Source organism: Rutidosis leptorrhynchoides, chromosome 9 (genome assembly GCF_046630445.1).
Source record: "Rutidosis leptorrhynchoides isolate AG116_Rl617_1_P2 chromosome 9, CSIRO_AGI_Rlap_v1, whole genome shotgun sequence".
Lineage (NCBI taxonomy): Eukaryota > Viridiplantae > Streptophyta > Magnoliopsida > Asterales > Asteraceae > Rutidosis > Rutidosis leptorrhynchoides.
Window position 1 is genome coordinate 29,582,716 of NC_092341.1, and position 72,089 is coordinate 29,654,804.

Consider the following 72,089-nt stretch of genomic DNA (forward strand, 5'->3'; position numbering starts at 1 on the left):
GGTGAATTGATGGGATTTGTACTAGTGGTAGACATCTATCACACAATATCAAACACATTAAGAGGTTAATATATCACATAATATTTACATGTTAATAATATATAGTTTCCAACAAAAGTGTTAAGCAATCGTTTTTAAAGAAAACACGGTCGAAGTCCAGACTCACTAATGTATCCTAACAAACTCGATAAGACACACTAATGTAAATTTCTGGTTCTCTAAGACCAACACTCGGATACCAACTGAAATGTCCCGTTCATATTGATTATAAACGTTCCATATTAATTGATTTCGTTGCGAGGTTTTGACCTCTATATGAGACGTTTTTCAAAGACTGCATTCATTTTTAAAACAACCATAACCTTTATTTTATCAATAAAGGTTTTAAAAACATTATGTAGATTATCAAATAATGATAATCTAAAATATACTGTTTACACACGACCATTACATAATGGTTTACAATAGAAATATATTACATCGACATATGTTTCTTGAATGCAGTTTTTACACAATATCATACAAACATGGACTCCAAATCTTGTTCTTATTTTAGTATGCAACAGCGGAAGCTCTTAATATTCACCTGAGAATAAACATGCTTTAAACGTCAACAAAAAATGTTGGTGAGTTATAGGTTTAACCTATATATATCAAATCGTAACAACAGACCACAAGATTTCATATTTCAATACACATCCCATACATAGAGATAAAAATCATTCATATGGTGAACACCTGGTAACCGACATTAACAAGATGCATATATAAGAATATCCCTATCATTCTGGGACACCCTTCGGATATGATATAAATTTCGAAGTACTAAAGCATCCGGTACTTTGGATGGGGTTTGTTAGGCCCAATATATATATCTTTAGGATTCACGTCAATTAGGGTGTCTGTTCCCTAATTATTAGATTACCAGATTTAATAAAAAGGGGCATATTCGATTTTGATAATTCAACCATAGAATGTAGTTTCACGTACTTGTGTCTATTTTGTAAATCATTTATAAAACCTGCATGTATTCTCATCCCAAAAATATTAGATTTTAAAAGTGGGACTATAACTCACTTTCACAGATATTTCCTTCCTCAGAAATAAGACTTGTCCACAGATCGATTCACGAACCTATACAAATATGTACATATATATCAAAGTATGATCAAAATATAATTACAACCATTTTTATTATGTTTTAAATATTTGAGTGTATTAAGTCAGCTGTCCTCGTTAGTAACCTACAACTAGTTGTCCACAGTTAGATGTACAGAAATAAATCGATATATATTATATTAAATCAATCCATGACCCAGTGTATACACGTCTCAGGCTAAATCACAACTCAAAGTATATATATTTTTGGAATCAACCTCAACCCTGTATAGCTAACTCCAACATTACTGCATATAGAGTGTCTATGGTTGTTCCAAATAATATATATACATGGGTCTATATGATATGTCAAAACATTTGCATACGTGTCTATGGTATCCCAATATTACATAATATATTAGAATACATGTATAATACAATATAAGTTAGCTAGTATATGATTTGTATAGATTGTTAAACATTTCCCGTAGCTAAAAAGATCAAAAATATCCAATCTTGTTTTACCCATAACTTCTTCATTTTAAATCCGTTTTGAGTGAATCAAATTGCTATGGTTTCATATTGAACTCTAATTTAAGAATCCAAACATAAAAAGTATAGGTTTATAGTCGGAAATTAAAGTTACATGTCAATTACTAAAGAGGTAGTCATTTCCGTCGAAAGAACGACATCTTGATGACCATTTTGAAAAACATACTTTCACTTTGAGTTTAACCAAGATTTTTAGATATAGTTTCATGTTCATATGAAAAATCATTTTCCCAGAAGAACAACTTTTAAATCAAAGTTTATCATAGTTTTTAATTATCCAAACCAAAACAGCCCCCGGTTTCACTACGACGGCGTATATCCGATTTTATGGTGTTCATTGTGTTTCCAGGTTTTAAATCATTAAGTTAGCATATCATATAAATATAGAACATGTGTTTAGTTAATTTTAAAAGTCAAGTTAGAAGGATTAACTTTTGTTTGCGAACAAGTTTAGAATTAACTAAACTATGTTCTAGTGATTACAAGTTTAAACCTTCGAATAAGATAGCTTTATATGTATGAATCGAATGATGTTATGAACATCATTACTACCTCAATTTTTCTGGATAAAACTACTAGAAATGAGAAAAATATATCTAGCTTCAAAGGATCCTTGTATGGCTTGAAAGTTCTTGAAGCAGAATCATGACACGAAAACAGTTCAAGTAAGATTTTCACTAGAAATAAGATTGCTATAGTTGTAGAAATTGAATCAAAATTTGAATATGAATATTACCTTGAATTAGAAAGATAACCTACTATAAATAACAAAGTTTCCTTGATCTTGGATGATTACTTGGAATGGATTAGAAAGCTTGGAAGTAAACTTGCAAACTTGGTAGTATTCTTGATTTTTATGAAACTATACTTATGGAATTTATGAAGAACACTTAGAACTTGAAGATGGAACTTGAGAGAGATCAATTAGATGAATAAAATTGAAGAATAAAAGTGTTTGTAGGTGTTTTTGGTCATTGGTATATGGATTAGATATAAAGGATATGTAATTTTGTTTTCATGTAAATAAGTCATGAATGATTACTAATATTTTTGTAATTTTATGAGATATTTCATGCTAGTTGCCAAATTATGGTTCCCACATGTGTTAGGTGACTCACATGGGCTGCTAAGAGCTGATCATTGGAGTGTATATACCAATAGTACATACATCTAAAAGCTGTGTATTGTACGAGTACGAATACGGGTGCATACGAGTAGAATTGTTGATGAAACTGAACGAGGATGTAATTGTAAGTATTTTTGTTAAGTAGAAGTACTTTGATATGTGTCTTGAAGTCTTTCAAAAGTGTAAGAATACATATCAAAACACAACATGTATATACATTCTAATGGAGTCGTTAACTCTTCGTTAGTCGTTACATGTAAGTGTTGTTTTGAAACCTTTAAGTTAACGATCTCAATTAATGTTGTTAACCCAATGTTTATTATATCAAATGAGATGTTAAATTATTATATTATCATGATATTATGATGTATGAATATCTCTTAATATGATATATACATTAAAATATCGTTACAACGATAATCGTTACATATAAGTCTCGTTTCGTAATTCTTGAGTTAGTAGTCTTGTTTTTACATATGTAGTTCATTGTTAACACACTTAATGATATATTTAAATATCATTTTATCATGTTAAATATAGTGTATCAATATCTTAATATGATACATATGTATTTAGTAGACGTTATCATAACGATAATCGTTATATATATCATTTCGAGTTTCTTAACTTAGTAATCTCATTTCTTATCTATATCACACATTGTTAATATATTTAGTGAGATACTTACTCATCATAATCTTATGTCAACCATATATATGTCTATATATATCACAACATGTAGTTTTTACAATTTTGTAACGTTCGTGAATCGCCGGTCAACTTGGGTGATCAATTGTCTATATGAAACTTATTTCATTTAATCAAGTCTTAATAAGTTTGATTGCTTAACACGTTGGAAACATTTAGTCATGTAAATATCAATCTCAATTAATATATATAAACATGGAAAAGTTCGGGTCACTACATTTTAGAAGACCTACCAGAGGATATGATTGATGAAATCTTGTCTAGAGTCGGTCAGAATTCATCAGCACAATTAGTTATGGTGAAATTAACTTGTCAAACATTTGAAAGACTTTCCAGAAATGCCTTAGTTTATAAAAGGCTTTCCTTTGATAGGTGGGGTATATCACATTGGGGAGACCCTAAGTTACGCCGTGTTTTCTTTAAAGCGTTAAATGCGGGGACCCCAAATGCAATTTTTCGCTACGGGTTAAGAACCTATTTTGACTCAACATATCCCAACATAGGATTTCGTGAATTTGAAAGAGCTTCTAACATACAACATAAAGAAGCATGTTATGCTTACGGGTTAGTGATATTCGCTTCTCACCGAAGTGAGAAAAAGAACATCGGATTACATTATTAAATGAAACATTCCCACAAGTGACGGACTCAGTAGTTGGGATAAGAAACAAGGTTTTTAGATTGCTACGAGGCTGTTGGGCATTACGAAACCCTCGTCCTTTTGACGACATTACAACATGCTGCCTAGCCAATGGTCATAACGGTTACTTTCCACAAGATCAAGGATGGGAAGTCGTTTTAGTAAAACCAGAATGCATGACCTGTTTCTGGACTTATGAATTACGTGTCTTTATTGCCTTTGCTGAACAACTTGCGTATTAATTAGAATTACCTTTATAGCTGCCGTGTAGCAAGTTATTATGTGCTATATTTCATCATATATGTATAATAGTGGTATTGTATGTTTGTAAAATATTGTATAAAAGTTTGAACGCGAAATATTATTGTAATAAGTTTTTCATATAGAATCGTAGTAGTTGAATTGTATAATAGCTACTAAGTATGAACTTAACGGGTAGGTACTATCCGAATTAAAACTATAAAATGCTAATATGAAGAAAAAAATTTTATAAATAAGTTCATATTATGCTACGAAATACTATTGACTACTCTTAAATTCTATATGATTAACTCAATTCTTTTGGGCTATTTTTGAAGGAAATGACACCAGCGACTCGTCAGAATTTGAACATGAGCGAGGAAGACTTCCGTGTTTTCTTTGCAGCAAACATAGCCGCAGTACAGGCTGCGATGCAAAATAAAAATAACTCTAGATCTAGTACTGGAACTAATTCCACAAGAAATCGTGTAGGATGCTCCAACAAAGAATTCACTGCCTGCAAACCTTTGGAATTTGATGGAACTGAAGGACCAATTGGATTGAAACGGTGGACCGAGAAGGTCGAATCGGTGTTTGCCATAAGTAAGTGTACTGAAGAGGACAAAGTTAAGTACGCTACGCATACCTTCACAGGTACTGCATTAACGTGGTGGAACACCTATCTTGAACAGGTAAGACAAAATGCTGCTTACGCACTACCGTGGTCGGCATTCAAGCAATTGATGAACGAGCAGTACCGTCCTAGAAACGAAGTCAATAAGTTCAATGTAGAACTTAGAGAGTTACGAACATAAGGATTCGTGTAACATCCGTGTTACATCCGTTCCACATCGGTTGGAGAGGGGAACGAAGCATGCCTTATAAGGGTGTGGAGACCTTTCCTAGCATGACGCGTTTTGGGACCACAAGCGTAGCAGATCTCATGAGAACTCTGCAGTTAAGAGTGCTCAGGCGAGAGCACTACCAGGATGGGTGACCTCCTGGGAAAGTGCTCGTCGTGTGTGGTTGCCAAGAAAAATCCGTGCGCCTACGGGCAAAGCGGACAATATCATGCTACGGGGAACGTTTACCTGGGATGTTACAGATGGTATCAGAGCCAGGCCCCGGACCAAACGTGCACAGCGAGGACGCTGTGTCCCATTAGGGGGGAGGATTGTAACATCCGTGTTACATCCGTTCCACATCGGTTGGAGAGGGGAACGAAGCATGCCTTATAAGGGTGTGGAGACCTTTCCTAGCATGACGCGTTTTGGGACCACAAGCGCAGCAGATCTCATGAGAACTCTGCAGTTAAGAGTGCTCAGGCGAGAGCACTACCAGGATGGGTGACCTCCTGGGAAAGTGCTCGTCGTGTGTGGTTGCCAAGAAAAATCCGTGCGCCTACGGGCAAAGCGGACAATATCATGCTACGGGGAACGTTTACCTGGGATGTTACAATTCGACATTACCACATATGAATGACGATTCACAGAGTCGTGCCTATTGTGTCCGGGAGCGTTCGAAGATGAAGAAGAGAAGATCGACGCATTTGTAAAAGGGTTACCAGTAAGGATTCAAGAAGTTGTGAGTTCTTACGAGCCCGCTTCCATACAGAAGGCAACTCGAATGGCTCATAAACTCATAAATCAGATTGATGGGAGAATTAAAGAACAAGCGGCCCAAGAAGCCAACACGAAACAACTTAAGAGGAAGTGGGAGGAAAACGGTGACAAGAGTCACCAGTACAACAACAATAACAATTACAACCACAACCGCAACAACAATCGCAACAATAACCGCAATCCTAACAATAACTACAACAAACGTCCCAACAACAACAACAACAACTACAACAACCGTTTCAACAATAATAACAATCCCAACAACAACCTCAATAACAACAAACAACAGAAACAACCATGCTTCAGGTGTGCAGAGTACCATTCGAATGTGTTTTGCACAATAGTTTGCACCAAGTGTAAGAGAAGTGGTCATGGCGTGGCAAAATGTGAGATTTACGGACCAAAGAACAATTAAGGTCGGAACAAATAATGCCGACATAGTTTGTTATAAATGTGGAAAACCGAGCCACATTATTAGAAATTGCCCAAACCAAAGGAATACTAATGGGCAAGGCCGCGGAAGAGTTTTCAATATTAATGCGGCAGAAGCGCAGGAAGACCCGGAGCTTGTTACGGGTACATTTCTTATTGACAATACATCTACTTATGTTTTATTTGATTCGGGTGCGGATAGAACCTATATGAGTAGAGATTTTTGTGCTAAATTAAGTTGCCCATTGACGCCTTTAGATAGTAAATTTTTACTCGAATTAGCAAACGGTAAATTAATTTCAGCAGATAATATATGTCGGGAGAGAGAAATTAAACTGGGGGATGAAAAGTTTAAAATTGATTTAATACCAGTCGAGTTAGGGAGTTTTGATGTAATAATTAGCATGGACTGGTTTAAAAAGGTGAGAGCAGAGGTCGTTTGTTACAAAAATGCGATTCGTATTATGCGTGAAAAGGGAAAACCTTTAATGGTGTACAGAGAAAAGAACAATGCGAAATTAAATCTTATTAGTAGTTTGAAGGCGCAAAAACTAATAAGAAAAGGCTGTTACGTCATTCTAGCACACATCAAGGAAGTTAAACCTGAAGAAAAGAACATCAGTGATGTTCCCGTCGCAAAAGAATTTCCCGATGTATTTCCGAAAGAATTACCGGGATTACCCCCACATCGATCCGTTGAATTTCAAATAAATCTTGTACCAGGAGCTGCACCAATAGCTCGTGCTCCATACAGACTCGCACCCAGCAAAATGAAAGAACTGCAAAGTCAGTTGCAAGAACTTTTAGAGCGTGGTTTCATTCGACCAAGTACATCACCATGGGGAGCTCCTGTTTTGTTTGTCAAGAAGAAGGATGGTACATTTAGGTTGTGTATCGACTACCGCGAGTTGAACAAACTTACCATCAAGAACCGCTACCCACTACCGAGAATCGACGACTTATTTGATCAACTACAAGGCTCGTCGGTTTATTCGAAGATTGATTTACGTTCTAGGTATTATCAAATGCGGGTGAAGGAGGATGATATTCCAAAGACTGCTTTTAGGACGCGTTACGGTCATTACGAGTTTATGGTTATGCCGTTTGGGTTGACCAACGCACCAGCTGTGTTCATGGACCTCATGAACCGAGTGTGTGGACCATACCTTGACAAGTTTGTCATTGTTTTCATCGATGACATATTTATTTACTCAAAGAATGACCAAGAGCATGAGGAACATTTGAGAAATGTGCTAGAGTTGTTAAGGAAGGAAAAACTATACGCTAAGTTTTCAAAGTGTGCATTTTGGTTGGAAGAAGTTCAATTTCTCGGTCACATAGTGAACAAAGAAGGTATTCAGGTGGATCCAGCAAAGATTGAAACCGTTGAAAAGTGGGAAACCCCAAAAACTCCGAAGCATATACGCCAATTTTTAGGATTGGCTGGTTACTACAGAAGGTTCATCCAAGACTTTTCCAAAATAGCAAAACCCTTGACTGCATTAACGCATAAAGGGAAGAAATTTGAATGAAAAGATGAACAAGAAAAAGCGTTTTAATTGTTAAAGAAAAAGTTAACTACGGCACCTATATTGTCATTACCTGAAGGGAATGATGATTTTGTGATATATTGTGACGCCTCAAAGCAAGGTCTCGGTTGTGTATTAATGCAACGAACGAAAGTAATTGCTTATGCGTCTAGACAATTGAAGATTCACGAGCAGAATTATACGACGCATGATTTGGAACTAGGCAAAGACTTGGAGGCACTACTTATATGGGGTCAAAAGTATTATATATACCGACCACAAAAGTCTTCAACACATATTTAATCAGAAACAACTGAACATGAGGCAGCGCAGGTGGATTGAATTATTGAATGATTACGACTTTGAGATTCGTTACCACCCGGGGAAAGCAAATGTGGTAGCCAACGCCTTGAGCAGAAAGGACAGAGAACTCATTCGAGTAAAAGCTATGAATATAATGATTCATAATAACCTTACTACTCAAATAAAGGAGGCGCAACAAGGAGTTTTAAAAGAAGAAAATTTAAATGATGAAATACCCAAAGGATCGGAGAAGCATCTTAATATTCGGGAAGACGGAACCCGGTATAGGGTTGAAAGAATTTGGGTACCAAAATTTGGAGATATAAGAGAAATGGTACTTAGAGAAGCTCATAAAACTAGATACTCAATACATCCTGGAATGGGGAAGATGTACAAGGATCTCAAGAAACATTTTTGGTGGTCGGATATGAAAGCCGATGTTGCTAAATATGTAGGAGAATGTTTGACGTGTTCTAAGGTCAAAGCTGAGCATCAGAAACCATCAGGTCTACTTCAATAATCCGAAATCCCGGAATGGAAATGGGAAAATTACCATGGATTTCATCACTAAATTGCCAAGGACTGCAAGTGGTTTTGATACTATTTGGGTAATAGTTGATCGTCTCACCAAATCAGCACACTTCCTGCCAATAAGAGAAGATGACAAGATGGAGAAGTTAGCACGACTGTATTTGAAGGAAGTCGTCTCCAGACATGGAATACCAATCTCTATTATCTCTGATAGGGATGGAAGATTTATTTCAAGATTCTGGCAGACGTTACAGCAAGCATTAGGAACTCGTCTAGACATGAGTACTGCATATCATCCAAAAACTAATGGACAGAGCAAAAGGACGATTCAAATGCTTGAAGACATGCTACGTGCATGTGTTATTGATTTCGGAAACAGTTGGGATCGATATCTACCGTTAGCAGAATTTTCCTACAACAACAGCTACCATTCAAGCATTGAGATGGCACCGTTTGAAGCACTTTATGGTAGAAAGTGCAGGTCTCCGATTTGTTGGAGTGAAGTGGGGGATAGACAGATTACGGGTCCGGAGATAATACAAGAAACTACCGAGAAGATCATCCAAATTCAACAACGGTTGAAAACCGCCCAAAGTCGACAAAAGAGCTACGCTGACATTAAAAGAAAAGATATAGAATTTGAAATTGGAGAGATGGTCATGCTTAAAGTTACTCCTTGGAAAGGCGTTATTCAATTTGGTAAAAGAGGGAAATTAAATCCAAGGTATATTGGACCATTCAAGATTATTGATCGTGTCAGACCAGTAGCTTACCGACTTGAGTTACCTCAACAACTCGCGGCTGTACATAACACTTTCCACGTCTCGAATTTGAAGAAATGTTTTGTTAAAGAAGATCTCACTATTCCGTTAGGCGAAATCCAAATCAACAAAAAACTTCAATTCATCGAAGAACCCGTCGAAATAATGGACCGTGAGGTTAAAAGACTTAAGCAAAACAAGATACCAATTGTAGAGGTTCGATGGAATGCTCATAGAGGACCCGAGTTTACCTGGGAACGAGAAGATCAGATGAAGAATAAATACCCGCACTTATTTCCAGAAGATACGTCAACACCTCCAACTGCTTAAAATTTCGGGACGAAATTTATTTAACGGGTAGGTTCTGTAGTGACCCGAACTTTTCCATGTTTATATATATTAAATAAAATTGTTATTTACATGATTAATTGTTTCCAACATGTTAAGCAATCAAACTTGTTAAGACTTGATTAATTGAAATAGGTTTCATATAGACAATTGACCACCCAAGTTGACCGGTGATTCACGAACGTTAAAACTTGTAAAAACTATATGATGTCATATATATATGGATATATATATAGTTAACATGGTATTATGATAATTAAACATATCATTAAGTATATTAACAATGAACTACATATGTAAAAACAAGACTACTAACTTAAGGATTTCGAAACGAGGCATATATGTAACGATTATCGTTGTAACGACATTTAATTGTATATATATCATATTAAGATATATTAATACATCATAATATCATGATAATGTAATAATTTAACATCTCTTTAGATATAATAAACATTGGGTTAACAACATCTAACAAGATCGTTAACCTAAAGGTTTCAAAACAACACTTACATGTAACGACTAACGATGACTTAACGACTCAGTTAAAATGTATATACATGTAGTGTTTTAATGTGTATTCATACACTTTTGAAAGACTTCAAGACACTTATCAAAGTACTTCTACTTAACAAAAATGCTTACAATTACATCCTCATTCATTTTCATCAACAATTCTACTCGTATGCACGCGTATTCGTACTCGTACAATACCCTGCTTCTAAATGTATTTACTATTGGTATATACACTCCAATGATCAGCTCTTAGCAGCCCTTGTGAGTCACCTAACACATGTGGGAACCATCATTTAGCAACTAGCATGAAATATCTCATAAAATTACAAAAATATTAGTAATCATTCATGAATTATTTACAAGTAAACAAAATTACACATCCTTTATATCTAATCCATAAACCAATGACCAAAAACACCTACAAACACTTTCATTCTTCAATTTTCTTCATCTAATTGATCTCTCTCAAGTTCTATCTTCAAGTTCTAAGTGTTCTTAATAAATTCTATAAGTTCTAGTTTCATAAAATCAAGAATACTTCCAAGTTTGCTAGCTTACTTCCAATCTTGTAAAGTGATCATCCAACCTCAAGAAATCTTTCTTATTTAAAGTAAGATATCTTTCTAATACAAGGTAATACTCATATTCAAACTTTGATTCAATTTCTATAACTATAACAATCTTATTTCAAGTGAAAATCTTACTTGAACTTGTTTTCGTGTCATGATTCTGCTTCAAGAACTTTCAAGCCATTCAAGGATCCTTTGAAGCTATATCTATTTTTTTCATTTCCAGTAGGTTTACATACTAAAATTAAGGTAGTAATGATGTTCATAACATCATTCGATTCATACATATAAAACTATCTTATTCGAAGATTTAAACTTGTAATCACTAGAACATAGTTTAGTTAATTCTAAACTTGTTCGCAAATAAAGTTAATCCTTCTAACTTGACATTTAAAATCAACTAAACACATGTTCTATATCTATATGATATGCTAACTTAATGATTTAAAACCTGGAAACACGAAAAACACCGTAAAACCGGATATACGCCGTCGTAGTAACACCGCGGGCTGTTTTGGGTTAGTTAATTAAAAACTATGATAAACTTTGATTTAAAAGTTGTTCTTCTGAGAAAATAATTTTTCTTATAAACATGAAACTATATCCAAAAATCATGGTTAAACTCAAAGTGGAAGTATGTTTTCCAAAATGGTCATCTAGACGTCGTTCTTTCGACTGAAATGACTACCTTTACAAAAACGTCTCATATAGAGGTCAAAACCTCGCAATGAAATCAATTAATATGGAACGTTTATAATCAATATGAACGGAACATTTCACTTGAAACCACCTCGGATTGATTAACGATGATTCAGATATGGTAGCATTAAATGCAGAGGAAATAGAAAAATTGTAGATAGTCTAAACGGCCAAAAGTTTGATAATAAAGATTGAAGGGTTGGGAACGCTCGATAGAAAATTTGGTACTGAAAGACGGATTGAGCTAACCCTAAAGGAGAAGAAGGAAAAATACAAGGACCAAACCCTATATTCAAAGAATCCAGATAATTCTGTATCCGATGAAATCTTTAGAGAATATCTTGCTCCGTACTCATGTTAAAATCTTGCAGAAAATCTTTCTTCATCAACCATCAAACTTAGAAATTCCAAAATATCATCATAAATATCTTCGATATTTCTGAAGATATTTTCATAAATATTCTCGTCCAAAATTATTTATCTTTTCGTGCCATTTATATTACATTATAAAGGAAACTACTTTAGTTTCTAAATTTCTCTAAAATCCGAGTTTGAATTATGAATGATTTTGAAGTAGTGTTGGAAATTGATGCATGAGTTAGTATAATATAATGACACTTGATCAACGTGATTATATTACAGTAAGTCATGCTAAGTTTCTAATTGGAACGTGATGATTCACAGATCCTAACGTCATCATTTGCTATGTAACACGACTCTTACATTCTATCTAATATATAAACATATCAAGAATATAATTTCTTGATAGTTTTATCTTTCCTCTTGAATTCTAGTAATTTGACAAGTCAGATTGTGCTATTACCGTTTCTTTCCTAGAACATTAACTATGTTCATTCGAAACTTCATAACTATGAATTCTGGACCATTATTCGCTTGACTTAAAGTCAGGAAGAGAAAACGAAAGAATGGAACTCTAAAAATATAAAGAAAACGAAGGGGGTGGATTTATAGTGAAATATCCGACATAGCAATCAAAATGGATTATTGCATTTAAGCAAAGAGGATCTTAATTTTCTTAATTATCGAAGAATCAAATCTTTTAGATTTCGATGATTTTCTTTAAATCCCTTGAATTCCGGAAATCCACCATTACTACGTCAAAAGTTAAGACAAACTTGACTTTCCTCATTTCACTCTTTTGTGATAACTTCACTCGTACACTTCACATAATCGAATCGTTTTATCTATATTATTCAATGATGATAAAACTCTAATTTCTAGCTTGTATGCGTCATGAGAACATATTTATTGTCAGCCATGACGATCCCAATCAAATTTCGGGACGAAATTTCTTTAACGGGTAGGTACTGTGACGACCCGGAAACTTCCGACCAAATTTAAACTTAATCTTTATATGATTTCGACACGATAAGCAAAGTCTGTAATGTTGAGTCTTAAAATTTTAGAACTGATTAGATGGATTCAGCTAACCTCTGACTATGCCCGACGATTCACGAACATAAATGTATAAATAAATATGTAATTATATATATGAAATTTATACATATGTAATATTGTAATATTGTAATATATATATATATATATATATATATATATATATATATATATATATATATATATATATATATATATATATATATATATATATATATAATATATATATATATATAATTAATAAATATAAAAGATTCAGTAAACTATATAATCGGTAGATATTATATAATAGATGGTAATCTATTAAACCTAAATTATAAGTTGAATATAATTATTATATTAATACTATTATAAATATCAGTATTATTATTAGGCAATATTATCAACAATATTAAATAGATTGTTATTATTATAATTAGTATACATATTGTAATATATAAATATTAAATATTAATTGTATGATTACATAATTAATGAAGTATAATATTAAATGTAATTACAAGTTAAAAAATATATATTTGTCATAACAGTATTATTACTTTTACTATTAATATCAATATCAATATTATTAATAGTATTATATAAAAATAGAAACATGTAATTTGTTATATTTTCATTATTATTAGATGTTACTATTAAAGTATATAAAAATTTAATAATTAATATTATATAATATGTATTATGTAGTTATATTATATGTAATACCAATATATTAAATATAGTTATTGTAATAATATTGTATTTACTTCTAATATTAATATCAATACAAGTGTAATTAATAAATATGAAATTTGATATATATATATATATATATATATATATATATATATATATATATATATATATATATATATATATATATATATAAATATTATTACTATCAATATTAATCTAATTAGTATTATTATTATAATTATCATTAATAATATTATTATTATCATGAATTTTATTCTAATTATTGTTAGTATGATTTTTGATAAAAATCTTATTAAAACAATTATTATTATTATTATTATTAATTCTATTATTATTATTAGTATTCTTATTAAGATTAATAATATTAATGGATTCTATTAATAAAATTTATATCATTGATTTATGTTATAAAATTTAATATAACATATATATATATATATATATATATATATATATATATGAAAATATAGATGAACTCCGTATATATAGGTAAAACGTATATAACCTGCTTGAATTCAACAGCTAATGGAAACAAACTATTGGACATCAAAGTCCTAATTTGATACGAATCAGTTTTGTATGTCACTATCTGTTTAGTTTTTTTCTCTTTTCCTTCCTGATGGTACGAACCTGTCTCCATTCTTGTTAGACGTCCGACTCACTTGGCAATACAGACAATCAAGGTTACCGTAATCCAATATTCGACTCTATCTATATACAATTCTATCTTCACAAAGCAATTAGAATTAAATCAGCAAAAATCAATAAAAGTTAGTCGCTACCTCTGATCTTCTTACTTTTTCACCATAATACTATTTCAAACGATTTTTAAAAATGTAATAATGCAATTTTTCTTGTAACCTTTCACTCAAACTATCTGGAAAATCTTGTGTCCCAATTCTTCCTATCGAATTTCAATTTTGAGGTCAAACCATAAATTCAAAAAGTCAACAATTTTGTTCGTTGAGAAATTCATAATCATAGTGATGTTTCTAGGTCAATTGATGATTGTAATGTATTCTAATATCGATTTGAAATATATTTCATGAAGGAATTTAGGTCTCAAAACACCCCAATCTTAAAAATCGATTTTGTGTTCTTTACATTTTTTTTTCTTTTCCTTCGACAACAGCTGCTGCTGTTCTATTAAAAAAAAAAATTCTCTCTACTATGTAATATCACGTTTACTAGTGGTTTAGGATTAAGTTTCAATGCTAAAAATATAAATAAATAAATCAATGTTATGATTAGTCATGTCGATGATTGATGAAGGAGGAGAAGAGGATAACAGATGGATATATGATGTATTTGATAGAATTGATAAATCGTATAGTCTAACAACATGCACAACACATAAGTTCAAGAGTCTATCCTTTTCTAAAACCAATTGGTGATAGAGGGACTTTCCCTTTGACTTATATGCATACATTTATTTTTGTCCATGACCGATGTGGGATAACTTCCCAACACGCCCCCTCACATCGAGGCGTGGAACGGTTGTAGAGATGGCAGCAAGAAGAAGGCATGACTCAATCTCTTTGTAGCGACGGTGGCACACTCATGGGGGCCTGACTCAGACTCGCTTTAGAACTAACCGTCCACCTAAGCTCTGATACCATGATAGAATTGATAAATCGTATAGTCTAACAACATGCACAACACATAAGTCCAAGAGTCTATCCTTTTCTAAAACCAACTGGTGATAGAGGGACCTCCCATTTGACTTATATGCATACATTTGTTTTTGTCCATGACCGATGTGGGATAACTTCCCAACAGTATTAATATAAGATAGAATTAAATCAGATAGACAGGCGACAGATCAATGGTTAAGGGTTATTTGTAGGAAGCAAGAGGTCTCGGGTTCGAGTCCGGGCTGTGACATATTTTTTTAGAGCGTGTCTTCAAAGGTTGTAATTATTATTATTATTATTATTATTATTATTATTATTATTATTATTATTATTATTATTATTATTATTATTATTAATATTATTAATATTATTATTATTATTATTATTATTATTATTATTATTATTATTATCAATATTGAATTATTTAAAAGGTTATTAATATTATTGTTATGAACATAAAATCTAAGTACACTTATAATTTTTTTTTAGTTTTACTATTATGATTAAGTGTTACTAAAATTATTAAAGTGTTAAAATTTTGATTAATATGATATCTAATAAGTTTAGGATGTAAGCATAACACAGTATTGATTAATTTCTTATCCTCTAAGAGGTAGCAATATGGATTAAGAAGCATTAGTATAATGATAGTATTAAGAATAATATGATGATGGTCATAAGCATTAAAATATTAATTATAAAGTTAATTACAAGTATAAGTTATTAAGATATATATATATATATATATATATATATATATATATATATATATATATATATATATATATATATATATATATATATATATATAAGAAAACTAACAATTAAATTATGATTAAACGATATAATTATTATTATTATTACTACTAGTATTATAATTATTATTAGTATTATAATTATCATTATAAGTACCATAGTTATTATTATTATCGTTATAAGTATTATTATTTACGTTATCGTGAGTATTGTTATGTAGTTACTAAAATCATTATCATAATTAGCAATAACAATAAAATTAATATTTTTACATTCACTATCATTAATATTATTACTAATAGAACTAATAGAACTATTAACATTATTATCTGATTAATAAAATTAAGTATTATAAACATTTTTATCACTAATAATATTATTTTTGGTATTATTATAACTAATGTTATTAATATACAAATAATATATTTAATACATATAACATAACAGAAATTAATATTTTTTAAACAAGGTAAACATATGAAACATATACATATTATTAATATAAAAAGGATATAACTAATAAATTGATATATATATATATATATATATATATATATATATATATTCGATTACAATTATGTATATTAATAAACATACAAATGATATAGGTTCGTGAATCCGAGGACAACCCTGCATTGTTCAATATCGTCATATGTATTTTTACTACAAAATACATTAGTGTGAGTTTCATTTGCTCCCTTTTTAATTAAATGCTTTTGCATTATATATTTTTGGAACTAAGAATACATGCGCCATTTTTATAACTGTTTTACGAAATAGACACAAGTAATTGAAACTATATTATATGGTTGAATGGATCGAAGCCGAATATGCCCCTTTTAGCCTGATAATCTAAGAATTAGGGAACATCACTAATTTTGAGAATTAGTGCACCCCTAATTGACGCGAATCCTAAAGGTAGATCTACGGGAACTAACAACCCCCATTCTGAAATTTGGAATGCTTTAGTACTTCGAATTTATCATGTCCGAAGGGAGTCCCAGAATGATGGGGATATTCTATATGCATCTTGTTAAGGTCGGTTACCAGGTGTTCACCATATGAATGATTATTATCTCTATGCAGTTTGCGAAATGCCTGATACGAAAATGATGTTTATGAAAAATGAAATCTTGTGGTCTATTAAAATATTGAAAATGATTGTTTATGATAAACTAATGAACTCACCAACCTTTTGGTTGACACTTGAAAGCATGTTTATTCTCAGGTATGAAAGAAATCTTCCGCTGTGCATTTGCTCATATTAGAGATATTACTTGGAGTCATTCATGACATATTTCAAAAGACGTTGCATTCGAGTCGTTGAGTTCATCAAGATTATTATTAAGTCAATTATAGTTGGATATATTATGAAATGGTATGCATGCCGTCAACTGTCGATGTAATGAAAGTTTGTCTTTTAAAAACGAATGCAATGTTTGTAAAATGTATCATATAGAGGTCAAGTACCTCGCGATGTAACCAAATGTAATGTATTCGTCCAGATGGATTAAGACGGGTCGTTAGACGAATCTTAAACGGAAAACTTATTAATACAAGGACCGAGTCATTGTTTCTCGAAGCTTGTCATCTTAGTCGAGTCCACGTTTAATTCAAATCTAAATTTAAAAGAAAGCATAATGCAACAAGCTTATCAATACACTAAAGATAACTACTCGCTAATCATGGTAACAATATCATAAATCATAATAATAGAAGACATTATGTAAAGATAAAGGATAGAAATACCAGTAGATTAAACGAGTTCCGAATGTACAAAAGTGACAACTTCAAACTCCAGACCGCTCCTAGTACAATCTTCGGCGTTATTCTCCGGGTACTAAATTTTTTCTCTCGGAGTGGAAGACCTTGAAAGTATGACTCTAATTATTGTAGTAAGAGAGAGAGAGAGAGAGAGAGAGAGAGAGAGAGAGATGTGAATTGAAGTGTGTGTTGGAATGGTGTGACAAATGACCTATTTATAGGAATTTTTTGGCTGGAAACTGCTAGCAAGCCGGCGCCCATGCCCGGCGTGGGTGCTCGTTTTTGGGCAAGCCGGTGCTGGTGCCCGTTTCTTGGCTGATCTGGCAAGCTGGCCCAGATGGCAAGCCGTATGGAAAGCCGTATGGCAAGCTGTTTTTGGTGCTGGTTTGCATGATTTGCTTGGATTCTCTTGCTCGTTTTCGGGGTCGTAACTTGTCTTTCATCATTTTTGCTCTAGAATCTTCGTTTTAGCTCCATTTTACTTGATTCTTTTTGCATCGCATTAGTAATTACGTATACCTATATGTATAACTATATATTCATAAAGTTTAATTGTGATATTATTTTATCTAAATAAACTGATAAACCATCGTGGCATAGTGTTTATTTTGCTTCTCGTTATAATCATTCTAACTCTAACTCTAACTTTAATTCTTAATTATTATTTTTTTAACAGCAATTTGGAATCACCTAAGGAACTAAACCATCCACGCGATCATCTTCTACAGTTGTATAACCCACCTCAACTGCTGCCCTAGAGGACACCCGACCAATCCGAAGGCATGACAAGTAAAACCTCCTCCAGGTGCTCCCGCAATGCAATGTGCGAAAAACGACCTTGGGTGAATTTCAAGGTCATGTAATAACTTTGTGTGCAATATTGTAGTCTTCGAGAGTTCGACTCCTTACCTCTAATAAAAGGTATCAGACCACTACCAAGCAAAAAGTTTTAATTCTTAAATCCTAATTCAATTGACTAATTGGCCCGAGTGATATTTGCAACCATAATTAGGCCATCGACATCAGGCGCGGTAGGTGAGACCATATAAAAAGATTTGTGTTATAAAAACCACTCCATCATCTCTTATTTTTTTTAAAGTTCCCAAACTCAAACCCACTTCAAACCAATAATTCACCAACCCATTTTACCACCTTCTCTAAAATCTCTTAAACATTTCATCAAAACACCATTCATACCATATTTTCATTCCTTCAAAAGTAAAGATGAAGATCACAGTAAAAGAATCAACGATGGTGAGGCCGGCAGAAGAAACACCAAAGATTAATCTATGGAATTCAAATGTGGACCTGGTGGTCCCCAATTTTCACACACCAAGTGTGTATTTCTACCGGCCTAACGGCGCAACTAACTTTTTTGATCCAACGGTAATGAAAGAGGCGTTAAGTAAAGCGTTGGTTCCTTTTTATCCAATGGGAGGACGGTTGAAAAGAGACGAAGATGGTCGAATTGAAATTGATTGTCAAGGACAGGGCGTTTTGTTCGTTGAAGCGGAATCTGATGGCGTTGTGGATGATTTTGGTGATTTTGCGCCGACGTTGGAGCTTCGGAAACTTATTCCGGCTGTTGATTATTCACTAGGAATTGAATCATATCCACTGCTTGTCTTACAGGTATTACAAATTTACAAATGTTATGTTTACTCTGTATTAATTACTCCGTAATAGTATTTATTTATTAGTATTTTATTGATTTATTGAATAATGTAAGAAGTTGACTTAAAAGAAATTTAAGACTATTAAATTTTGCATGATCATTTACAGTTTTACAGCTGCATAAATAAAAGTAGTGAGTTGATCGTTACACCACCTTGTTTTTGTCATACACCACCAAAACAATTATTTAGACAGTTTTACCCTACATTTGAGAAGTTAGGGGGGAGTTGTTGGTGAACAAAAGGAAAGGTAAAAATGTTCAAAAAATTTATTTAGTGATGTAGGGTAAAATAGAGGTGGTGTACGGATCACTAAATTTGGGTTATTATTAAGTGACGATTTACAAATTTAACTGTCGAAACTGTCTCAATTTCAATTTAATTGGTTATTTATTTATTTTTTTTTTTTTTTGAGATATTTTAGATTAATTATTTGATTTTATAAATAGAGAAGGGATATGTTTGTAAATTTTCTTTTTATCATTTATTTATTTTTTATTTCTTTATGTATATAAGACAACACTAAAATTATCTTTTGGTTATATATATATATATATATATATATATATATATATATATATATATATATATATATATATATATATATCCATTCGAAGCCCAGCCGGAAGGCAAAACAATGCATTCCCCGCCTGTAAGACCATTTTTAACCCTGCCTGTGATGTCACAGTCAGATTGTCCACTTTTTGGTCAAAAAGTGCAATCTGACTCTGACGTGTCAGTGTTACACCCTCTGACACCAAAATAACCCTGACGCCCCTCCAGTGTCAAATAGGTCCTACCAGTTTTATTTTTTCTTTTTATTTTATATTTTATTATGCATACAAATTATATTACATATAATTAAAAAACATATAAAAATTAACCATTACATAAAATAAATAAAAACTATAATTAAATTTAAATTAATAAATAATAAATAATACTAACACTAATTGGGTTTCAGCCCAAAATAATAAAAATATGTTTAGCCCAAAAAAAAGAGTTTGGGCCTTCTTTAAATAAAAGAAACTAGTACTCCGTATAACCCTATCTATCTTTATATTCTTCTCCTTCATTTAGATCCATAGCAACCAGCCACCATTGTTCTACTTTTCTGGAAAAAAAAAATAAAAAATCAAAGTTAAATCAAGTTAAATGGAAGAATAACAATAAATCTCCAACCAATCAAAAGGCACCACAACTCCCTCACGCTCGTTTCCTTCTCCGTCAGGTTTTCGACTAACGCCGCGAAATCGTCACCTCTGACTCTGCGTTAATGGCGTCAGAGGGCGTCAACGAGTTCCAGCTGGTTTGACGGATTCGGTTTGACGCTGCGTTGTGTGTGGTCTAAATGGTCAAGCTTGGAGAACATAGTACTATGACTTACTAGATGAAAGACCTTGATTGGTGATATATATATATATATATATATATATATATATATATATATATATATATATATATATATATATTCGGTAATAAATAAAAAAATGTATACATAATATATAATATTTATAATAATAATAATGATTATACCATATATATACGGTAATAAATAAAAAAATGTATACATAATATATAATATTTATAATAATAATAATGATTATACCTATATTTTTAATTATAATTATATTTATAATTACAATTATATTATATATTATATTTGTAAGTATATTTATATTGATATTGATTGATAATTAACTTATACTCTATCCGTCCCATTATAAGTGCCCTACATTTGACTTTCAAAGTTTTCTTTATCAACTTTGACCGTAAATATATTTATTTGTGTAAACATTAATTGATAAAAATTTATATAATAAAACCACGGTTAAAACCAAATCCGTTCATATAAAATTAATCAAATATTATAACACAAATAAAGATATTTACGGTCAAAGTTAACATAGAAGGACTTTGAAAGTCAAATGTGGACACTTGTAGTGAGACGAAAGAAGTATTTATAGTAAATAGATCTTATAAGAACTAATTAGTGGAGATAACCCTGAGAACGATGGTCGAATAAATTTGATACAAGGGCGAACAATTTTGAGTATTGTCGTACGATTTTTAAAATGCATATGAAATCACGTTTCGTTTTACATTCTGTTCTACATTCTATTCTATATTCCGAATTCGAACAATTTTATGTATGGTCGAACAATTTTGTGTGAGTTCGAACATGTTTCGTTCTACAATTTGAAGTCGACAATCTCGTTTGTGTTCTACATCCCGAGTTCGAACAAAAAAATACACTTTGTTCGAACTTTTTTTTGTTCAACATTTTCTCGTTCTACAAATCTGAATTCGAACTAAAAATCTAAATTTTAATTTTCAGTGTTCTTACCAATATTGAGTTCTCACATGTATTTATATTTATATTTATATTTATATTTATATTTATATTTATATTTATATTTATATTTATATTTATATTTATATTTATATTTAACCACGCATGCTTACTTGAGTGACGATTGAGTTGACCAATGAAGCACACCACCCTGTTCAATTTCTGGCTATGCCAAATTGTTCAAAAGAGGAGTGTAAATAGAGGATGCGCATAATGCGCAATTCACCCGGTATCAGGTATCGCGCTCGGGAGACTTGATTACCCGAGTTTTTACCTTTTATGAAGAGCGAATGTGCTCGTTCATGGTAGGATTTCTTTGCTTACACATAAATATTTATATTTACAATTATAATTATATATTAAATATTAATATATTAATTATATTATTATATATTTTCTATAGCGTGTTTATGTGGGTACAATTATCTTGAGACGACCGAGTAAGATTGTAAGATGGGTCGTGACGTTTACAATACATCACATATTTTATTGAAAAAAAAGTCAATTTTTTTATTTTCCAATTTAATTTAGAGTTGTGGGCTCCACTTACCAACAACATAAGCTCCTTCAAACCATTGTTTCGTTAAATATTTGGTCAAATGTTTTTATTATCATCACATCCAATTCTTATTAATATGTATTACTCCGTAATTTTTTATTTTTAAATCCCAGTTGATATGTATGAAATAAGAAGTATTCGTTATTGATTTTTCTTATATACAAATGCAGGTCACTTACTTTAAATGTGGAGGAGTGTCACTAGGAGTTGGGATGCAACATCATGCTGCAGATGGTGCATCTGGGCTGCATTTCATCAACACTTGGTCCGATATGGCTCGTGGTCTTGACTTAACGATCCCACCCTTCATTGATCGAACCCTTTTACGAGCTCGTGATCCTCCCCAGCCCGAGTTTAAACACGTCGAGTACCTGCCTGCCCCTCCAATGAAAACCGCACCCACATCCACAGATGACCACACTGTTCCAGAAACCGCAGTCTCCATTTTCAAATTAACTCGAGACCAACTCAATGCACTAAAGGCCAAATCTAAGGAAGATGGCAACACAATCAATTACAGTTCTTATGAAATGCTTTCGGGACATGTTTGGAGGTCTGTATGTAAAGCTCGTGGCCTTCCCGAGGATCAGGACACGAAGCTTTACATAGCAACTGATGGGCGGGCCCGTCTCCGCCCATCACTACCACCCGGCTACTTCGGGAACGTCATATTCACGACGACCCCGATAGCTGTAGCTGGCGAGCTACAGTCAAAGCCTACGTGGTATGCCGCTAGTAAAATCCACGACGCTTTAGCAAAGATGGACAATGATTATCTAAGATCAGCACTCGATTACTTGGAACTCCAGCCCGATCTCAAGGCCTTAGTTCGTGGTGCACATACGTTTAAGTGTCCGAATCTTGGGATAACTAGCTGGGCTAGACTTCCTATTCATGATGCTGACTTTGGATGGGGTCGGCCCATATTCATGGGGCCTGGTGGGATTGCTTATGAAGGGTTGAGTTTTGTGTTACCAAGCCCAATCAATGATGGGAGTTTGTCAATTGCTATTTCGCTGCAAGCAGAACACATGAAGCTTTTTAGCAGATTCTTGTATGATATTTAAGTGGCTTTATTTATATTAATTACTCGAATATTATTATCAGTAAAACCTTCCAAGACACATTGTTTGTTGTAAGTCAATGGAGGGTGAAACAGTTTTTCTTCAGCTCATCTGTTTATTATGACTTTAGCCTTTATATCAATGTAAGTAACAAAGTATGGTCTTATACATAAATATATATCATCACACTTAAAGTTACAGACAAATTACCTTCTTAAGAAACAATCTCGAATTATAGTCTTAAAAATGTGAAACAGAGAAGAAAACAGAGTCCAAATGTGATACTTAAGGACCTTTTAAGCTTCAGTTGTGCATTGGTTCGTGGCACTGGAACACGATGACTACGATCAAAATTCTCACCGCCACCATGCCTTAGAATATAATCACTCTCATGTATTACTTCCTTCTTGTTGCGATGTAAGTTAGCAGTTACTTCCACCCCTGTAGATTATTATTTAGTATAAAATATGATGTATGCAAGTATAGGATTAAAAAAATGAAAAATGGATGACTAATTGCATACAAACCATGAAATTCTGGCTTGAGACTTGGACTATTTGATAGGAGAAGATCATTATTAGCATCAGAAAATGAAAATGCCTGATCACATATGAACACAAAGAAAAGATATATTATGATTTTTGATCTCATATTCATTTGGGATAAGATGCTAAATTAGAATAGTTGTGTACTATCATATACTGATACGTAAATCGCAAAAGTAGTGGATATCAATGTTTGAAGAAGAATAATGTAAAAGTAGTGGATATCAATGTTTGAAGAAGAATAATGTAAAAGCAAACTCTATTAGAGACTTCATTTTGAAGCTTTTACTTTTACTTTTTTCTTTCTTATGTATTTTATTAAATTATTAATTATTAATTATTAATATTGGTTGTTGGACAATGAAAAAGAAAGACTATTTAACTCTTTAGTGATCTTACTTTACAACTAGTAAACAACAAAATCCAATCCTATTTGGTGTATGAGGGAGATGACATGTAAATCAATCTTTGCTTATTTGGTGTATGAGGGAGATGACATGTAAATCAATCTTTGCTTTAATCTAGAATAAAAAGAAGTTATTTTCCACATAAAGTTAAACATTATTGTCTGTTCGACGGATAAAGATATTGCTTTCAACAGGATCTCTCGGCCAATCAGTAGGGAAAATAAAATTAAAACTTAAAAACTAAAAATTAAAAATAAAAATAAAATATAATAAATAAAAAATTAGGCGCCATGAAAATGGTTTAATCAAATTAGCATGAGTTTTAAATCCTCCACGAAATTCAATTTAGTGATCTTACTTTGTTGCTGAAAAAGACGATTTCACGAAATATATGATTACTTGCATTCATTACAGAATACCTTTCTCGGCCTTTTGGCTAAGATCAAGTGTAGTATATGTTATTACTCCCTATTAGTTTAAACCATTCGTTCACACGGTATTAATCTTATGTTTTACGTGAAAAGATTTACTCATCGCAATAGCTTGTTGTTGCGGTCTTTGCGAGTTACCTTGGTGCAGCATTATTGCCTTGGCTTGGCTACTCTAAAATTCTAGTTTAAAAGCCTTTTGTTAGCAGTGGCGATTCTAGGATGAAAATCCAATGGGGTCCCAAAAAACTTATTCGATAACTTACTTGCACAAATATTGAATGTCTCGGGTCAATCGGGTCGGGTTAAATTGGGTCGGGTCGGGATATTGGATAGTACTCACAAAAGGTTGTTCATATTTTTTTACTCGTACTATTGTCATTACAACAACCACCATACAAAATGATATCATTTATACAAAAAGGGAATTGATATTTCCACAAATATTAACCCCTATTCAAAAATATCATATATTTAATACAATCAACTCTAAAAGTAAGTTTTTACTTTTGTCTACGAGATTTCATACGATAAAATTCATCCATAATTGCATCAATGCTAATATAATCTAACACATATTTCTCAATATATGCAAGTAGATGATCATTCACAAATCGAAGTATCTTAACATGTTAATAATAGTTGTCAAATTCAAAACCAAAAGGCAATTTTATTGATACATCAGTACCAAAAATTTACGGTAAAAAAAGACAATTTTACTAATTACATTAGTACCAAAAAAGATTAATTATCTAAGAAAACTAATTACAAACATATATACATGATACACCAATAAAATAAAATATATAGATGATACATTAGTACTAAAAAAATTGCAATTATAAACATATATACTTAAATGAAAGATCAGTACTAAAAAGTTACAATTATAAACATAGACTAAAAAGGTGAGAACTGCGAGAACTATTTAATTTAATAATTTTTATGCGTTTAAATGCAACAAATTACATATAAATGTTAATTAATGCACATATCATTAACAAACATATGTTCATTAGCTCAAATTACATGTTAAATTGTTGACTATAAGAAACTGTTAACATGTTCGAAAACAATATGCACATGTGAAAGGAGAAACTATATATTTAATTATATAAGTAAAATATAATTGTTTTTCAACTATTTTATGTTCATTCATACTTTACATTAAGGTTTATGTGTGATTCAATCTAGTTACATGTGAAAATCTTTATAATTTAAAAGTTCTCGCATTTTTTATGATTCTCGTTTGAACTTTTGGCTATAAACATAAACTAAACATATATACTTAAATGAAAATCAATCATTTGAGAAACTAATTATAAACATGTATACATGATACATCATTAGTAAAAAAACTCAACTAAGTTACTTTTTTAGAAAGGCAATTTTATTGATATTAATTAGTAATATATATATATATATATATATATATATATATATATATATATATATATATATATATATATATATATATATATATATATATACACATCCATACAAAAGGAGTAGTGCAACCTTATGAATGTACATATACTTGCATAATAATGGATGACTCGGATGAAAATGGAAGGACACGAAATTAGGAATGACGGAATGAAATCACATATGATCATCGATGGTCGCTAGATACAAAGGAAATAGAAAATTGGATAACAACAACAACAACAAAACACAATCCCACAAAAGTGAGGTATAAATGAGGTAAGATGTAGGCAATCCTTCTCCTATCATAGAATAAAGACAAGTCATTTTTCTACCTAGAGTGAAACACCCCAAGAGTATTAAAAGTCATCCCTCTCAATGTTCTATGGATAGAGAGATTGCTTCCAAAAGCACTTCCAGCCCATAAGTAGGAAAACTTTAAAATAATAAAATAAATTTAATATTGAGACGTCATGAAAATAGTAGAATTAAATTTCCATTGGTTTTAAAACATGTCTGAAATTAAATTTAGGCTCTAAGTGGCAGTCAAGTCGCCAATAAATCGACACTTAATGTTCGACTCACTTAATAGAGTCAACTGAAAATTGGATTAAGGCTAAGTTTATTTTTGTTTAAATATATAAATTGCCCATACTATAAATTATAAGCGGGTTAATTTCAAATATTTTAATAGTTCAAACTATGAATTTATAAAATCTAAAAATATATGGGGTCACATTATTATAATCTTTCATATGGTGAAATATATCTCAACTTTGTTTGTGGGAGTCTGTTAATCACGTACGATGCCGTCCTCATACATTCTGCCCAAAATCTGCCTGGTACATTCTTACCATGAAGCATACTTCGACAAGTTTCAGCAAGGTGACGATTCTTGCGTTCTGCCACTCCATTCTGCTGTGGAGCATTGGGGCAAGTTAATTGCCTTCTGATCTTGTGCTTCTCAAGATAGATATTGAACTGAGTCGATAAACATTCTCTTCCATTATCTATGCGTAACCACCGAATCTTATAATTGAGCTCACTTTCTACCTTATTCTTGAACTCTTTAAACTTCAGAAAAGTCTCCGACTTTTCTTTCATGAAGTAAACCCACACATACCTTGAGAAGTCATCAATGAATGCCACCATATACTTCATGCCTCCAAGTGATGTTTGTTTCACTGGGCCGAAGACATCTGAGTGTATGAGCTCTAGTGGTGTCTTGGACTGATGCGCTGACTCCTTGAATGGCAATTGGTGAGCTTTGCCAAATTGACATCCATCACATATTGTATCTGTTTGGATATCAATTTGAGGAAGCCCATTTACTATGTGTTTCACCATCATCTCCTTTAACTTATTGTAGCCCACATGCCCAAGACGTTCATGCCAAAGATCATCCGTCACATTCTTTCGAGTCTTATCCACATATGCTGTTTCAGCAGATAGTACATAGACCGACTCTATTCTTCTTCCTTGCATAATTGGATTGCCAACCACCTTCACTCTCTTGAATACGGACACATATTTTGGTCCAAAGAGCACATAATTTCCTTCTGCTGTCAATTGTGGTACTGACAGTAAATTCTTCTTTAGGCCAGGGACAAGATACACCTTCTCGAGTTGGAGCTTATGAGATTCGCCGTCATTTGGAATTATTGTCTTTCCAATGTGAGAAATAGACAACCTTGAATTGTTGGCTGTCAACACGACTCTCTTTTTTTTGTAATCCTCCATTTCTTGCAGCTTCGTCCCGCCGTTGGCCATATGATTTGAGCACCCAGAATCGATGATCCAATCATCTCTGTAGTTTATTTTTGACTTTAAAGTTGTTGTAAGAGCTTGATCATCTATGTCAGCTTCAACAGAGAGTCCAGCTTCTGCTTCCCATGTTTCCTCATTAATGGTTGCTTCGAATGTGACCTCTTTCTTCTCATCTCTTGCGGCGGCCACATTTCCTTCGAAAGTTCGCCTTCCGGAGAATCTACAATCTCGAGTAAAATGACCCTTCTTGCTGAAGCGACCCGTCCTAATCCATCCGGACGAAGTCCATATCGATTATAAACGATTCACAACAGTTGATTACATCGCGAGGTACTTGACCTCTATATGATACATTTTACAACATTGCATTCGTTTTTGAAAAGACAATCTTTCATTACATCGAAAATTGACGGCATGCATACCATTTCATAATATATCTAACTATAATTGACTTAATAATAATCTTGATGAACTCAACGACTCGAATGCAACGTCTTTTGAAATATGCCATGAATGACTCCAAGTAATATCTTTAAAATGAGCAAATGCACAGCGAAAGATTTCTTTCATACCTGAGAATAAACATGCTTTAAAGTGTCAACCAAAAGGTTGGTGAGTTCATTAGTTTAACATAAATAATCATTTCATAATTTTAATAGACCACAAGATTTCATATTTCCATTTCTCATAAACATACGTCCCATGCATAGAGACTAAAAATATCATTCATATGGATTGAATACCTGGTAATCGACATTCACAATATGCATATAAGAATATCCCCATCATTCCGGGATCCTCCTTCGGACATGATATAATTTCGAAGTACTAAAGCATCAGGTACTTTGGATGGGGCTTGTTGGGCCCGATAGATCTATCTTTAGGATTCGCGTCAATTAGGGTGTCTGTTCCCTAATTCTTAGATTACCAGACTTAATAAAAAGGGACATATTCGATTTCGATAATTCAACCATATAATGTAGTTTCGATTACTTGTGTCTATTTCGTAAAACATTTATAAAAATTGCGCATGTATTCTCAGTCCCAAAAATATATATTGCAAAAGCATTTAAAAAGGGAGCAAATGAAACTCACAATACTGTATTTTGTAGTAAAAATACATATGACGGTATTGAACAACTGAACAATGCAGGGTTGGCCTCGGATTCACGAACCTATATCATTTGTATATATATATTAACACATATAATGGTAATCAAACAAATACATATATAATTATTAATGATGTAATTAATAACTTTTATATTTCATTATCAAATATTTTCATTTTATATATAAAAATATTAATATATTTAAGTTATGTATTTTAAATATATTTTTATATGAGTAATTTGATTGTGAAATCAATAATTATAATAACAATAATGATACTATATAATTATAATGATAAAAGTGATAATAATAATGTTAATACAAATAATAATGATAATACTAATAATATTAATATTAATTCTAATAATGATATTGATAATAATGATAATAATAATAATAATAATAATAATAATAATAATAATAGTCATAAAAATCTTCGTTTTTAATTCCTAAACTTTTAATTATAACTTCCCAAAATTCTAATTCATAATCACATTTATAATCGTACATGTATTAATATATTTGAAATCTTTTTACATAATCTTTACTATATCATCTTTTTATTAACTTCATAATATAAATGTGTTTGTAGTATTAACAGGTTCAATAATAACAATAATAATAATAATAATAATAATAATAATAATAATAATAATAATAATAATAACAATAATAATAATAATAATAATAATAGTAATAATAATAATAATAATAATAATAATAATAATAATAATAATAATAATAATAATAATAATAATAATAATAATAATAATAATAATAATAAAGGTAATAGTAATGCTACCTCAAAAAAGTAGCTCTAAAAAAAATACCCAAGTCCGGGTTTGAACACGCGACGTCCTGCTAACCCGTAACACCATCAACCCACTACACTATTTCCGGTTTTTCTGTTTATATCTCCTACCCAAATATCTTTAACTCGTATTATAGAAAAATTGGCCCAACTGAATATTGACCCACTTTTGCAACCATTCTCATGGCCCAACTAGTTTTATGGTAGCCCAAGTTTAATTCTGTCTAACAGAATTAGAAGTGTAGCAGTTCGAAAGAAAAAAAAATATAGTAGCCCGTTTATCTCTAGTCTTGCTATACGTTCGATAGAATAAAAAAAATCTGGCCTTCGGTTGTCATCAATAACAATTATCATGTCATCATGTATCTTATCATTGATATCTATCATTTGCATGATCATAATCATATACTTCCCATTGGATCCCATTCAGAATTGAGTTACATCCACAACTCCTTGTATACCCACCTTTCTTCAAGTTTTCATCATAAGTGCTTAACTAAAAAAAAATAAAAAACGTTCCTTTTGATAAAGTCCCTTTTTGGTCGGCCGAAACTTTCCATTTGAATATAAAAAGATACGCGTTATGTATTTTTAATTATCTTCACCACATGTCTTGTAATTATAAAAGAAGAACCAACACTTTTTCCTTTTTTTTTGTGATTCCCACAGTGGTCGGCCAAAACAAAAAAAAAATTAAAGAAAGAGCTCGTATACTTTTAAGTAGCTGGAGTTTGTAACATTTTGTGATGATTTGGTCCCACTGCAACCACAAAGAAGTATATATATATCACGCATGGGTGTCGGGTTCTCGGAAGAAAGAAAAAAAAAATATAAGGTGGTGGTTTGTGTCGAGACTCAGCAGCACGGACAGCGTAGCTGCAGTAATGAGAGTAGCAGGCTGTAGCGAAAATGGGGGGAAAGGTTTAGAGTTCACGAAGAACAGGAAATATAATACAAGCGTAGTAGCAAAATATATAGACTGCAGGTCTTGAGTTGGGGTTTCTTGAACGTAAACAGAAAACAGAAGTTGGAGCTTTGCAGCGAAAAGAAATAATAAAAAAAAAACGAGAGGATGGTGGAGGTCCGGTGGCGATTGGTGCTGGTGATTGCTGAGTGTTCAAGGTGGTGATAGGGTGGCGGGTTGAGGTGGACGAGGGTGGTGGTTATCGTTAAAAAAATGGTCTAGTGGTGGCGATGTAGGTGGTGAACCAAGGTGGTTCTAACTATGGTTGTGGTGGGTTGTAAAAGAAGATCGTTGGATGAACTCGTAATTGAGATTTGTAACTCAAAGACATTAAAGTATAGCTGATTCATTTTACCAAAACACAACCCAATCACTTGTCAACTTTACATTCAGATTTGTAATCGATGACTGGGTGACTAATACAAACATCTCTCTCTCGAAAAAAAAAAACGTTAGATTGATTGAAACTAGAGTGGTCAAAAGAAGTGTGTAGGAAAGATGGGCCACCTTTAATTAATCTTGAATATCAAGGGTTGGCAATTTGGTAGCTGGTGATTTTGCAAGTGGATGTGTGTGGTTAATCATGTATATGTAAACATATATTTAATTTATCTATTAATAATATAATATATATATATACATATATATATATATATATATATATATATATATATATATATATATATATATATATATATATATATATATATATCTATATCTATATATATATATATATATATATATATATATATATATATATATATAATAATAATAATAATAATAATAATAATAAGAATAAGAAACGTGTGAATGATTCATGCAAGCTGGCAATTTTGTAGTTTCTTACCGACGATTTTCCCGTGCTGATATATCGTACTCCGTTGTTAAATTAGTGACAGATAAAAGTCTTCAGAAAAATTTCAAATTTATAAATTAACTATATTTATTTATTTTGGTCATTATAGTATCAAATTCAATCATAAATTATTAAATAAAAATTACTTTAATTATTCACTCGCATCCCCCAAGTAAAATAAAAAAAAATAATTAAAATTTGACAAACAACTTCCAAATATATATTAGTAAGCCTAAAATTTATAAAACTCATTTTCGAATCACCGTTTATTTTAAAATTATATAAGTTCAAATTAAACTTCTCTAATATCAATCGGAACATCAAACGAGTATTACAATCATTTAATATTTATTTTTAATATACTTTTATGTATATATAGATATGTTTTAAATACAATTTATGATAATATCCTATTTTTATTTTATTAATTTTACTATCAACAACATATAATACTTCAAATTATATTTCGAATTATTATTTACATACATATATACACACATAGCTATTTACAATTAATTGTTCGTGAATCGTCGAGAACTGGTTGAAGTCAAATGAATGTACGAAAATAGTTCAAAAATTTTGAGATTCAATTTAATAGACTTTGCTTATCATGTCGAGATAATATTAAGATTAAAGTTTAAATTTGATCGGAAATTTCCGGGTCGTCACAGTACCTACCTGTTAAAGAAATTTCATCCCGAAATTTGATTGGGATGGTCATGGCTGACAATAAGTGTGTTTTCATGACGTATACGAGTTAGGATTTAGAGTTTTATCGTCATTGAGTAATATGGATAAAACAACTCGATTATTCGAAGAGCACGAATGAAGCTATCACAAAAGAGTGAAATGAATAAATAAAGTTTCGTCTTAACTTTTGACGTTGTCCTGGTTGAATTTCGGAATTTAAGGGATTTAAAGAAAATCTTCGAAATCTAAAAGATTTGATTCTTCGGCGAATAAGGAAATTAAGATCTCTATAATTAATTACGGTGATCTGTCTCGATTGCTTTGTCTGATATTTTCATTATAAATTAAGCTCTTCCGTTCCATTTTTCTCACCATTCCTATACTTTCTTTCTTAGTTCATACATCCAAAAGATTGTGAAAATGCTTAATCCAGTTCTAATCCTTGATATTTTCCTAATTATCATTTCTATCATCCTTCTTTTCAATCTTCCACCAGAAGAATCTATTTACTTCTACTATTATCTTGGGGTGATAATATTCTTAATTATACCGTGTCTTTATATTGCTATTCGTATTAATATTCACGGTTTGTAACCTCCGGGTTGTTATTGGACTCTATATTTTCTCTTATATTTTGGAGCTCTTTGCCTTTTTATTCTCTTATCGACCTCTAGTAAAGCGAGTAATGGTCCAGAATTCATAAGTATGGAATTTCGAATGAACTTAATGTTCTAAACAAGAAAGAACGTAATAGCACGATTTGATTTGTCAAATTAACAGAATCACTGAGAATAGAACTATCAAGAATATATTTTCTTGATATGTTCAGAAGTTAAGCAGAATGAAAGAGTTATGTAACATGGCACATGATGACGTTATGATCTGTGAATCATCACGTCCTATTAGAAACTCAGCATGACTTACTGTAATATAATCACGTTGATCAAGTGTCATTATATTATACTAACTCATGCATCAGTTCCCAACACTACTTTAAAAACATTCATATTTTAAGCTCGAAAATTTACAGAATATAGAAACTAACAGTTTCTATATGATGTAACACTGATAGCACGAAGAGATTATTGATTTCAGATAAGAATAGTTATGAAAATATCTTCAGAAATATGGAGGATATTTATAATGAAAGATACGATGATATCTTGGAATTTCTAATATCAATGATTGATGAAGAAAGATTTTCCGCAAGGTTTTAACATGAGTACGGAGCAAAATATACGTTGAAGGTTTCATTGGATCCAAAATTACCTGGATTATTTGAACATAGGGTATGGTTCTTGTATTTGTCATTGGTCTCCTTCGTGGTTAGCTCAATCCGTTTTTCAGTTCCAATTTTTCTGAATTTTTCCAACATACTATTCTTTATCATTAAACTTCCGACGATTAAGATCGTTTACAGTTGTCTACAGTTTTTGCTGCTTCATTCAGCTTTTTCAACATTCAGAGTATTGATTTGTAGACTGAGTGCTGTTCAGAATTTCAGAATGAAAGACTATAATTCTAAGAGATAAATGTTATACATATAACTGTTGATATATATATATGCTGTGAGTTTTCAAAGTACTGATTGCTGATTTTCGGTAATTGGTATGGCAGTTCTTGTTACAAGATGCGGATGAGTATATGATAGGGTTTCAATGAATAAATATAATGATTTATCGGAGAGATTTAAACCAAGAAACAACGAGGTTGCTGGTATGTCTGCTGGTAATATGGTAGAATATGAAAGGTTCCCCGGTAACAATAAAAGAGCACACATATATGTCAAAGTTATAATAAGGTTGTTTCGAACGAAAAGTCGAAGTTGACTTGCTGGAGCTGTGACAAAATGAGCTACTTTGGAAAGAGATTGCAAAGTTATTTTCGGTAATAACAATGCCAAAGGGGCTAGCACAGATACATGTTAAATGTTTACTTAGGTTTCGAGTGTTTTCAGGTGCATAACTATATGCATCAATCTTTTCTTCCGTAGATGAAGTGCGGTTGGTTCATCCTATTAATTGAGGTGTTTTCAAGAATCATGAAAGGTTTGAACGTAGATTGTAATTGTCAAAATACAAATGAGGTTTAAGATGAAATCAAGTGGCAAACTTGAAGAATTGTTTAGTTTGATATGTTATAATCAATATTTTAATTCATTTTAATTGTCCAATATCGGCAGTCCATAGTTGATAGTTCACAATTAACAGTCCAATAATTCATATATAGCTTAATATATAATATCCGAATTAATTAATAAGTATCGTGACCCGTTTACGTCTCAGACTCGATCACAACTCTAACAATATATATTTTTATAGAATCAACCTCAACCCTGTATAGCTAACTCCCGCATTACTGCATATAGAGTGTCTATGGTTATTCCAAATAATATATATAGATGCGTCGATATGATATGTCAAAACCTTGTATACGTGTCCCGATATTTAAAGTGCGTAAAATAAATAACAGAAATTAAATGACGATAAATAAAATTGAGAGAATTAAAATTGCGATAAATAAATTGCGATAAATAAATTACGATAAATAAAAATGTAATCAGTTAGCTAGGAACAGTTAGCTTGGATTCTTAACAAAATTTCTCATAATTAATTTATTTGTTTCTAACAAGTTTTATTTTGTCCATTGTTTTCTTCATTATGCCACTTGTTGGATTCTGATAGGTCAAAATCTAAACATGATATTGAATGAAAATGGTTATTCTGCGGTGAACGGATACGTATATCGGTGGTTGTAAGTAGGAAAGTAAATGAATGTTGAATCAGATTGGAAGAATGTACAGTGTAACTTATTATTGTGAAATCTAAATATTCCTCGGGTATTATCTACCCGTTAAAATATTTTCATCATTAACAGTTTTGTACGAAAGAATTTTTAATTACAATCTTTATGAAAATATACTTCCATATATATTTTCTTCAGATGCAATCATGGATTTAATGAGTTAATATAATATTAATCTCATTTGTTTTACCGTTAGTCTAGAATACATAATCTCTAAAACATTAGAGATTACATAATCGCCATGAAAAACGAAGATAATTGATGTAGAATGATATGTAAAATGCTAATTATACTCGAGGTACAGGATGAGATGTTGAGGCATGGATTGTTGATGGTACTGGTGCTGTTATTGATGGTACTGTTGGTGTACGTGATGTTGTTGAAGCTGGTACGTTTTGCACCATGTTTTCCAAGGCTACAACTTGAGCTCGAAGTTCGTTGACTTATTACTCTAGAATGATTGTCGGTAGGAACGAGCGAATGAATAAAGTTTTAGAATTGTGGATAGAATATAATCGTGTCGAGATACTCTGGAAATGAGAGAGAAAATGGTGTTTCGAACAGGTTCTCCGGTAAGTGCTTCAGATTCTTCGCCGAGAGATGAATTTGGTTGGTGAAAGGGATCGCCTTCTTCGCGTCTCCATGGATTAAGTCGACTATGAACCCATCAGATGAATTGAAGAGGACAGATTGGTTGATTCATTCTGATGACACTGCTTTCGGAGCTTAGGTGAATATCCATGTCGGAATAGCTGTCGGAATAACTATCGGAATAGCTATCGAAATCTGATGGACTTGAACTGGTGGAGGGATTCATCTCGTACGATCAGATGAAGGATTTTCGATAAGAAAAAGATTATAGGATATAGATTAGTACCCTGCAATACATAGTTTACATATGCATATATAATACTAAAATCCCATAAGTTACGGAGGAATCTACGGAAGCTGTCAGGCAAAGGTAACAATAACAGATACGCTAAGATATGAATTTATCTATACACTGTCTATGCAATATAGGCAGTAAGACATGTCTAGACTAAGAATGATAAGCAGTTAATTTCCTAAGGATGATAAGCAGATGATTTCTGACTAGAAATGATAAGCAAAACTTTTGACATGCAGACACGGTCGAAGTCCAGACTCACTAATGCATCTAAACAACTATCAATTAGAAACACTAATGCAACACCTGGTTTGCTAAGACCACCACTCTGATACCAACTGAAGTGACCCGTCCTAATCCATCCGGACGAAGTCCATATCGATTATAAATGATTCACAACAGTTGATTACATCGCGAGGTACTTGACCTCTATATGATACATTTTACAACATTGCATTCTTTTTTGAAAAGACAATCTTTCATTACATCGAAAATTGACGGCATGCATACCATTTCATAATATATCTAACTATAATTGACTTAATAATAATGTTGATGAACTCAACAACTCGAATGCAACGTCTTTTGAAATATGCCATGAATGACTCCAAGTAATATCTTTAAAATGAGCAAATGCACAGCGGAAGATTTCTTTCATACCTGAGAATAAACATGCTTTAAAGTGTCAACCAAAAGGTTGGTGAGTTCATTAGTTTAACATAAATAATCATTTCATAATTTTAATAGACCACAAGATTTCATATTCCATTTCTCATAAACATATGTCGCATGCATAGAGACTAAAAATATCATTCATATGGATTGAACTCCTGGTAATCGACATTCACAATATGCATATAAGAATATCCCCATCATTCCGGGATCCTCCTTCGGACATGATATAATTTCGAAGTACTAAAGCATCTGGTACTTTGGATGGGGCTTGTTGGGCCCGATAGATCTATCTTTAGGATTCGCGTCAATTAGGATGTCTGTTCCCTAATTCTTAGATTACCAGACTTAATAAAAAGGGGCATATTCGATTTCGATAATTCAACCATATAATGTAGTTTCGATTACTTGTGTCTATTTCGTAAAACATTTATAAAAATTGCGCATGTATTCTCAGTCCCAAAAATATATAATGCAAAAGCATTTAAAAAGGGAGCAAATGAAACTCACAATACTGTATTTTGTAGTAAAAATACATATGACGGTATTGAACAACTGAACAATGCAGGTTTGGCCTCGAATTCACGAACCTATATCATTTGTATATATATATATTAACACATATAATGGTAATCAAACAAATACATATATTATTATTAATGATGTAATTAATAACTTTTATATTTCATTATCAAATATTTTCATTTTATATATAAAAATATTAATATAGTTAAGTTATGTATTTTAAATATATTTTTATATGAGTAATTTGATTGTGAAATCAATAATTATAATAACAATAATGATACTATATAATTATAATGATAAAAGTGATAATAATAATGTTAATACAAATAATAATGATAATACTAATAATATTAATATTAATTCTAATAATGATATTGATAATAATGATAATGATAATAATAATAATAATAATAATAATAATAATAATAATAATAATAATAATAATAATAATAATAATAATAATAATAATAATAATAATAATAGTCATAAAAATCTTCGTTTTTAATTCTTAAACTTTTAATTATAACTTCCAAAAATTCTAATTCATAATCACATTTATAATCGTACATGTATTAATATATTTGAAATCTTTTCACATAATCTTTACTATATCATCTTTTTATTAACTTCTTAATATAAATGTGTTTGTAGTATTAACAGGTTCAATAATAATAATAATAATAATAATAATAATAATAATAATAATAATAATAATAATAAAAATAATAATAATAATAATAATAATAATAATAGTAATAATAATAATAATAATAATAATAATAATAATAATAATAATAAAGGTAATAGTAATGCTACCTCAAAGAAGTAGCTCTAAAAAAAATACCCAAGTCCGGGTTTGAACATGCGACGTCCTGCTAACCCGTAACACCATCAACCCACTACACTATTTCCGGTTTTTCTATTTATATCTCCTACCCAAATATCTTTAACTCGTATTATAGAAAAATTGGCCCAACTGAATATTGACCCACTTTTGCAACCATTCTCATGGCCCAACTAGTTTTATGGTAGCCCAAGTTTAATTCTGTCTAACAGAATTAGAAGTGTAGCAGTTCGAAAGAAAAAAAATGTAGTAGCCCGTTTATCTCTAGTCTTGTTATACGTTCGATAGAATAAAAAAAATCTGGCCTTCGGTTGTCATCAATAACAATTATCATGTCATCATGTATCTTATCATTGATATCTATCATCTGCATGATCATAATCATATACTTCCCATTGGATCCCATTCAGAATTGAGTTACATCCACAGCTCCTTGTATTACCCACCTTTCTTCAACTTTTCATCATAAGTGCTTAACTAAAAAAAAATAAAAAACGTTCCTTTTGATAAAGTCCCTTTTTGGTCGGCCGAAACTTTCTATTTGAATATAAAAAGATACGCGTTATGTATTTTTAATTATCTTCACCACATATCTTGTAATTATAAAAGAAGAACCAAAACTTTTTCCTTTTTTTTTTGTGTGATTCCCACAGTGGTCGGCCAAAACAAAAAAAAAATTAAAGAAAGAGCTCGTATACTTTTAAGTAGCTGGAGTTTGTAACATTTTGTGGTGATTTGGTCCCACTGCAACCACAAAGAAGTATATATATATCAAGCATGGGTGTCGGGTTCTCGGAAGAAAGAAAAAAAAAATATAAGGTGGTGGTTTGTGTCGAGACTCAGCAGCACGGACAGCGTAACTGCAGTAATGAGAGTAGCAGGCTGTAGCGAAAATGGGGGGAAAGGTTTAGAGTTCACGAAGAACAGGAAATATAATACAAGCGTAGTAGCAAAATAGATAGACTGCAGGTCTTGAGTTGGGGTTTCTTGAACATAAACAGAAAACAGAAGTTGGATCTATGCAGCGAAAAGAAATAAAAAAAAAAGAGAGGATGGTGGAGGTTCGGTGGCGATTGGTGGTGGTGATTGCTGAGTGTTCAAGGTGGTGATAGGGTGGTGGGTTGAGGTGGACGAGGGTGGTGGTTATCGTTAAAAAAATGGTCTAGTGGTGGCGATGTAGGTGGTGAACCAAGGTGGTTCTAACTATGGTTGTGGTGGGTTGTAAAAGAAGATCGTTGGATGAACTCGTAATTGAGATTTGTAACTCAAAGACATTAAAGTATAGCTGATTCATTTTACCCAAACACAACCCAATCACTTGTCCATTTTACATTCAGATTTGTAATCGATGACTGGGTGACTAATACAAACATCTCTTTCTCAAAAAAAAAAAAACGTTAGATTGATTGAAACTAGAGTGGTCAAAAGAAGTGTGTAGGAAAGATGGGCCACCTTTAATTAATCTTGAATATCAAGGGTTGGCAATTTGGTAGCTGGTGATTTTGCAAGTGGATGTGTGTGGTTAATCATGTATATGTAAACATATATTTAATTTATCTATTAATAAAATAATATATATATATATATATATATATATATATATATATATATATATATATATATATATATAATAATAATAATAATAATAATAATAAGAATAAGAAACGTGTGAATGATTCATGCAAGCTGGCAATTTTGTAGTTTCCTACCGAGGATTTTCCCGTGCTGATATATCGTACTCCGTTATTAAATTAGTGACAGATAAAAGTCTTCAGAAAAATTCCAAAATTTTAAATTAACTATATTTATTTATTTTGGTCATTATAGTATAAAATTCAATCATAAATTATTAAATAAAAATTACTTTAATTATTCACTCGCATCCCCCAAGTAAAATATAAAAAAAAAAATTAAAATTTGACAAACAACTTCCAAATATATATTAGTAAGCCTAAAATTTATAAAACTCATTTTCGAATCACCGTTTATTTTAAAATTATATAAGTTCAAATTAAACTTCTCTAATATCAATCGGAACATCAAACGAGTATTACAATCATTTAATATTTATTTTTAATATACTTTTATGTATATATAGATATGTTTTAAATACTATTTATGATAATATCCTATTTTTATTTTATTAATTTTACTATCAACAACATATAATACTTCAAATTATATTTCGAATTATTATTTACATACATATATACACACATAGCTATTTACAATTAATTGTTCGTGAATCGTCGAGAACTGGTCGAAGTCAAATGAATGTATGAAAATAGTTCAAAAATTTTGAGATTCAATTTAATAGACTTTGCTTATCATGTCGAGATAATATTAAGATTAAAGTTTAAATTTGATCGAAAATTTCCGGGTCGTCACACTTGCCACAATTGAAGCATTCACCATTCTTTCTCTTATCATTTTCCCCGTATTGTTGGTGATGATTTCTTCTTCCTTGTTGAGCTCCCCCTGAAGCGTTGCCTTTTAATTTTGGGTGACCCTTCCACCCATATGTCTTAATTTCTTTCATCGCCTCTTGTCTTCGAGATGTTGCTTTCTTCTTATTGGTGAAGAGTGCATCTTCTCCGTCTTTTATGGTTACTTCATTCATTTGCTTGGCTAATGCCTCTTGATTAGCCAATAAATTTTCCAGCTCTATTAATGATGGTTGAGTAGGCCACCCTCTCACAGCGGCTATAAATCCATTATACTCGGATCTTAAGCCGTGGATGATAATTCTCTTCATCCTTGCATCACTCACTTTCTCTTCAGGAGCAAATTGAGATATCTCACGACAAATAGATCTCACCTTGGTAAAATATTGAGAAATAGATAGACTTCCTTGTGAGATACCCGCAAGCTCATTTTCCAAGAGCTGGAGACGTGCTTCATTCTTCTTTGAAAATAATTTTTCAAAAGTTTCCCAAGCGGCCTTTGGTGTTTTCTCGTCACGAATGTGCTCCAATAGATCCTCCTCGATTGTAGTCTTCAATATAAATAAAGCCTTCCCGGCCTTGATGTTCCATTTTGTCACACCCCCAAATAGGGCTAGGGGTATTTGTGACTAATTATATCAAATCACAGTTGTATAAACGAGAACGACTCTATATGAGACGTTTTATTGAGTTTTGCAGCAGAAGATAAATAGATTACTTTGTATTTAAAGCATTAAATGTCTTTAATTGATATGATATGTAATGAAGACTCTAAGCATAGCAAGTAATCATCATCAAAGCAGCAGATATACAGCGGAAGCAATATTTAAGTACCTGAGAATAAACATGCTTAAAAAGTCAACACGAGGTTGAGTGAGTTCATAGGTTTGTCATAAATAATGATTTTAGTAATAGATCACAAGATTTAATAAAAGACGATATATCATGTATATCAAAAGTATGCCATGAGCGTATAATATCAAAACTAAACGAGTTTACCCCGTGACAATACATATGTAATTGTCGAGATCATTATTATACCACCAATTGACCTGAGATCAACAGTGCGGGACGTTACTCCCAATAGCGCTATTTATAATAATTACGCTTGCCTCTTCATTATCTAGCAATTAATGATATTACAAAGCAGGGTTTTGCATGTTTCATATGAACACAATAACATGTTACATATCAACACAATAAAAGTACTCATGTTGGTCGCATAATAGTTTTCACTTGTGTCTATCCGTTATAAAAATATTGCATTTATTCCCAGCCTAAAAATATATAAAAAGGGAGCAGATGAACTCACGATACGATACGATAGTTTGTAGTAAATATGTGTATGATGGCACTGAACAAGTGCAGAGTTGTCCTCGAATTCACGAACCTATATCAAGTATATATATATTAACACATATACTCGTAATCGAATAAGTTTATATATATTATTTCAATTGTTATATATTTCTATATATACTTTTATATATATTTTATAAATAAGTATTTCTTTGATAAAATGATTTTAATAATGATAATGAATAAATAGTTGTATTATTTTGTAATAATAATAATAGTAGTAGTAGTAAAAATGATAATAATCATAATAAGGTTTTAAATATAATAATAATAATAATATAATTTTTGAAGATAGCAAAAATGTTAATTTTTGTAAAAATAATAATAACGATAATAATTTTTAATGATAATAATACTAATAATAATAATTATACTTATGTTGACGATAATAATTATAATAACAGTTGTCTTTAATGCAGATTATAATTTTGATAATAATACTTTAATACTAGTAATAATAATAATAATAATAATAATAATAAGTGATAATACTTAATCGATAATAATATTTGTAGTAACAATAATAATAGTCTTAATTGTAATTATAATCGTTTTAAATGATAATTAATACTAATAACAATGATAATAATAATAATTTGTATTGCTTTTAAAATAATAATAATAATAATAATAATTCTAATCATAATAATGATAATAATATTTAGAATGATAATAATAATGATAGTTAATAATAATACTAATATTCTTAATGATATTAATAATAATACTTTTAATGTTGTTAGTAGTAATAATAATAATTGTGATAATAACAACAACAACAACAACAACAACAACAACAACAATAATAATAATAATAATAATAATAATAATAATAATAATAATAATAATAATAATAATAATAATAATAATAATAATAATAATAATAGTTTTTAAAAGAAAACTACCTCAAATAAGCTTTTATAAAAAGACTTGCCCCGAACCGGGCTCGAACCCGAGACCTCTCGCTCACCCCAAACACAACCAGAACAGCTGAGCCAGCCTGTTATTCTGATTAATATCAGAATTTATTTATATGTAACCCATATTATATTTTCGTCATCTTCTTCATTAATTCAAACGAAGCAAATAATCAATCCATTAATCAAAACACGATTACAGAATTGGTTTTAGGATATTTAAACAAACAAAATCGATTTGTGATGATTGGGATTAACAGAAAACAAATAAAAAAAATTAAACAGAGGTACCTGCACTTTGAAAACGCGAAGAACAAGTCATATTGTGATTTTGAAATTTAGAACGTTTTAGACATCGATTATATAATCAAAAAGATTTCATTTCACTCCTAGAAACTTTCTGTAACTTTAATTGAACTTAAAACATCCAATTAAATTTGAATTTCGCTATGAACACGACAGTTGACTTTTTGAATTTGAAACTTTGACTCCAAAATTTGTTGTCGATAAAAAGAATTGGAATGTGAAATTTTGCAGATAGTTTCACTACGGAATTCCTAACACAAATGCATTAATGGATTTTGAAAAGGAGTACGAATATGTGTTTTTAGAAAAATGAGTAAGAACAGAGCAGAACCCCTTTTTTATTATTTAAATTCGATGTTTCAATTCTTGATGGGCATTAGCAGTTAAATAGCAATGTATAATTGATAATCGAACGTGTAAAGCTAGATTTCATTGTTTGTTTAATGATAATGGGTGTCGACATGATTATGCATCAGGAAAAAATATATATAATAAAATAGCAGATAAATAGAAAAAATAAGATAAAATCAGATAGGGTCACGATGGCTTAAAAATACTGATAGTGTCATGACCTAAATTAGGTATCTGCTTTTCTTTTGATTATTTTTATATAATTAATATATATATTAATGATAATAATACTAATTAATAATTATATTAATAATGATAATAATATTGATAAGATAATAATAATAATAAACTTAAAAATAATGATAAGTTTAATAATAATTAATAATAATAATAATGATAATAATAATAATAATAATAATTATACTCTTAATAATAATAATAATAATAATATTAATAATGATAATTATCAATAATAATATTAATAATAATATTATTATAAATAAGTTGTATTAATGATATTTATAATAATCCTAATAATTTTAGTAAAGCTAATAATACTAATAATATTAATGTTATTAATAATTATTAATAATAATGACATTAATAATATTTGTAGTAATAATACTTGTAAATAATGATTAGTGATATATTAAAAATGATATTAATAATAATATTAATATAACGAATTAATATTAATGCATAATTATTTACGAATAATGGTCTGTGAATCGTCGGAATTAGTCGAAGTTAGATTTAAATTTAGTCAGAAATTTTCGGGTTGTTACAGTACCTACCCGTTAAAAGAAACTTCGTCCCAAAATTTTAATTGTGGCCATCAGTCGGCGTTGTTTGTAAACAGGTGAGGATATTTTCGTTTTATTTGGTCTTCACATTCCCAGATATACTCGGGGCCTTACGTGAATTCCAATGGATAGAATATTGTTTTGTTTCTAGCGTTTAAATCTTACGATCCATAAATTCTACGAAGTGCATTTTATTATTAATGCGGAGGTTATCTAAAGGATTTAACAAGAGTGACATTGATTAGGTTTTCTCAGAAAGAGATGATGACGCTATACAAGCATTTCAATACACATGAAATGGGTTATGAATATTAGTGAGCTTATTTAAAACTTTGAGTGTTTATGCCACAATATTAGGGTAGACAAAACAGAGAGGAGTTCATGAAAATCATAGTCATGAAATTTGATAGAGATCGTCATTCTTTACAACAAGAATGATGAATATGAGTTGATAATTAGAGTTTTATCGACATTAAATAATATGGATAAAGTAATACGATTATAGAAAGAGTATAAACGAAGCTATCGTAAAAGATTGAAATGAGGAAATATCTGTTTGCTTTAGCTTTTGACATAGTTATAGTTGTTTTCCAGATTTCAAGGGATTTAAAGGAAATCTTCGTAATCTATAAGATTTGATTCTCCGGTAAATAAGGAATTTGGGATTTTTTTTTGATTAAATGCGGTAAATTGCCTCGATTGTTGTGTCTAGAATTTCGCTATAAATTAGCTTCTTCTGTTTCATTATTTTCACCACTCCAATACTTTCTTTCTTAATTCATATTTCCAAAGATTGTGAAAATGCTCCATCCAGTTCTTATCCTGGATATTTTTCTGATTATCACTTATGTCATTCTTCTTTTTCGTCTACCACCAGAGGAATCTGTTTACTTTTACTATGCTCTTGGTTTTATAGTGTTTTTAGTTCTCCCATGTCTTTATATTGGTATACGCATTGATATACACGGTTTGTAATTTCGATGTCATTATCGGGCTTTATATTTTCCCTTATATATTGAAGCTTCATGCTTTTGGAAAGCAAGTAATGGTCCAGAATTCGTAGGTATGAAGTTTTGAATGATCATAATATACAAAGTAGAAAGGAAAGATAATAGCACGATTTAATTTGTCAAATTACCAGAATATCCGGAAAAGACCGAATCATCAAGAAAAATATTTTCTTGATATGTTTAGAGGTTAAATAGAATCTAAGAGTTATGTAACATGGCAAATGATGATTATAAAGTCTATGAATCATTATCTTCCATTAAAAATTTAGCATGACTTACTGTAATATAATCTCGTTGGCCTGACGTCATTATATTATACTAACTCATGCTTCAATTCTCAACACCACTTCAAAACATTTAAACTTGAATTTTACAGTATATAGAAACTAAAACAGTTTCCTTTATGATGTAATAAAGATATCGCAAAGAGATAATTAATTGCGGACAAGAATCGTTATGAAGATATCTTCAGAGATATAGAGGATATTTATAACGAAAGATACGATGATATCTTAGAATTTTCTAAGATCGAATGATAATGAGGAAAAATTCTTCTGTAAGGATTTAGAATACGTAAAGAGATCTTCTGTGATTTTCTTCCAGAAATCGAATCATCTAGATTATTTGGTTATAAGTTTAGTCCTTGGGATTTGTCCACAGCTTCCTTCATGTTTTGCTCAATCCGTCTTTCAATACTAGATTTTCTTTTGAGCTTTTCCAATAAACAATTCTTTATTATCAAGCTTCTGGTCATTAAGACCATCTACGACCTTTGATGCTTTATCAACGTTATTAGGGTTAACGAATCTGAATCGTTGGTTATAGTTCTAAGGTGTTTTCAAGAATTTTGAAGATTGTACAATGTAACATATTAATGTAAGATATAAATATTTCTCGGGTATTACCTACCCGTTAAAATATTTCCACCATCAACAGTTTGTACAACAGAATATTTAATTACAATCTTTATGATAATATACGTACATATATATTTTCCTTCAGATGTAATCATGGATTTAATGAGTTAATATAATATTAAACTCATTTGATTTGAGGTTGGAACAAGAATAAATAATCTCCAAAATTTTTTAGAAACTACATATTCTCTGCAGAGTATTTCTTCAATGCAGTTATGAATCAATACTTCATCGTCCATTGTTATTGATATACTTCGGTATCTACGGGGCGTATGATATTGATGCTTGAGGTAATGAGTGTGATGTTGAGGCGTGGAATGCTGATGTTGTTGTTGGTGAAGCTGATGCTGTTGGTAGTGATGCTGATGGTGCCGATGGTACTGGTGTTGCTGTTGCTGATACTAGTGCCTTCAGTGCTTGCGGTGCTGGTGATGTTGCGATATTGCTGGTACTGGTGGTGCTGGTTATGCTGCTGGTGCTGCCAATGCTTGTAGAATTCGCACCATATTCTCCAGAGCCACCACTCAAGCGCGAAGCTCGTTGACTTCTTCTACTATTCTGGGATGATTGGTGGTTGGAACAAGTGGGTGAATAAGATCTAAAATCTTCGATATTATATAATTGTGACAGGATACCCTGGAAAGAAGAGAGAAAATGGTGTTTCGGACTGGTTCGCCGGTAAGTGCTTCAGGTTCTTCACCAAGTGGTGAATTCGGTTGGTGGAAGGGATCACCTTCTTCTTGCCTCCATTGATTGACTCGACTACGAACCCATCCCCAATTCATCCAGAATAGATGATGACTGATTGGTTCATTCGTTCCGATTACGCCGCCATTGGAGCTCGAGGAGTTCGAGGAATCCATATTATGTGTTTGGAGTAGGGTTTGATATGAAATGAGTGTTGGATGCTGAATGATATATTCGTCTCCTTGAATACGTATATATAGCAAAAAGATTTCTGTAATTTACGGAGGAAATTTAGGAATAGTGTTAGACAAAGTCTATTGAGATAGATATGATAAGATATGATAAGATATGATGTGTCCTCCATTTATGTAATAATGGCGGCATGACGTGTTGAGATTAAAAATAATAAGTATGTAATCAGATAATCTTTCGATTAAAGACTTTCGATTCGTAATGGCTTATTCAGGTCTAGGGGCTTGAGCTATAGGATCCTTTAAATTGGTAATCCAAACCCTTCCATTCTAGAGTTTTGTAGACGCCACCCATCAAGAAAATTCAATGATAAAAAATAACGAGAAATCAAAGATTTTGAAAGTAATGAATATGAATAGTAGAGATTTCAAGAATCATGGTTAACATTTCATGTAATAAGTATGTAATACACAAAACCATGATAGATGACAAAGGAATGTCGATAATTTCAGAAATCATGGTGTCGTATTTAAATGTGATGGCGGAATTTGATAGTACTTAGGAAAGTGAGCAGAGTTCTTAGATTGGCTTGGCATTCTAAGGAAGATTAAAGAATTTAATAAGCATAGTTTCTAAGGTATAGTGTAGCATTTAGCAAGTAAATGCAATAATTAAAGGCACTATGGTCAAGGAAAGTTGTAGTCCTACATTGCTAAGGTACCTAATTGTATAAGGCACACTTAAAATGCAATCCTGGTTTTCTACAACAAAACCGCTCTGATACCATTTCTGTCACACCCCCAAATAGGGCCTGGGGTATTTGTGACTAATTATATCAAATCACAGTTGTATAAACGAGAACGACTCTATATGAGATGTTTTATTGAGTTTTGCAGCGGAAGATAAATAGATTACTTTGTATTTAGAGCATTAAATGTCTTTAATTGATATGATATATAATGAAGACTCCAAGCATAGCAAGCAATCATCATCAAAGCTGCAGATATACGGCGAAAGCAATATTTAAGTACCTGAGAATAAACATGCTTAAAAAGTCAACACGAGGTTGAGTGAGTTCATAGGTTTATCATAAATAATGATTTCAGTAATAGATCACAAGATTTAATAAAAGACGATATATCATGTATATCAAAAGTATGCCATGAGCGTGTAATATCAAAACTAAATGATTTTACCCCGTGACAATACATATGTAATTGTCGAGATCATTATTATACCACTAATTGACCTGAGGTCAACAGTGCGGGACGTTACTCCCAATAGCGCTATTTATAATAATTCCGTTTGCCTCTTCATTATCTAGCAATTAATGATATTACAATGTGATGACCAGTCCTAATCCTCCTGGACGAAGTCATCAACATCTGGTCCCATTGCGAGGTACTGACCTAAATATGCCATGAATGACTCCAAGTAATATCTTTATAATGAGCTAATGCACAGCGGAAGATATCTTTCATACCTGAGAATAAACATGCTTAAAAGTGTCAACCAAAAGGTTGGTGAGTTCATAGGTTTATCATAACAATCACTTCAGTATATCAACAGACCACAAGATTTTCGTTTATAAATATATGTACACTCGCAAGTGTATAAAAGTATTCTATAAGTTGTTGAGCGCTTCGGTAACCATACTTAACATTTAATGTGGCATATTCCCTTTATTATGAAATCTCCCTACACTCGCAAGTGTAGTAAAACGAAGTACTATGCAACCGTTTACGATACTAGAGTGACTAGCCCGGTTGGGGTGGTCAAACTCGATAGATCTATCAATAGGATTCGCGCTTACATGTTCTTCCAACATGTAAATATTAGTTACCAAGCTATTAGGGAGGATATGCAAGGTGGTATAACTTAACGTAGAATATATTTTAAGTACTTATGTCTATTTCGTCAATCATTTATAAAAGCAGCGCATGTATTCTCAGCCCAAAAATATATATTGAAAAAGCAATTAAAAAGGGATCAAATGAAACTCACCATACTGTATTTTGTAGTAAAAATACATATGACGATATTGAACAATGCAGGGTTGGCCTCAGATTCACGAACCTATATCATTTGTATATCTATCAAAACACATAATCGTAATCGAGCAAATTCATATTTTATATCTTTAAGTTATATATTATATATATATTTATCCAATTAGTATTATATTAAGAATACTTAATTTATTATATATGAATATTTATATAAAATTTGTCAATATAATTAATACATACTTATATGTAATATAAATATATTCTTACAGGTATAATATTCATTTGTCATAAAAATAGTAATGATAACAACAATAATTTTTAAATAAAAAGATAGTTTTAATATCATGATAATTTTAGTAATACTAATAATAATCTAAATGTTAATAATAATAACAATGATAGCAATAATAATAATTTTTAATAAAGTTAATAATTTTAACAATGATGATAATAATAATCAATAACAATAACAATAATAATAATATTAGTAATAATAATTATAGTTAGAAAACTACCTTTAAAAAAACGAGTTCCAAAAAGATTGACTCGGTCCGGGCTCGAACCCGAGACCTCTCGCCCTCCCATAACACTCCATAACCACTCAGCCATTTCTGTTTTTCCTAAGAATAACCCACCCCATTTTATTATAACCCATATTTCTTTCTTGTTCTTACTTCATCTTCTTCCCCAAACCACAAATCGACCATTTGATCAAAACTGATTAACAATGTGATACTAATTAATTTTTGGATTAAAAATAGATACCAAAACAGCTAATTAGTTTTTAAATGAATTGGAAAAAAATAAAAAAAAATAAAAAGAAAAAGTTCCTGCTGTCGCAACTTATAAACAAAAAAAAATTGATTTTTGATTTTGAACGCGTAATGGATTATGGTTATAATATGAAATAGTTTGATAATCATATGTAAAAACTATTGGAATCGTTAATTAACTGGAAACATAAAAAACAAACTCGAATTTGATCATTGTTCATATGTTTGACTTTTTTGAATTTAAGGTTTGACTCAAAAATTTGAAATCAAGAAATGAAATTGGGACTTGAAAACTTACAGAAAGTATAATTAAGTAATTCCTAACACTTCTGTGTTTCTAGATTGTGAAGTTAAATTCGAATTTTGAACCTTTGATTAAAAGCCATCGTGACAGAGTAACAAGCTGCGGTTTGTTTTTTTTTCTGCCTCATTTACGAATTGTAGTGAGAATTTATAGAGTGTATTGAATAATTGAAGAGGAAACATGAATTGATTAATTGAAACCGACCTATAACCATACCCAGACAAGAAATACTGAGATTCCAATCAGGAGAAGAATACAAATAAGAAAAATAAACAATGGATCGTGATTTATAACTGAATTTTACCTAATCTGCTATTTTAATTCGATTTGGAGACATGAGAATCGATTAGTACAGAGAAGAAACCAAAAATTGAAAAAAATAGATAGGGAAGTTTAATATTTCGTACACTCATTTATCTTTTTAATTTACTTTTAACTAATATTAATAATAATATTATTAATAAAAAAATACTAATAATAACAATAATAGGATTTATAATAATAACAGTAATGAATAATAATACTGATAATATCAATTAATAATAATAATATATTAATTCTGTTAATAATAATCATAATAATAATAATGGTATTTAGAATAATAATACTAATAATTATAATAATGTTTATAAGGATATTATTAATGATAATATTACTAATTTGTATTATTATAATAATAATAATGATACTATATAAAAATATTGATTCTCAAAGATATTACATAATAATACTAGTAATATCAATGTACATGTTTAAATTTTTATATCTCTAATATTAATATTAATATTAATATTAATATTAATAATAATAATGAGATTTATATAAAAAAATATGCTTATTAAATCTCATATATATATATATATATATATATATATATATATATATATATATATATATATATATATATATATATATATATATATATATATATGTTTACTTAATAATATTTTATTTATTTTGTATACTACTTTATACATTTAATTCAAATGATTAAATGATATAATATTCCTTCAACTTAATACATGCTCATATATTTTATTGACATATTTATTTTCACACACACATATCTATTTACAATTAATTATTCGTGAATCGTCGGGATTTGGTCAGAGGGTAATTGCATATCTGAAATCAATTCAAAATTTTTAAACTCAACAATATAGACTTTGCTTATCGTATCGAATTCATATTAAGATTAAGTTTAAATTTAGTCGAAAATTTCCGGGTCGTCACAGTACCTACCCGTTAAAGAAATTTCGTCCCGAAATTTGATCGAGGTGGTCATGGCTAACAATAAGAATGCCTTCATGACGAATATGAGTTGATAAAATAGAATTTTATTACCATAGAGTAATATGGATAACATGATTCGATTACTCGAAGAGTATGAATGAAGCTATCGCAAAAGATTGAAATAGGAAAAGTAAAGATTTGTCTTAACTTTTGACAGAGTCAGGGTTGATTTCCGAATTTCAAGGGATTAAAGAAAATCTTCGAAATCTTATAAAATCTGGTTCTTCGGTATTTAAGGGATTTAGGATCTCTTTAATTAAATGCAGTCATCTGTCTCGATTACACTGTCGGATATTTCCATTATAAATTTACCTATTCCGTTTCATTATTCTCACCATTCCTATACTTTCTTCCTTAATCCATACTTCTAAAGATTGTAAAAATGCTTAATCCAGTACTGATCCTTGTCCTTCTTCTGACAATTTCTTCTGTTTTCCTCCTTTTTCATCTACCACCAGAGGAATCTGTTAACTTCTACTATTACCTTGGGGTTATAGTGTTTTTCATTCCCCCGTGTATTTATGTTGCTATCCGCATTGATATACATGGTTTGTAACTTATATGTTTGTGATCGGCTTTATATTTTCCTTTAAATTTCGGAGCTCCGTGCTCTTGTTTTCTCTTTCCGATTCTAAATCAAGCGAATAATGGTCCAGAATTTGTAGATATAGAGTTTCGAATGATTATAATGTTATAAGCAGGAAGGAATGTGATAGCACGATTTGATTTTCAAATTTATCAATATCACGGATGATAGAACTGAAGCGACCCGTCCTAATCCATCCGGACGAAGTCCATATCGATTATAAACGATTCACAACAGTTGATTACATCACGAGGTACTTGACCTCTATATGATAGATTTTACAAACATTGCATTCGTTTTTAAAAGACAAACTTTCATTTACATTGAAATTTGACGGCATGCATACTCTTTCGTAATATATCCATCTAGAATTTACTTAATAATAATCTTGATGAACTCGACGACTCGAATGCAACGTCTTTTGAAATATGTCATGAATGACTCCAAGTAATATCTCTAAGATGAGCAAATGCACAGCGGAAGATTTCTTTCGTACCTGAGAATAAACATGCTTTAAAGTGTCAACCAAAAGGTTGGTGAGTTCATTAGTTTAACATAAATAATCATTTCCATCATTTTAATAGACCACAAGAATTTCATTTCCAGTTCTCATAAAAATACGTCTCATGCATAGAGACAAAAATCATTCATATGGATTGAACACCTGGTAACCGACATTAACAAGATACATATAAGAATATCTCCTATCATTCCGGGAAATCCTTCGGACATGATAAAAACAACATCGAAGTACTAAAGCATCCGGTACTTTGGATGGGGTTCGTTAGGCCCAATAGATCTATCTTTAGGATTCGCGTCAATTAGTAGATCGGTTTACTAATTCTTAGGTTACCAAGCAAAAGGGGCATATTCGGCTTCGATCATTCACCCATACAATGTAATTTCAAATTACTTGTATCTATTTCGTAAAACATTTATAAAAATTGCGCAAGTATTCTCAGCCCAAAAATATAAAGGGTAAAAAGGCAAACGAAACTCACAATCTAATATTTTGTAGTAAAAATATTCATATGAGGTAACTGAACAATGCAAGGTTGGTCTCAGATTCACGAACCTATATAAGTTGCATATATATTAACACATATCCCACTTAATCAACTAAGTTTACTTATCTCTTATAATTGATTAAAATTAGTATTTTAAATATAATTATACTTATAATAAATATATGATATATAATTTAATTAAATTTTTATCAATATAAATGGTAATATATTAGTTAAAAACATATTAGTATGTAATATTAGTTGATTTGTAATATATTTTTATATAGATAGCATTTGTTTGTTAAAACTAATAATGATAATAGTACTAAAATAATAATAGTAATGATAATAGTAAAATGATAATACTTTTAATAATAATAATAATAATGCTAAAATGATAAAAAAAATGTTATATGAAAAAAATAATAATAATAAAAGTGTTAAAAATAATAGTAATAGTAATAATAATGTTAGTAATGATAATAAAAATAATAATACTTATAATGAAAATGATAATTTTAATAAAAAATAATTTTGTTAGTAATATTAATTTTTAAAAATGATAATTTTAAGGATAATACTAATAATAATATTAATAGTAATAATAATAATAGTGATAATAATCCAAATGCTCATTTTAATGATAATAATAATAATGAATTTTAATGATAATAATAATAATGAGTAAAATATTTATATTAGTAATAATAATAATAACAATAATAATAATAATACCTTGAATATTAAGTAAGTCCATTAAAGTATAAAGAGTCCAATATTATGACCCATTTGTGTTGATGAATGGATCCTTAAGCTAGCCCATCAAATAGTCCAGTAACATAATAAATGTCTTTGTGTTAGGTTTATGTCGAAGTAATAGGGTATCGAGCAGATCATTCGTCAGTTCCTTAAGCCAGGGTTTCGATTTTCTTCTCTGCTCATCATCGATCATCTTCCATCATTATTTCATCATCATCGATCTTCCTTATTGTATAATAGAACTCGACAGAAGGTTGCAGGTATGTTGGGAATTCGATGGTGATTGTCGATGGGTTTGATGAGGGTGTTGATTAATCATGCCTCATCTTCTCAAATCATAATCATCATCATCCTCATTAACACAGATTAATCAGCCTCGTTCATCATCATCAATAGTCTTCGTCATCATCATCGATCATTATCCATCGTCAATTGATCAAGTAATTGGTTTATTAATCGGTGAAATAGGTAAATGGTTCATTGATTTTCTCTTAATTTCTTCATCCTCTAAATATATATTCTGTATATATGTATATCTTTTTAGTAATCGACCACGAATAGTACTGAATGGTGTTATTGATAGGTTTAATAGTCAGCTGACTATATTCAATGATTTGCTTGTGGTTTTGGTTATTAATAGCAGTAGTAGTGAATAATTGAGAACAAAAATAACAGGTTGATTGAGGGAAGTGGTTGTTCGCAGGGTGTTGATTGAAGGTGGGTTGGGTTTCGATGGTTTTACAGGTGGTGTTTATTTGGGTCGGCAACGAGTGTTGTATTAGGGTGGCTCAAACAGGTAATGAATCTAATACAAACATAATGTTTCATACCAAGTTAGTTAATAAAGATTGAGTTTGTAATCTAATTTCAATTACCTCTGCAGCATATTCAAATTCAAAATGGTTGTGTTGGGTTACAAAGAATGTAGCAACAGCAGTACATGTGTTATGGTTTGAGAATTGAAACAAAATCATGTAACAGATCACTTAGGAATAGGAAGCAGTGAGCGTAGCTGGGATGTTGGGTTCATTTTCGGTTAACAATGTGAAACAGTCCCCATAGCAACAGCAGTAATGTTTTGGTCGTGGTTGCTTAAACAGAAAAAAAGACAGCCCTTATTACGGCTGTAGCAACAAAGCAAATAGAAGAGTTGGAAGTTTAGATTGAGGGTCGATGATAAGGTTGTATGTGTTAGTTTGAACGGAGGATGGTGGTGAAGGTGGTGCTCCACGGTGAATGAAGGTGATGGTTGTTTCACGGTTATAGCAGTGTAATGTGTGTATATGCGTATATATATATTTTAATAGATAGGATGATGCAGATGTTTGATTTATATAAACTTCTAGTCACCAACTGCTCCCTCAATCGCTGTGATTACATCTCCAGCTCATCTATTAAATTGGTTGACACAATATCATGGATGAAAGTTTAAGCATAAAGGTGATAGTGATATAGAACTGATTTTGTAATATTATATGTCTTTACTTTGTCACCTACAATCACAAATACACAAAAGGAGAGACGTGATAACAATCAAGATTAGGTGAAGATTTTGTTTGTCAACACCCTTAATTGTCTTTTTCATCTTATTTTTATGTCATATGTCATTTACTATCTTTTAAGTATGTGATTTATTTAGAAATTTTCCAAACTTTAACGAGAGGCTTTGTAAAGTTCCAAAATATAAGCAAGCATTGTAGCTTGATAATCTAAGAACATACAAAATGTTAAATGGTGAGAAGAAGAGACAGTATCATTTGTTTAGTCAAAATGGGTTTCATGGTGATTTGTTTGGTCTTGGTTTGTGTTGTCTGACTAAAATAGAAAATGGAACTGTATAGAAAAAGGAGAAAGGAATATAGATATATGGAGTTGAAATTTGAGCGTGCAGTATATTAACATCTATATTTTTAGTATGTTAGTGGATGATTGGAAGTAAAACAATAATCTCAATCACTAACTTGGTTCTTGATTCCATTTACGCTCACAATTTCAATCAATAACCAATCAATAATAGTAATATTAAATATAATAATAAATATAATATAATTAAAAGAAATTAAACGTGTATCAAATTAGCCATCGTCATTTACGGACTGAATTATGTATTTCGTTATTAATTAGTGACAGATAAGAGTACGTAGAAAATCTCAAATTTTTATATTAATTATCTTTAGTTATTTCCGTCATTATGGTATAAAATTCGGTCATTAAATACTTACGATTAATAATTAAAAATTATCTCAGCTGTCCGCGCTCGATTCCCGAGTAAAATAAAAAGTGTTAAAATTTAATAACTAGCTCCTACATATATTTTTAATAGGTCTATAATTTATATCACTCATTTTTGGATCACCGTTTATTTTAAAATTATATAAGTTTGAATTTAACTTGCTTAATATCAATCGGAACATCAAACGAATATTAATCATTTAATTTTTATTGTTAATATACATTACCTATATATATATACATTTAAATATATATGTATCTATTTAAAAATAGTTGTTCGTGAATCATCGGAAATGGTAGAAGTCAATGGGTAATTGTTTACATGAATATAATTCCAAAGTTTTTGAAACTCAACATTACAGACATTACTTATCGTGTCAGAATCATAATAATATCAAGTTTAAATTTGGTCGGAAATTACCGGGTCGTCACAGTACCTACCCGTTAAAGAAATTTCGTCCCGAAATTTGAGTGAGGTGGTCATGGCTAACAATAAAAATGTTTTCATGACGAATATGGGTTGATAAATAGAGTTTTATCATCATTGAGTAATATGGATAAAATAATTCGATTATTCAAAAAGTACGAGTGAAACTATTACAAAAGAGTGAAATGAGAACATTAAAGATTTGTCTTAACTTTTGACGGAGTTACGTTTGAATTTAGAAAATAAGGTGCGTCTTAACTTTTGACGTAGTCTGGTTTGAATTCTGGAATTCAAGGGATTTAAAGAAAATCTTCAAAATCTAAATAAGATATGATTCTTCGGTAAAAGAGGAAACTAGGATCTCTTTAATTAAATGCGATGATCTGCCTCGATTGCTCTATCAAGTAATTTCATTATAAATTAAGCTTCTTCCGTTCCATTATTCTCACCATTCCTATACTTTCTTTCTTAGTTCATACATCCAAAGATTGTGAAAATGCTTAATCCAGTTCTGATTCTTGTCCTTATCCTTACTATCTCAACAATCATTCTCCTTTTCCAACTACCACCGGAGGAATCTGTTTTCTTCCACTTCACCCTTGGGGTTATAATGTTTTTAATTCTCCCGTGTCTTTACGTTGCAATAAACATTGATATACACGGTTTGTAATTTATGTGTTGTTATCGGGCTTTATGTTCTCCCTTATATTTCAGAGCCCCATGCTTTTGTTTTCTTCTCTCGACCTTAAGTAAAGCAATCAAGACATCTCGATCTGTAGATATGAAATTTGAAAGAACATAACTAAGATTATAAGTAGAAAGGAAAAGTAATAGCACAATCTGATTTGTTAAATTACCAGAATTACTGAGGATAGAAATATCAAGAATATATTCTTGATATGTCTTGAGGTTATATAGAATGAAAGAATCGTGTAACATGGCACATGATGATGGTACTGTGAATCATCACATTCCACTAGAAACTCAGCATGACTTACTGTAATATAATCACGTTGATCAAGTGTCATTATATTATACTAAATCATGCATCAGTTCCCAACATTACTTCAATTACATTCATATTTTAAGTTCGAAAGTTTACAGAATATAGAAACTAACAGTTTCTATATGATGTAACACTGATAGCATGAAGAGATTAATGATTTCAGATAAGAATAGCTATGAAAATATCTTCAGAAATATGAAGGATATTTATAATGAAAGATACGATGATATCTTGGAATTTCTAATATCGAATGATGGTGAAGAAAATTTGTCCGCAAGAGTTTGGAGTCAGAAGCAAGGTATTCGCTAAAGATTTCATCAGAAACAGAATCATCAGGATTCTTAATGTACAAGTTTAGTCCTTGTGTTTTGTTCAGAGACTCTTGCGTAGTTTGCTCAATCAGTTTTTTTTCAAACTTTTTCTGAGCTTTGCCAACATACAATTCTTTATCATCAACTTTTGGCTGTTGAGGTCATTTACAGATTTTTTTGCTTCATTCAACTTTTCAAAATTCAGAGTATTAATTCGCAGACTGGGTGCTTTTCAGAATTTCAGAATGGAAGATCATAGTTCTAAGAGATAAATGTTATATGGATACATATAACTGTTGATGTGGAAACGTTGTGAGACTCACAATACAGATTTGCTGATTCCCGTAATTGGTATAGCAATTCTTGTTACAAGATGCGGATGAGTACATGATGAGACTTCAATAGATAAATATAGTGATTTGTCGGAGGGATTTAAACCAAGGATCGACGAGGTTGCTGGTTAGTTTACTGCGAATGTGGTGGAATATAAACGGTTTCCTGGTAACGATGACGAAAGGTAAACTTATATATCAAGGTTATAATAAGTTTAATCCGAATGAAAGTCGAAATTGATTTGCTGAAGCTGTGACAAAATTGACCACTTTGGAAAGGGATTGTAAAGTTATTTTCGGTAATAACAACGCTAAAGGAGCTAGTACAGATATGTGTGAAACGTTTACTCAGGTTCTGAGTGTTTTCAAGTGCATAACTATATACAACAATCTTTTCTTTTGTAGATGAAGTGTGGTTGGTTCATCCTCTCGATTGAGATGTTTTCAAGAATCATGAAAGGTTTGAACGCAGAATGTAATCGTGAAGGTACAAATGAGGTTTAAGATGAAATTAAGTGGCAAACTTGAAGAATTGTTTAGTTTCATATGTTATAATCAATATTTTAATTCATTTTAATTGTCCAATATCATTAGTCCACAGTCGATAGTCCACAGTTAACACTCCAATAATTCATATATAATTTAATATATAATATTCGAATTAATTAATACGCATCGTGACCCGTATACATGTCTCAGACTCGATCACAACTCAAACTATATATATTATTGTAGAATCAACCTCCACCCTGTATAGCTAACTCCAGCATTACTGCATATAGAGTGTCTATGGTTATTCCAAATAATATATACAGATGCGTCGATATGATATGTCAAAACCTTGTATACGTGTCCCGATATTTAAAGCGCGTAAAATAAATAACAGAAATTAAATGACGATAAATAAAATTGCGAGAATTAAAATTGCGATAAATAAAATGCAATAAATAAATTGCGATAAATAAATTGCGATAAATAAAATGTAATCAGTTAGATAGAAACAGTTAGCTAGGATTTTGTTAGCGTGGATTCTTAACAAAATTTTCTCATGGTTAATTTGTTTGTTTCTAACAAATTTTTATTTTTGTCCAGTGTTTTCTTCATTATGCCACTTGTTGGATTCTGATAGAACAAAATCCAAATATGAAATTGAATAAACAGGGGTTATTCTGCGGTGAACAGATACGTATATCGGTGGTTGTAAATAGGATAGTAAATGACTGTTGAATTAGATTTGATAGAATGTACAGTGTACTTATTAATGTGAAATCTAAATATTCCTCGGGTATTACCTACCCGTTAAAATATTTTCACCATTAACAATTTGTACAAAAGAATTTTTAATTACAATCTTTATGAAAACATATATATTTTCTTCAGATATAATTATGGATTTAATGAGTCAATATGATATTAAACTCATTTGATTTACCGTTAGAACAAAATATATAATCTCTAAAACATTAGAGATTACATAATCGCCATGTAGAACGAAGATAAAGGATGTAAAATGATATGTAGAACGTTGATTATACTCGAGGAACATAATGAGATGTTGAGGCGAGTGATGTTGAAACTTGGGTTGTTGGTGATACTGGTATTGATGTTGGTGGTATTGTTGGTGCCGGTGATGCTGCTGAAGCTAGTACATTTTGTACCATATTCTCCAAATTGATTATTCGAGCGCGAAGTTCGTTGACTTCTTTCATTACTCCGGGATGATTGTCGGTCGGAACGAGCGGATGAATAAAGTTCAGAATCTGAGGTAGTATATAATCGTGACGAGATACTCTGGAAATGAGGCTAAAAATGGTGTTTCGGATAGGTTCGCCGGTAATTGTTTCAGGTTCTTCGCCAAGTGGGCAATTTGGTTGGTGGAAAAGATCGCCTTCTTCGCGTCTCCATTGATTAAGTCGACTATGAACCCATCAGATGAATTGGGGATGACCGATTGATTGATTCATTCTGGTGACACTACTTTCGGAGCTTAGGTGAAACTCCATATCGAAATAGCTATCGGAATCCAAGGAATTCGAACTGGTTGAGGGATTCATCTCGTATGATCAGATGAAGGATTTTTGATAAGAAATAGATTATAGGATGTAGATTAGTACCCTGCAATATATTATTTACATATGCATATATAATACTAAAATCCCATAAGTTACGGAGGATTCTACGAAAACTGTCAGGCAAACGTAACAATAACAGATACTCTAAGATATGAATTTATCTATACACTGTCTATGCAATAGAGGCAGTAAGACGTGTCTAGACTTTAAGGATGATAAGCAATTAAATTTTGACACTAAATGATAAGCAAAACTTTTGACATGCAGACACGGTCGAAGTCCAGACTCACTAATGCATCTAAACAACTATCAGTTAGACATACTAATGCAAGACCTGGTTCGCTAAGACCACCGCTCTGATACCAACTGAAGCGACTCGTCCTAATCCATCCGGACGAAGTCCATATTGATTATAAATGATTCACAACATTTGATTACATCACGAGGTACTTGACCTCTATATGATACATTTTACAAACATTGCATTCATTTTTAAAAGACAAACTTTCATTTACATTGAAATTTGACGGCATGCATACTCTTTCGTAATATATCCATCTATAATTTACTTAATAATAATCTTGATGAACTCGACGACTCAAATGCAACGTCTTTTGAAATATGTCATGAATGACTCCAAGTAATATCTCTAAGATGAGCAAATGCACAGCGGAAGATTTCTTTCGTACCTGAGAATAAACATGCTTTAAAGTGTCAACCAAAAGGTTGGTGAGTTCATTAGTTTAACATAAATAATCATTTTCATCATTGTAATAGACCACAAGAATTTTATTTTTAGTTCTCATAAAAATACGTCTCATGCATAGAGACAAAAATCATTCATATGGATTGAACACCTGGTAACCGACATTAACAAGATGCATATAAGAATATCCCCTATCATTCCAGGAAATCCTTCGGACATGATAAAAACAACATCAAAGTACTAAAGCATCCGGTACTTTGGATGGGGTTCGTTAGGCCCAATAGATCTATCTTTAGGATTCACGTCAATTAGTAGATCAGTTTACTAATTCTTAGGTTACCAAGCAAAAGGGGCATATTCGGCTTCGATCATTCACCCATACAATGTAATTTCAAATTACTTGTGTCTATTTCGTAAAACATTTATAAAAATTGCGCAAGTATTCTCAGCCCAAAAATATAAAGGGTAAAAAGGCAAATGAAACTCACAATCCAATATTTTGTAGTAAAAATATTCATACGACGAAACTGAACAATGCAGGGTTGGTCTCGGATTCACGAACCTATATAAGTTGCATATATATTAACACATATCCCATTTAATCAACTAAGTTTACTTATCTCTTATAATTGATTAAAATTAGTATTTTAAATATAATTATACTTATAATAAATATATGATATATAATTTAATTAAATTTTTATCAATATAAATGGTAATATATTAGTTAAAAACATATTAGTATGTAATATTATTTGATTTGTAATATATTTTTATATAGATAGCATTTGTTTGTTAAAACTAATAATGATAATAGTACTAAAATAATAATAGTAATGATAATAGTAAAATGATAATACTTTTAATAATAATAATAATACTAATGCTAAAATGATAAAAAAATGTTATATGAAAATAATAATAATAAAAGTGTTAAAAATAATGGTAATAGTAATAATAATGTTAGTAATGATAATAAAAATAATAATACTTATAATAAAAATGATAATTTTAATAAAAATAATTTTGTTAGTAATATTAATTTTTAAAAATGATAATTTTAAGGATAATACTAATAATAATATTAACAGTAATAATAATAATAGTGATAATAATCCAAATGCTCATTTTAATGATAATAATAATAATGAATTTTAATGATAATAATAATAATGAGTATAATATTTATATTAGTAATACTAATAATAACAATAATAATAATACCTTGAATATTAAGTAAGTCCATTAAAGTATAAAGAGTCCAATATTATGACCCATTTATGTTGATGAATGGATCCTTAAGCTAGCCCATCAAATAGTCCAGTAACATAACAAATTTCTTTGTGTTAGGTTTATGTCGAAGTAATAGGGTATCGAGCAGATCATTCGTCAGTTCCTTAAGCCAGGGTTTGGATTTTCTTCTCTGCTCATCATCAATCATCTTCCATCATCATTTCATCATCATCGATCTTCCTTATTGTATAATAGAACTCGACAGAAGGTTGCAGGTATGTTGGGAATTCGATGGTGATTGTCGATGGGTTTGATGAGGGTGTTGATTAATCATGCCTCATCTTCTCAAATCATAATCATCATCATCCTCATCAACACAGATTAATCAATTAGCAACCATCGATGAGTAGTAGGTCATCGATATTTTTTCATCAGCCTCGTTCATCATCATCAATAGTCTTCGTCATCATCATCGATCATTATCCATCGTTAATCGATCAAGTAATTGGTTTATTAATCGGCGAAATAGGTAAATGGTTCATTGATTTTCTCTTAATTTCTTCATCCTCTAAATGTATATTCTGTATATATGTATATCTTTTAAGTAATCGACCACGAATAGTACTGAATGGTGTTATTGATAGGTTTAATTGTCAGCTGACTATATTCAATGATTTGCTTGTGGTTTTGGTTATTAATAGCAGTAGTAGTGAATAATTGAGAACAAAAATAACAGGTTAATTGAGGGAAGTGGTTGTTCGCAGGGTGTTGATTGAAGGTGGGTTGGGTGTTTATTTGGGTCGGCAACGGGTGTTGTATTAGGGTGGCTCAAACAGGTAATGAATCTAATACAAACAAAATGTTTCATACCAAGTTAGTTAATAAAGATTGAGTTTGTAATCTAATTTCAATTACCTCTGCAGCATATTCAAATTCAAAATGGTTGTGTTGGGTTACAAAGAAAGTAGCAACAGCAGTACATGTGTTATGGTTTGAGAATTGAAACAAAATCATGTAACAGATCACTTAGGAACAGGAAGCAGTCAGCATAGCTAGGATATTGGGTTCGTTTTTGGTTAACAATGTGAAACAGTCCCCATAGTAACAGCAGTAATGTTTTGGTCGTGGTTGCTTAAACAGAAAAAAAAGACAACCCTTATTACGGCTTTAGCAACAAAGCAAATAGAAGAGTTGGAAGTTTAGATTGAGGGTTGATGATAAGGTTGTATGTGTTAGTTTGAACGGAGGATGGTGGTGAAGGTGGTGCTCCACGGTGAATGAAGGTGATGGTTGTCTCACAGTTATAGCAGTGTAATGTGTGTATATGCGTATATATATATTTTAATAGATAGGATGATGCAGATGTTTGATTTATATAAACTTCTAGTCACCAACTGCTCCCTCGATCGCCGTGATTACATCTCCAGCTCATCTATTAAATTGGTTAACACAATATCACGGATGAAAGTTTAAGCATAAAGGTGATAGTGATATAGAACTGATTTTGTAATATTATATGTCTTTGCTTTGTCACCTAAAATCACAAATACACAAAAGGAGAGACGTGATAACAATCAAGATTAGGTGAAGATTTCGTTTGTCAACACCCTTAATTGTCTTTTTCATCTTATTTTTATGTCATATGTCATTTACTATCTTTTAAGTATGTGATTTATTTAGAAATTTTCCAAACTTTAACGAGAGGCTTTGTAAAGTTCTAAAATATAAGCAAGCATTGTAGCTTGATAATCTAAGAACTTACAAAATGTTAAATGGTGAGAAGAAGAGACAATATCATTTGTTCAGTCAAAATGGGTTTCATGGTGATTTGTTTGGTCTTGGTTTGTGTTGTCTGACTAAAATAGAAAATGGAACTGTATAGAAAAAGGAGAAAGGAATATAGATATATGGAGTTGAAATTTGAGCGTGCAATATATTAACATCTATATTTTTAGTTTGTTAGTGGATGATTGGAAGTAAAACAATAATCTCAATCACTAACTTGGTTCTTGATTCCATTTACGCACACAATTTCAATCAATAACCAATCAATAATAGTAATATTAAATATAATAATAAATATAATATAATTAAAAGAAATTAAACGTGTATCAAATTAGCTGTCATCATTTACGGACTGAATTATGTATTTCGGTGCTAATTAGTGACAGATAAGAGTAGGTAGAAAATCTCAAATTTTTATATTAATTATCTTTAGTTATTTCCGTCATTATGGTATAAAATTCGGTCATTAAATACTTACGATTAATAATTAAAAATTATCTCAGCTGTCCGCGCTCGATTCCCGAGTAAAATAAAAAGTGTTAAAATTTAATAACTAGCTCCTACATATATTTTTAATAGGTCTATAATTTATATCACTCATTTTCGGATCACCGTTTATTTTAAAATTATATAAGTTTGAATTTTACTTGCTTAATATCAATCGGAACATCAAACGAGTATTAATCATTTAATTTTTATTGTTAATATACATTACCTATATATATACATTTAAATATATATGTATCTATTTAAAAATAGTTGTTCGTGAATCGTCGGAAATGGTAGAAGTCAATGGGTAATTGTTAACGTGAATATAATTCCAAAGTTTTTGAAACTCAACATTACAGACATTGCTTATCGTGTCAGAATCATAATAATATCAAGTTTAAATTTGGTCGGAAATTACCGGGTCGTCACAAGAACCACCAAGAATACATTTTCTTGATATGTTCAGAAGTTAAGTAGAATGAAAGAGTTATGTAACATGGCACATGATGACGTTATGATCTGTGAATCATCATGTTCCAATAGAACTTCCAGCATGACTTACTATAATATAATCACGTTGGCCAAGCACCATTATATTATACTAATTCATGCTTCAATTCCCAACTCTTTTCCACAATTCATTCATAATTTATACTTAGTTTTACAGAAGTTTCCAATATATTGAAATACAGAAAACACGAAGAGGTAGATAATTTCAGACAAGAATATTTATGAAAATATCCTCGGAAATATCGAAGATATTTTTGATGATATTTTAGAATTTCTAAGTTCGAAGGTTGTTGAAGAAAAATTTTCCGCAAGATTTTAACATGACTTCGGAGTAAGATATTCTCTAAAGATTCCATCGGATCCAGAATTTCCTGGATTCTTTGAATATAGGGTTTGGTCCTTGTATTTGTCCTTGGTCTCCTCCATGTTAGCTCAATCCGTTTTTCAGTACCAAATTTTCTATCGAGCGTTCCCAACACTCCATTCTTTATCATCAAACTCTTGGCCATTTAGGCCATCTACAATTTTACTGTTTCATATGCATTTAATGCAGCCATATCTGAATCGTTGGTTATAAATTCGAGGTGGTTTCAAGAGAATTGATTTTTATATGATTAAACGCTGATGGTAATATGGTGGAATATAAAAGGTTCTCCGGTAACGATGATGAAAGGGTAATCTTTATAATAAGGTTTATTCGAATGGAAAATTAAAGTTGATTTGCTGGAGCTGTGACAAAATTTGCTAATTTGGAAAGGAATTGCAAATTGATTTTTGGTAATAACAATGCCAAACGAGCTAGCACAGATACGTGTTAAACATTTACTTAAGTTCCGAGTGTTTTCAGGTGCATAACTATATGCATCAATCTTTTCTTCCTTAATTGAAGTGCGGTTGGTTCATCCTCTCGATTGAGGTGTTTTTAAGAATCATGAAAGGTTTGAACGCAGATTGTAATTGTCAAGATACAAATGAGGTTTAAGATGAAATCAAGTGACAAACTTAAAGAAATGTTTAGTTTCATATGTTATAATCAGTATTTTAATTCATTTTAATTGTCCAATGTCAATAGTCCACAGTTAACAGTCCAATAATTCATATATAGTTTAATATATAATATTCGAATTAATTAATACGTATCGTGACCCGTGTACGTGTCTCAGACTCGATCACAACTCTAAGTATATATACTATTATAGAATAAACCTCAACCCTGTATAGCTAACTCCAGCATTACTGCATATAGAGTGTCTATGGTTATTCCAAATAATATATATAGATGCGTCGATATGATATGTCAAAACCTTGTATACGTGTCCCGATATTTAAAGTGCGTAAAATAAATAACAGAAATTAAATGACGATAAATAAATTGCGAGAATTTAAATTGCGATAAATAAAATGTAATATGGAATTAATCAGTTAGCTAGGAACAGTTAGCGTGGATTCTTATCAAAATTCTTCTCATAATTAAATTGTTTGTTTCTAACAAGTTTTATTTTTGTCCAATGTTTTCTTCATTATGCCACTTGTTGGATTCTGATAGGTCAAAATCCAAATATGAAATTGAATGAAAATGGTTATTCTGCGGTGATCGGATACGTATATCTGTGTGTGTAAGTAGGATAGTAAATGACTGTTGAATCAGATTTGAAGAATGTACAGTGTAACTTATTAATGTGAAATCTAAATATTTATCGGGTATTACCTACCCGTTAAAATTTTTTCACCATTAATCGTTTTTGCAAAAGAATTTTTAATTACAATCTTTATGAAAATATACTTTCATATATATTCTCTTCAGATGTAATCATAGATTTAATGAGTCAATATGATATTAAACTCATTTGATTTACTGTTAGAACAAGAATTTATAATCTCTAGAACATTAGAGATTACATAATAGTCATGTCGTATGAAGATAAATGATGTAGAACGTCACGTAGAACGATGATTATGCTCGAGGTATAGATTGCGATGTTGAGGTGTGGATTGTTGATGGTACTGGTGCTGTTATTGATGGTACTGTTGGTGCTGGTGATGTTGTTGAAGCTGGTAAATTTTGCACCATATTATCCAAATTGATTACTCGAGCGCGAAGTTCATTGACTTCTTCTATTATTCTGGGATGATTGTTGGTCGGAACGGGCGGATGAATAAGGTTTAGAATTTTGGATAGAATATAATCATGGCGAGATATTCGGGTAATGAGGGAGAAAATAGTGTTTCGGATTGGTTCGCCGGTAAATGCTTCAGGTTCTTCGCCAAGAGTGCAGGTTGGTGGGTGGAAGGGATCGCCTTTTTCTTGTCTCAATCAGTTAAGTCGACTACGAACCCATATGAATTGGGGATGGATGATTGGTTGATTCATTCTGGTGACACTGCTTTCGGAGCTTAGGTGAAACTCCATATCGGAATAGCTGTCGGAATCCAAGGAATTCGAACTGGATGATGGATTCATCTCTTACGATTAGATGAAGGATATTCAATAAGAAATAGATTATAGGATGTAGATTAGTACCCTGCAATACATAATTTACATATGCATATATAATACTAAAATCCCATAAGTTTTGGAGGAATCTACCGAAGATATCAGGCAGAGTCTACCGTAATAGATATGCTAAGATATGAATTTGTCTATAAACTATCTATGCAATAAAGGCAGTAGGACGTGTCTAGACTAAGAATGTTAAGCAGGTAATTTCCTAAAGATGATAAGTAGGTAATTTTCGACACAAAATGATAAGCAAAACTTTTGACATGCAGACACGGTCGAAGTCCAGACTCACTAATGCATCCTAAGGACTTATCGGTTAGACACACTAATGCAGACCTGGTTCGCTAAGACCACCGCTCTGATACCAACTGTGATGACCCGTCCTAATCCTCCTGGACGAAGTCATCAACATCTGGTCCCATTGCGAGGTACTGACCTAAATATGCCATGAATGACTCCAAGTAATATCTTTATAATGAGCTAATGCACAGCGGAAGATTTCTTTCATACCTGAAAATAAACATGCTTAAAAGTGTCAACCAAAAGGTTGGCGAGTTCATAGGTTTATCATAACAATCATTTCAGTATATCAATAGACCACAAGATTTCCGTTTATAAATATATGTACACTCGCAAGTGTATAAAAGTATTCTATAAGTTGTTGAGCTCTTCGGTAACCATACTTAACATTTAATGTGGCATATTCCCTTTATTATGAAATCTCCCTACACTCGCAAGTGTAGTAAAACGAAGTACTATGAAACCGTTTACGATACTAGAGCGACTAGCCCGGTTGGGGTGGTCAAACCCGATAGATCTATCAATAGTATTCGTGCTTACATATTCTTCCAACATGTAAATATGAGTTACCAAGCTATTAGGGAGGATATGCAAGGTGGTATAACTTGTAACACCGGCCATTTTTTTTTTCAATACACAGCGGAAGACTTTAATAATAAACACAATATATGTCACGTCATTACATTAAACCGTATAATTAAGTTTAAGCTTACGCAACAGTGTTACGTTATTACAAAACATTATTTAAACAAAAGTCCACATCAGAGTAGGGTTGTCAAATATGTCTTCTGCCACAGCACCCATCCCGACTAGCAGTACCTAAACCTGCAAGGGGAGAATATGTGGGGGATTAGCGCACCGCTAAGTGAATGGAATTTATCTAACAGATATAGCTTAAGCCACACACAAGCTATATACTAACAACAACACTTGCTAACTACCAACTAGCATACAATAAGACAATACGAGGATCGGCGGCTTGTACGAGCACACGACTCTCAGCTGATCGGGCCTGAGTCTACCGATAGTCCCTGCTACTCAATTCAAAGTAAAGTTATCCAGATGCAGGGGGTGCATCATTCACACTATACTCAACAATTAGTAGCCTATGGACCCAACCTCCCCTAGGCACGGTTGACCTCATACGGACTCTAACCTCTCCTAGGCACGGTCTCGAGTCCCCAGTCTCCCTAGGCCCGACTGGTGCCATTCACACAGTGTACACATAATTCACATACAACATCAGGCATACTATATTAATCTAACATGGCAATTTCTACACCATGCATGGTAAAAGAGTCAACCACAGTAGCATGATATGCTACTTAAACTCTATCCGGAGATAGACCCACTCACCAATTACCAGCAACTACTCAGTTATTATTTCTGAGCTTCCTCCTTGTCCTTATCTCCTGAGAATAGCAAAAACCAAGTTAGAATAGTGTTCCCATCAAGATTAGACACACTGACAGCGAATTATAGCAAATTAGTAAAAAAATGCGTCCGCTAAAATTTTCATGCTTAACACTTGTGCACTTTCAAAATTTACATCCTGAACACCAAAATACAAACGGGCAGCATAACAGCTATAATTCAACACTTAGTAAAAATTTCAATGTCTAATACCATCGGTCGATGGTCCCATCCATCGGTCGATCGTCCACACACCATCGGTCGATGGTCTCCCCCAATCGGTCGATCGTCAAAATTACATCCACTGGTCAGAAATCATACACCATCGGTCGATGGTCTAGTCCATCGGCCGATCGTCCTCACCATCGGTCGATGGTCAACGACCATCGGTCGAAGGTAGTTCATCAGCTGCAACAGCAGCAAAGTGACGGGTTTCAACCAAAAATCACCAAATATCGACTTTGGACACGTTTTGACCTCAAAACTGAACACAACTCGTACACTAAACTTTTTGGAACATAAACCCACAACATTTAAACACAAACATCATCAATTTCTACCAATTTGACACAAAACCCTATTTTAACAAAAACTAACTCAAAAACCCATTTAATCACAGATTTGATCATGAAATCTTACAAACTTTACCTTGTTAGAATCACAATGACACAAGGAACGTTTTGACACCAAAATCAAGCTTCAATTCGAGATCAAATGATTTAGGGTTGAGATGAAGATGGTGAAGTTTAGGTTAGGTGAATGTGTGAGTGAGAGGAAAGTTCAGGAAATCTCAAGAAAAGAGCTGGTCACTAGCTTATATTTATGTTAAAACACAATACCCCATCACACATGGGTATTTACCAGTTCTCTGATATCTTTCGCACAAGATTAGGTAACCCAAACGAGGTCCAATTAAAATAAACAAACCTGTTCTGGGACCCTTGTCATAAACTGGCCACAACAAAATTATAATAAAACACTAATAAAATAATTAAAATAAAAGCACTTAAGACTAAGCACAAACCCTAAGGGCAAAAATAGTCCACTTACAACTAACCCGGGTTTCAGTCTGTTACAAATCCACCCCCCTTAAGGAGATTCCGTCCTCGGAATCTGGTCTTGGTCAAACAAATGAGGGTAGCGAGTCCTCATCAACTCTTCTGTCTCCCACGTAAGATTAGAACCCAAACTGTGTTTCCACTCGATCAACACCATCGGTATCTCTTTATTTCTCAACTTAGTCACCTTTCGGTCAACTACACGGATCGGCTCTTCCACCAATTTCTTATTCAAATCAACTCTTAAATCTTCTAAAAGAAGGAGTTGCGTTTCATCATCGACTTTACACTTACGAAGATAACACACGTTAAATGTATTATGAATACCGGCTAACTCTGGCGGAAGATCTAACACCACAGTCTGATCATTCAACACTTCACTGATCGGAAATGGACCAATAAATCTTGGTGCTAACTTACCACGTTTACCGAATCTAATAACCCCTTTCCACGGTGAAACTTTTAAATACACTCGTTCACCCACATTAAAGGTTACCGGACGTCTACGCGGATCAGCATACATTTTCTGTCTATCTCTAGCGGCTTTTAACTTTTCTCGCGCGATTGCAACTTTTTCGGCTGTCATTTGTACAATTTCGGGACCTGCAAACTGTTTTTCCCCGGCTTCTAACCAACAAGTCGGAGTTCTGCAATGACGAACGTACAACATTTCATAGGGCGGCATCCCTATACTCGAATGATATGAATTATTATACGCGAATTCGACCAACGGTAAATGTGTATCCCATGAACCACTGTATTCTAACACACAAGCCCTTAACATATCCTCCAAAGTCTGTATCGTTCTTTCACTCTGACCGTCTGTCTGAGGATGATAAGCTGTACTTAAATTCACACGTGTATCCAAATTCTGTTGAAGACTATTCCAAAAATTCGACACAAATCTGGAATCTCTGTCTGAAATGATCGATAACGGTACACCATGTCGACTAACTATCTTTTTCACGTATAATTCGGCTAACTCACTCAACGAAGCTATCTCACGAGTAGCAAGAAAATGAGCACTTTTAGTTAGACGATCCACTATTACCCAAATCATATCGTGTCGTTTCTGAGTTCGAGGTAATTTGGTCACAAAATCCATCGTTATATGTTCCCATTTCCACTCTGGAATCTGTAACTGACGTAACGAACCATAAGGTTTCTGATGTTCTGCCTTCACTTGAGCATAAATATGACACTTTTCGACATATTGAGCGATATCTGTTTTCATTGTCGGCCACCAATACACTGTTTTCAAATCATGATACATCTTATTACTACCCGGATGTACTGTCAATCTGGATTTGTGAGCTTCTGTCATAATTAAATCCCTCAAATCTCCAAGCTTAGGCACCCAAACACGATTGTTTAAAGTCTTTAGTCCACGTGAGTCATCAATTAAGTCCACTTTTCATTTGATCATTTGTTCAGATTTAATATGTTCGTCCTCCAAAGCACAGGCCTGAACGGTTCTTAAGCTGTTGATCAGATCTGAAGTTATATTTAAACGAAGGAATTTCACATTTTCACTTGATCTTTTACGACTTAGCGCATCTGCAACAACATTTGCCTTACCCGGATGATATTTAATTTCACAATCATAATCTTTGATCAACTCTTGCCACCGTCTCTGACGCATATTCAATTCTTTCTGTGAGAAGA

At 31.5% G+C, this 72,089-nt stretch overlaps 1 protein-coding gene and 1 non-coding gene across 2 annotated transcripts; both read left to right on the top strand.

Moving 5' to 3' along the window:
• The first annotated feature begins 19,050 nt into the window (after nt 1-19,050).
• Nucleotides 19,051-24,329, top strand: LOC139867407 (shikimate O-hydroxycinnamoyltransferase). The gene is made up of 2 exons (XM_071855776.1): nt 19,051-19,575; nt 22,699-24,329. Exons 1-2 carry the CDS (start codon nt 19,168-19,170, stop codon nt 23,593-23,595), a joined length of 1,305 nt encoding a protein of 434 aa, XP_071711877.1. The 5' UTR covers nt 19,051-19,167; the 3' UTR covers nt 23,596-24,329.
• Nucleotides 24,330-24,959: 630 nt separating this feature from the next.
• LOC139869638 (U2 spliceosomal RNA) lies at nt 24,960-25,152 on the top strand. The gene has a single exon (XR_011766235.1). It is a non-coding gene; the product is annotated as a U2 spliceosomal RNA (small nuclear RNA).
• Nucleotides 25,153-72,089: the final 46,937 nt, after the last annotated feature.

Coding starts and splice junctions, on each gene's coding strand:
- LOC139867407 (XM_071855776.1), top strand. CDS start 19,168: ATGAAGATCACAGTAAAAGAATCAACGATGGTGAGGCCGGCAGAAGAA. Junction 19,576..22,698: donor ATCCACTGCTTGTCTTACAG/GTATTACAAATT, acceptor ATACAAATGCAG/GTCACTTACTTTAAATGTGG.